Here is a 72,089-nt window from a genome sequence, read left to right as displayed (position 1 = left end):
TCGAAACAAAAAATGATGTTATCGATTCCATCGAGATAATGGTCATGATACCAAACAGTGTATTCAACTAAAAAAATAAGATAGAAGCTTTGACAGTTAGAGTTTGAGAATCCTGATCTCCCACAATATTCTCATCCCTAGATTCTCTCCTAAACAAAGCCATTCCTAAGAAAAAATCTTAAAAAACTGAAAAGGATGGAAGGGGAGAAAAGTTCAACCTCAAGAATCAATAGACAATGACGAAGAAACTGATGAAGATAAAGAAGCCGAGGATGATGAAGCTTAGGATGCCCTCAGGGAGATAAATCCTACATGCAACTAAGGTTGAGAAAGCTGAACTGGAGGCAAAAATCCTGAAACTAGAAGAAGACCTGAAGGAAAGAAGGCCCCTATTTGTAGGCACACTTAATGGCCTTGATCAATGCATAAAATCCTACTATCATTAGAGATTCTGACACATGATCGCAACCTGACTAATTATTTTCTTGACTCTTCGATGCACCACCATTGTGATTGCACCAAATAAGCTGATTCTGTGTAAAAACTGACTGAACAAATAATCGACTAACACATGATTGACTCGAACTACTCAAGAATCATTATTTTGTCGTCTGATCTTCCGTAATCATTATGGAAGCCTGCTTCAAATGATTTGCAGCATTAACTATTGCACATCCTGAAATAACAAAATGGCTACACGTTTCATGAAATGACCAAATGATTGTGCATCATTTTCGAGATGATAATAAATAAAGTTCATCAAAGAAAGCAACTCAAATTCATACACTGATTAACTCCTCTCATCTGATCATGCTATACCATCGAACTTAGGAGTTGGGGGATAAATGTTGGGGTAGATCCTCGTCACTTATCCAACTAACATTTATCCTCATCTTCCTACCGATTAAGTATACAACTTGGTGAAATTGAGCCGACTTAGATCAACCAAATAAGACTAAATCAGGATTTGGCTGACTAAGTCCGACACGCTGTCAATATTTGACTGACGACTTCCTCGATATTTTGCTGATTATCTTGATTCCAAAAAACTAAAGATTGGACAACAATTATTTGGCATAGGTATTAACTACCCACGATCATGGGACGCAATAATCAACCATAAGTGGTCCATTATTTGGCTTTAATAATAGTTAATGAGACAACTTTTCAATAAATATCATGATCCCCATGTCTCAAATTTTAGAGGTGGGAGTTACATAGTAACAGCACTCTCCACTCTATATAAAGTGGTAAGTAAAGGGACTGAGTAAGTTTTTCTGACAAGCTTTTAGCTTTTACTCTTGGACCCTTTCAACTATTCCCTTTCTTTGGCTAACTTAGGCATCGGGGGGTCCCTCACTAGACAACTTCTGACAAGCAGACTTTATCTTGTAGATTTTCTACCGTTGAGCAACCAAACGTAACACTTCAACTCACAGCTGACCAATCCATCGGAGATCAGCAGCAACAGATAAGATCCAAAACCTTCATACCTACCCATGCATGACCCACCATATCCATCCATTTAATCAGAGCTTTCCAGAAACATTGCTCATACTAGTCTTAAATCACAATTTAAATAGGTTCAGATTTTAACGATATATCGGATTAGGAAAGGTCGGATTCAAATTAATAAATCTACATCCAATCAAAAATAAAATGATCTAATTTTAAAATCCGACTCGATTCTATGAATTTTTTAAAATAGATTGGATAGGATCTATTACCGCAAGACCCTTGATCGAGGAGAAATAGATGAGGTCAACACATGTCTAAGAAGTAGCTTGGTAGTCAACAGTTATCCCAAGATGGTTGGATGCTCTCAGGAAATAAAAGTTCGATCATCGAAAATTCTTCGATAAAGGATTCTCTGATGCCTAAATTAGTCCGAGCTTTGGGAATAGTGAAGAAAAATTAGCAAGAAAGTACTTTTTTCTATATTCTAAAAGAACTTACTGAAGGGTCCTCTATGTTTCTTTTTTATAGAGCTAGAGGGGGAAGGATATATTACCTTGATAACCAATAATTGCCATGAAGAATTATGGTCCACAATGTAGTCATGGGTAGTGGATATTATGTGGCATTAACCTGAGTGCTACATTTTATTGTAACCGTTAGGAGTTTCATTGTAACCATTCAAGATTTAAGGGAGATGGCATCGGCCCACATTCTCTTTCTAACAGCTCAATGCCCCTGGTACTTCGAAAGTCATCGACTTGGATCCAATCAAGGGGTTGATATTAGTTCGATCAAGTTGTCGACTACTAGTCAAGGATGATGCCTGAAGATAGATGCTGAGGATAAAAGCTGAGGTAATATGACCCCACGACACTTGCCCCCACTTTCGTGCTCAAGGTGTGTGTCTCGAGTGGAGAAGTAGCGATCCTTGGGATGAATCCTCGCTTTTATCCATTCTGATAGATCATCCTTAGGATGAGTCCTTATAAACTTTAGAGCTGAATTGATGCATCATTTCACGAAAATTGAAGTTGAATCGACACATCATCTCAAGGATTTCAGTGCTAATTTGATGTGTCACTTTGCAAACCACAACCTAATTATGAGAGGAATATGGTGCTGCATGAATTCTGTTGCATTTATGAAGGATGGATTGCTCGAGGTAGAACATCATTTTGGCTTGAAAAGATGATGTTCAGCGGCTATGGACTGGCCCATCAGAAATCCCCACATGTTGAGTGTTGATTGGCCCAACAGTGCTTTTCGTGGATCGACATGCATGGCGGAATCAGGAGGGAGTGCGACAAAGAGTCGCTCAATCGGGCAGCCATAATCTATGACATATGGCTAAATCTATCAGCTTGAGGCTCCGATCTAGAACATTGGGCCACAATATAAATAGGTCTATCCTCCTTCAATTTCTACTCTTTCGATTGCCAATTTTTTTCGCTCCTCCAACACCTAGTCTATTGGAGAGATTTCTCTACCACCACCCATGCCATTGTCTTCCCTAACTTCGACGAGCATTTTTCCATTCGAGCCTCTTTTTTGGTTGGTCCCTTTTGCCTCCTTCTAATTTTTTATTATTTTGGTCATTTTTCTCTTCATTTGGTCTCTCTATTCTTTCATTTCATCCTAAAATGTACTCTGACTGTGTGGTTAGAGGGTACAATCATCGAGGCGGATGGAGCTCTTGGCCACCTCCTCCTCGAGCCAAGTCTGAGGATGCTCCTCGAACCACTACCAAGGTTGGCTCCTTGTCTGGGCATCGAAGCTCTGAATCCCACACTTTAGATAGTCCCATGTAGGGATTCGGAGACTTTTGAAGCTCCAACAATGAGGGGTCGACCATCTCCAAAGCTAATCTCAGAAGGCTTCGGTCCTTGTACTTTATCTCTTCTTCTTTCTGGCTAGAAGTTTCAAGCTGAGAAGATCATATCTCCAATGTTTCAGAGGGTCGAGTCATCTTGCACAAGAAGACTATCAAGGCTACTATTCATCTTCCTTTTCATCCCTTTGCTAGCAATATCCTTGACTTTTATCAAGTCCTTCCTACTTAGATCACTCCCAACTCCATTCGGATGATTGTCATCTTCATCATCCTCTATGATTGACTCGGTATTCATCTAAGGTCATCACTCTTTAGAGCATTGTTCATTCTGAAGAAGCATCCCTATGAAAAAAGATGGTGGCACTTCTCTCCTCAGTATGGATGTAAATTCATCACCAGGCTTCCTTTTCAGTCCATGACTGAAAAGCTTTTTTTTTTATTTCTTCAGATCTTCCCTAAGGCTTCAATTGGATCTAGAGTGATCTTTGACTTTCTCTAAATAAGGAGAAGTCCATCCTCTCGAGGATGAAGAGGATAATAATAAGCTGCACGATGTCGAAGTGCTATAGTTGAAAGAACTCATAACTGAACAGATACTCTATGACGTCAGCATTAGCCCGATGCTTTCTTGGGATATGGTTGATTTCTTGACTTAGTAATTCTCATCATTTTAGGTTTAATGTCTAGTTCTAACTCTTTTTTTTATTTTTTAGTGAGGAGGCCAACCTTGGAATCCATCAGATCAACCTTACAAAAGCAAAGGTCCAGCTCTTCAAGGGGAGAATCTTTGATGAGGAAGAAGACGAGCTGATGACTGCCTGGTCCCCACTACCTCGGCTCTTCTAGTCATTCCAGATCTTGTTCGATCTATTGGGACCTCAAGCTCCAACCTTGTGGAGATCGATGATATTCCCAAGGTTGTCATTGCACTTCCATTATGGGCAACTCTTCTAGCCACTCTGGAGTTGGTCCGAGCTCTAACTATTAGGGTAGATTCCTCAATTGTGAAACATGAATCACCTGCCCAAGATCACAAGAACGTTAAAAAGGTGAATGTTGATACCACACAAAAAAAGAAGAAGAAAGAACAACAAACAAACACAACTAAAATACATAGATCGGTCTCAAGCCTACCTCTATGGGACGTACAAACTTCACTATAAGAGAAACAAAATTAAAGAATACAAGAAAAACTTATCACTAAATCCTTATACAAGAGTCTCTCAATAAGAAGTTTCAAAATTCTTACAAAAGCTTTGTGAAATCTTTCAAGAAGTCTCTCTGCACAATCAGAACATCACCAGCTACTCGACCCAATAAATGGATCGTCAATCGGAGTTGTATAGCCTCCAAAAATTTTAAAATAGTATTTCACTAGGAGATCGAGTCCAAATTAAAATTTAAATTTAATTTTGATCATTCGATTGTGATTGGCTCGCATTACAGCCATTCGATCATGCAATCAGGCATCCTTAGGCTCTTAATCAAACTTGAAAAGTTCCTCAACCATCTGATCATGACTGACTCGCTCCAGAGTGTCGGATCGTGCTTTGGTCTATGCCATCGCCTATGAGTCATGACAGAGTGCGATCCACCATAGACCATGATACCCAGACGGGCCTGGGCACCCGTGCTCATGGGCTGCATGCGTGCCTAGGCCGGCCTAGCGCTAGTGCGCTGTCGATCCTGGCCCATGTTGCCTCCGATCTGCACTAGCCCATGGGCCACTCTGATAGCTCGTGGGCTGTACCAGCTACTCCTGACCTGCTCTCTCGTATGTATCTTCTTCATTCGGACTCTGTTTGAGCTGATCTTAGTCTCATTGGATTTTATTTTTCATCCTGGATCTCGTTTTAGGCTCATTATGGATCGAATCTCGAGGTATTTTTCTCAACACTAACTTTGCCTCCTCTTCGACAGTCTCCATCTCCATCCCAGTCAGCATCATTGCTGCTTTCTCCAGTGGCACTGATTCGATAGGTGAGGTCTGAAGCTAGCCCATCTTGCCCGAGATAGAAGAAGACTTCATCACTCTAACAAGGTGGGTGTGGAGAAGCGATTCGGCTCTCCATGATCATCAGCTTGCCTGAGAGCTGATGAAGATGTGAGTATTGTCATCCGAATGGGAGGAAAAGAAGTCTCATGCTCTAGATGAGGTCTTGAATACTGCCCATGGTGGTCTCCTTGGGGTAAGCCTTCATTTGACTTAGTTTCTTTTCTTTTACACTTTTGAAGTTTCTAACTTAGAAATTTTTTTACAGTTGGTGCACGACATCACAGTCCTCGATAAAGGATTGGTTGGCTTCAATAGGGTGAGGCAAAAACTTGAGCGAGATCTTTAAGTTGCTGATGTCTAGAAGAAGGCCGTAGAGGTGGCTAAAGGAAAAGCCAAGGAGGATGCATCTAAAGCAAGGTCCAATTTTTTGATGATGCAGGAGAGGATTGGCCAAATTGAGGACTCCTTGGCTATGGAGTGCGACATCACAGAGATGCGATTATGGAGAATAATCGAGCTTGAAGAGGCCTTGCAGCTTGAGGAGGCAAAGATCAAGGCTGCCAAAGATAAGATAAAGTTGCTCAAGGTGTGGGCAGAGGTCGAGAAGATGAAGGTGGTAGCTAAAGTCAAGATGAAGGCCATTGATGAGTTAGAGTCTCACTGGACTTCGAAGCCAAGATCACAGAAGGGTCCACGATCGCATATGGGTACAGGTTTGACACCTATAAGGCTCAAGTCATCTGACTATTTCCTGAAGTCGATGTTAGTCGGCTTGACCCTAAAGCTATTGAGGCCAAGGAGGATGATCAGACTGCTCAACTCGTGCTAGATACAAAGGTCCTAACTAAGCCTGCAATCGAGTCTATTCCTAGACTGACCACTCTCGAGCCTTCTACTATCAAGACAATCATTTAAACTGAAGTCGTGGCTGAGCACAATGCCAAAGCCCCATCCGAGATATTTAGCATGCTTGTATTTTTTGTTTATCCTCAATCTTTTGTATCTAAACTTTTTCAAGTAATGAAATGAAAGCTTCTTTCAAATTCTGATGTCTTTATGTTGACTTGAAACTTTCTAAATTGGTGTTGAAGTGAAAATCCTCAGAGGGAATCCAATGTAGAAGTCATTTATCTGCCAAGATTGGTTTTCTCAAGTAAATTTGAAGTTGTTTCTAGGCATAAATTTTGCCAAGTTCTAAGCATCATCCAACATCCGATCCCATTACGTGTTGTTGGTACATTTCCAAGATTTAATCTTTTGGAGATTGATCTATCTGAGGTCAGTGCTCTCGGTAAGAGTCTGAAGCTAAAGTCACATTTTGGTAGAGATAGATTTTGGAGGTCAATTTTGAATCGAACATTTGGTAGAAAATTTTGCCAATTGCATCATTTGATGTCTGACCTAAAAATAAGTCTTTGGAAAGCCTCTGAGAGATTAGCTTATGGAGGTCCTTACTTGGGTTAGGATATCTCCTTATCATCGTATTCAGCAGAACATCACTTCAAAAGTCTCAATCGGAGCTGAGATATCTTCAAGGAATCGATCCTATTCGATCGAGTCATCAGGGTTCAAAATGATGTCTGAATATCTCTTGATCGATATCATACTCGCCTTAAAGCCGAGAACATATGCACGGCATCAGGGGTAGTCGGACCTTTTTGACTTTGGTGTAAAATCTATATGAACTTGAAGAAGAATGACTTCATTAATAAAAACAAGCGATTACAAGTCTTATTGATAATATATTCGGAGGTTCTTAATGTTCCAAATCCGAAGAATGGGAGTGCTATCAAGGTTTTCAATTCTATATGCTTCAAGTCAAATGGCCTCAGTGATTCGATATAGTTTTTACTAATTCGGTGCTAATTTGCCTGCTTTATTGGCTTGGACACTTCGACTCATCGAAGGATGAGGTCACCAGGTTTGAGCATCTTTATTTTGACTCATGTGTTGTAGTAGCGACTATCTGTTGTTGATACAAGGCCATCTTGATCTGAGCTTGTTTTTTTGTTTCCTCAAACAAATCCAGATTTGTTCGAAATCGACTCAGATTTTCTTACTTATCTTAGTGTTCCATCTTGATTGACAGTATTTTGATTTCAACCGAAATAACCGCTTTGGCTCTGAAAGTGAGGTTGAAGTGTGTTTTTCTAGTTGCTGTCTGAGGTGTCATCTGATATACCTAAAGAAGATTATAGAGCTCCTCAACCCAGAGTCCTTTCATATAGTCGAGTCTCATCTTCAGTCCTTAAAAAATTATACGATTAGTCACCTCAGCCTCTCCATAGGATTGTGGATGTCCTATAGAGATGATAATAGTCATGGGAGTCCGAATCGACAAATGATTAATTTTCACATAAAATTCTGGGCTTTTGCTTCTATGATCTGTGCTAAGGGTTTGGCTTCAACCAATTTGATGAAATAGTCGATGGCCACAATTAAAAGCTTTCTTTGACCAGTTGCCTATAGGAATAGTTCGAGGATGTCAATTTCTCACGTGGTAAAGGAGCAAGGGGTGACAATCGATGTGAGCTCCATCATCAGTCTTCATTGAATATTGACATATTTTTGGTATTATTCACATCTTTTGACAAGCTTGATCGCATCTTGTTGCAGGGTCAGCCAGTAATACCCTTATCGGATGATTTTATAAGTCAAAGACCTACCTCCTAGGTGGTTGTCACAAATGCCTTCATGTACTTTTCAAAGAGCATAATCTATCTTAGATGGACATAGAGAATATAGCAGAGGTAATGAGAATAACTTTTATAAAGCCGTCCATCCAAGTAGACATACCACGGCACTTGATGCTCAACTTTACGAGCCTAAATGGGGTCGATAGGTGTTGTGCAGGATCTGATACCATGCATTGCAGTAAGAAAAAAGAAAAAATAAAATAAGAACACAATCTAATACGTGTATCAGCCAAAAGGCTCACCTCCATGGGACATGCAAGCTTTACTATGAAAAAAAAAATTATAAGAGAAGATCATACCCTCAACTCACATACACCAATCCCTCTCTCTCAACAAGAAACTCTTCCTCATAAAAGCTCTCTCTCTAGGAGATTTTTTGAATTTCTGAAATGATCGCTATCTGACAGTATGTCTGAGGTACCCCTGTATCTCTGCTCCCTACCGACGCTTCTCAGGCTGCTGCTGTCAAACCATAGGATTCTTTGCCAATTATGCTGCTACTACCACGGTCTTCGTTCTCTGTTGTCCAACAAGATTTTTATGTTAGATGTATGTCCTAAAAAAAAATATGGCTGACACGTTGTAATAAGTCTAGGATATAATTTTGTACTTAATACATTGATTTGATCAATAAAAGATAAGTTTAATTTTTATTCAAATGTGATGTATCTTGAATCATCCATGAAATTAATATTTCGATACATATTCTCAAAGTATTGAGAATTAGAGATATGTATATAATTTTTAAATACTCTCGATTATAATATCATCATGAGGACAGTGATCGATCCAGATAGATCGATGCATAGATTGCTTCCTTCGGATAGATGAGTCTCTAATTTACAGCATAGAAATATTGAGCGATGAGTGTGGATAGTTATTAGAGAATGACTGATACTAAGCATGACCATACGAGAGATTACTTAGATTTTTACTCGATCGTCAGTGATTGTCTCGATGCTATAGTTGTGTGAATGATCTTTTGATTTGCGATGGTATGACTACTTGCAGTGAGACTGCTGGAGTTTGACTGACATATAAATATAATCTCAATGAGTTCTTGTAGTGGATGTTGACGATAGTTAGTCCACCATAAGAGCAGAGTGCGTATCAAGATAGAATCTATCGACCTTGATAGAGAGTAGTCCTATAATATTGAGAGACTAAGTTTGAAAGTCTGTGACCATAATAGTGTGATTGATGGAAAAAAATTTTATGAGGATTACAATTAGACTTGAGCTGATCGAATCTATCATATGACTGATGATAAGATTTGACGATTTATCTATAACCTGCCATCTAGTCGAGATTCACGATAGAGAGACTGAATCACATGTGAACTATATCTTGAGATTTTTTTTGATTCTACTGGTTGCCACTACATACTGCTAGATATCATTAGTGGATTGTGAGAGCTCACTAAGATTGCTCAGGATCGATAATTTTGATGAGTTAGAGTGAAATTATTTCAATCCATTGAAAAGAGTTTCAATGATACTATGATAGAGATCATTGTATATCTCACTACCAAATAGAATTGAACCTATGAGGTCACACAACAAAGGGACTAGATCTGAAATAAGTAACTGGACTTATGAAGTCTCAATTGGATTTAGAAAAACTTTATTGGTTCAAGATAACCTCGCTAGCACATGGTTGGATCTAATTTTCTCTTTACGTTTGAATTTTTTATTTAATAAGATTAATTTAAATTTAATTATTTACTAATAATCTAAATAAATTAGATTTATTGAGCTCCAATTATTGGATGTCTAAGTTTTTGGATCAAATAAATTAAGGGTTCAAGCCTTTAATTAATTTTCTTGATAGTTTTGATTGGGCGCCACTTGATTTGATCAAATTGGACGTGCCTACCCATTAGAAGAGTGTAGAACCAGCATGGGGCATCCCATGGGTGCAATGTGGCATGTGTATTTGTGGATATAAAGGCTCCAATAGTTGGTGCCTAAAGGATCTCCTAAAGGGAGTCAAATAACTAAAGAATAAGATTCCTAATGCAAGTAGGACTTGTATTAAGTGGTTGTTTGATTTTGAATAGAATTCAAACCTTATGTCTATTTAAAGAAACCTTCCTTAAGGCTTGAAGGACTGAATTCTAGTAGCCCCACACCTCCTTAAAGGTCTCCACGCTCCCTCTCTATTCTCCTCTCTCTTCTCCCTTGAAGATCCAATGCCCAAGGTTGGGTGTCCTCCATCTTCCACGCCCAAAGAGCTTAGGTGTCCCCTCTGCTTGCTTATTTCTAGTCTCTAATTACTTCATAATCAGGAAAAAAAAAGTAAGAGAAGAAAAGAAGAAGAAGATCAAGAAAAGGATCAAAGAGTTGATCATAATCCAAGCTTCATTCAGATTGCAGGCTGATTTTTCTTAGAGAAGAAAAATTAAAATCAAAAAGACTGTTCTAGATTGATCGTAAGTGGATATTTATAGAGTCGGATACTTACACAGCTAAAAAAGAATTACTCTCTTCTAGATCCAGATTTGAAGGAAGGATTTGTAAAACAAATATGTGATTCAATCACATATTCAATTTCAGCATAAAATTCAGTATGTATTCAATTTCAGCATATGAAATAGATCCTAATGCTCTATATTTTATACATGCATGATGTAGATTAAAAAATATTTTAATCACCTATTTCACTATATTGTTTAAAAAAAATTTAAAACATATATGCATGCTCCGACATAAAAAATTCAACAGTGATATCAGAGCCATGGATTTATATACATGAAATTGATATACATATTTTGAAAAAAAAATTAAAATCTAATTTTTTCTTGATACATAAGATATATAGATGATTATTTTAATTTTAAATTTATTTTAGATTTAATTTTAGAGCATATAGTTGATATGTGAAAACATGCATAGATCTGAATTTTATTCTAGAATGATTTCTAGTTCATATTTATGTGATATATAAATACATGTATAAATTTGAGATTTAATTTGATCTGATTTATGATTTATATATGAGATATATGATTGCATATTTAGGTCAAAAAATTATTTTGATATGATTCATGATTTATAAATGAGATATATGATATCATGTTATAATCTGAATTTTTATTTAGATCTGAATTTTATATACATATATGAGATATATGCTTGTATGTTAAATTAAAAAAATTAGTTTCATAATTTAAAATATATTTTTTATGTAAAAAATTTAGATTTAAAATTAGTTTTAAAATCTAAAATTTTGTTTGTGCATAAAAATTTTGGTTATGAAAAAATCAAAAATTAGATCATGTAATTAGATTGTATATAGGATTTTTGATTTGACCGTAATGAATTCAATTCGATTAACTAATTAATCAAATCGAGTCAAGTATTGATTAAAATAGATCAATTAAGTTATATGATTATGTAATTATTGTGGATCAAATCGATTAAATCTAATATATAGAATCAATTAGCTTAAGGACCTAATTGGCTCGATGATTTGAGCCTGATTCGTTTGAGCTAACCTATTTGAATCAATTGATCTATTAGTGTCTAAGGCAAGTAATTGAGAGATAGTTATTTAATTGATTCTATTTGCTGATCTGATTAATTTATTGATGTCTAAGGAAAGCAATGGGGGACCCCATCGATCTCTACTTATCTAGTCAATTTGAAAGATTAAGTCTTGAATAAGGATGCTTGACGGTTTGGTTTAGCCCATACCAATTAGATCAGTTATATGATGACTAATTAGATGAGACCTAAACCTAAACCTCCCATAAATATTAAGTCCATAGGTCTTCCACCATTGTAGATGTGCGGGCATGTTACTGGTGTTGATTGTTCTCAACTGGTTATAGTAGTTCAGTTGCACCAGAACACGCAACCACTTTATTAGCAAAGAGTTGCTCCAGAATAAGGATGAGATTGGCCCAATAACTGTTAGGTGAGGGACTAAATGACGGCCTTGCACCTGCTTATGAATGGTGGGTCGGGCTTAACTAAGGATGTAGTCAATAACTATTAGGTGAGCCCACATGACTTAGAGACCAAGTCACTACAATATACTTAAAGAAGCATCTGGATAAAAAGTTATCCCCACATCAGTGTATATGTTACCAATAACTATTAGGTGAGGTACATGGCATCGATGGGACCACAGTACCTACTAAGAATTCATTTATCATATTAAGATTTTCGTTTTCCATCCGGAGAGTGCAGAGATTCGAAAAATTAGTGAAAATATTGTTTGTATCTTAAAGTCTCTAGAAGTAAATACAATTTTAAAGTATAAAAGTCTAACTTGAATCTCTACTCTCATAGTTAAATAATGTCAGCCTCAAACCTCTAGCCCACATCCTTGAATCCAATCGTTTGATCAAAATAAATCATAATGACTGACTAAAAAATTTTAGAATTATCCTGACTTCTGAAAAACTAGATCATGTACTCGATCAGAAACCCTTAGAGTTATCAAACCGTTCTACTGCTGAGCAAAGAACTACTTATGAAAAATAGACAAATAAAGACAGTTGGGTCAAGTGCTATGTGCTAGCATCCATGTCAAATAAGTTGTAGAGCCAGCATGAGCATATGCCTACTGTCAGGGTTATGATCACTCACCTACAAGAGTTGTATGATGAGCAGAGCCATACAGCATGCTTCGAAGTATCCAAGAGACTCTTCAATTTGAAGATACGTGAAGGGCAGTCATCCATGAGCACTGTATGACAGTGATCAAGGACATTGAGGAGCTTGAGAAGCTTGGACTTAATATACAAAAGGAATTACAAATAGATTGATCTTTTAATCCTTTATGAGTTCATATAGTCAATTTATTATAAATTTTATATGAACAAACTTGATTGCACTGTACTCGAACTGATCAACATATTAGTCACTATGAAATAAATTTGAAGAGTTCAAGGGTACTATTCTTACTGTGGAGTGGACTTCTTCAACCAAGAAAAAATCTTATTGGAAGAAGAAGAACAAATTCGCTAAGAAGTAGAAGAAAAAGAGCAAGTCAAAGAAGGACATTTCAAAGAAGACTGAAGCAAAGAGAAAGTTTTTCATTGTGATGCTGATGGCCACTGGAGGAGGAACTGTCGACTCTATCTGAAGAGCTAAAAAATTAGGAAGAGTGATAAACCTTCAAAAGATATGCTCGTAATTGAATTTAACCTTACGGTTTTTCTACTTCTAGTTGGGTATTGGACTCTGGTTCGAGTGCTTATATATGTACCTCAATACAAGATCTATTAAAAGTAGGAGGTTGAAAAAAGTGACATGATCCTTCAGATTGGTAATGGAGCAAAAATTATTGCAAAAGCCATTGACACTTATCCTCTTCAATTACCATCGAATTTTAGATTAGATTTAAAAGACTGTTATTTTATTTCTGTAGCTAGTTGGAGATTTTGTATCTGTGCTAGCACAGGATGGTTTTGAATTTAATTTCAATAAAATTTTTATTCTATTTATTTATGAAATAAATTAATTGTATGTGTCTTTTAATTGATAGTCTATATCACTTGCATATTATATGAATGTGAATTTAAACGAGTAAATAGTGAGTGCCGTAGGTCAAAAGAGATCCAAAGATGAAATTAACCAAAGTACTTGTGGCATCATAGATTATGTCATATTGGAGAGGATAGGATAAACAAACTAAAAAAGATAGAATCTTTGGCTCTCTTCATCCAGGATCGTACCCAGCTTGTGAATCTTACTTTCGAGGAAAAATGGCATTACTTGCCCTGATACACATTGATGTGTATGGCCATTTGATGTGCAGATCAGAGATGATTATAGCTACTTTATCATCTTTATCGATGATCTATCTAGGTATGGATATGTATATCTGATGAAAACAAGTCCGAAGCTTTTGAAAAGTTTAAAAAATTCAAAAATAAAATAGAAAAATAAACAGACAAACCTATTAAGGTTCTTCGATCTGATTGAGGAGGTGAATACCTTAGTCAAAATTTCTGAGATATCTTAAAAACAATGATATAGTCTCTCAATGACTCCTCTTGAAATACTTCAGCTCAACGAGATATCGAAAAAAAAGAATAAGATCCTATTAGATATGGTCAGGTTCATGATAAGCTTCACTGATTTATCCTTATATCTTTGGGGACATGCCATATTAACTGCAATTCACTTGTTGAATAGGGTTCCATCAAAATTCATTCCTATCATACCGTATGAGATATGGTACGATAAGAATCGAGTCTAGATTATCTTAAGACTTGAGATGTCCGACCTATGTCAAGAGATAGATGGCTAATAAATTAGAAGATAGATCTATAATAGCTTATTTTCTAAGATATCCAAAAGAATCAATGGGATATTACTTCTATTTTCACAAGATCACAATATGATTGTGAGTCAGAATGTTATATTTTTAGAAAAGTAGTTTATCCAGGATGGTGGCAGTAGGAGGTTAGTTGAGCTTGAAAAGAAGATCTCTAAAGAGCAAAGAGCTATAGATCCTCAGAACCCATTATTCATAAGTCAGTAGTTGATGTTCCTCTACCACTTCATAGATCTAGCAGATCTTTCGACCTCCTAAAAGGTACATGGATATGCTTATAGAGGAAGTAAAAAAAATATTCTTTATGGGAGAAAAGGGTCATGGTGATGATCCTAATATCTTTGATGAGGTGATGTCTGACATCGATTTCGAGAAATGGTTAGATGCAATAAGTCAGAAATTGACTCGATGCATTCGAACCAAGTATAAATCTTAGTGGATATACCCGAAGGCATAGTATCCATTGGGTATAAATGGATCCACAAAAGAAAAATAGGTACCGATAGTAAGGTAGAGACCTATAAAGCTAGACTTGTGGCAAAAGTTATAGCCAATGTGAAGACATTGACTATCAAGAAATCTTCTCGTCCATAGCCATGCTGAAATCCATCCGTACTCTACTTATTTTTACAGCTTATTATGATTATGAAATTTGGTAGATGGATGTGAAAACTACTTTTCTGAATGGATATCTTGAGAAATATATCTATATGGAGTAGCCTTTGGATTTCACATCTGATGATGGTGATCACAGAGTCTATAAGTTGTAAAAATCTATATACGAATTAAAGCAAGCTTCTCGAAGTTGGAATCTTCATTTTGATGATGTAATTAAATCGTTTGATTTTATCAAGAACAAAGAGGAACCTTGCGTATACAAAAGGATCAATGGGAGTGCAATAACATTCATCATATTGTACGTGGATGATATTTTTCTCATTGAAAATGATATTTTCATGATGACCATGGCCAAAAGATGGTTGTTTAAAAAATTCTCTATGAAAGATCTAGGGGAAGCATCCTATATTCTTAGAATTAAGAAATAGATCCAAGTGGATGCTTGGTTTTTCATAGAAAGGTATAAAGAGGAGAGATGCTGAAAGAGTTCAGCATAGAAAATCTTGAAAAAAATTTTTACCTCTTGGTATAAGAGTATGCCATACTATGTACTTAATCTGATATTGTCCTTACTGTGAGTGTCACAAACAGATATCAGTCGAATCCAGACGAGAAGCACTGAATAGCTATGAAGAATATCCTTAAGTATTTGAGAAGAATTAAAGATTTGTTCTTGATCTTTGGAGAAGATTCTGAGTTGCGAGTCGAAGAGTATAATGATTTAGACTTCATGTCTAATCTTGATGATAGAAAGTCTATGTCAGGATATGTGTTTGCATGCAATGGTAGTGCAGTCAGCTGGAAGAGTTCAAACAACCCATCATAGTAGATTCAACCATAAAAGCTGAGTATGCTGTAGATGTGTAGGATGAATTTTGATTCTAATGTTAGTTGTAGAACTGGATGTTATGCCATTAGATACCATGATACAGTACTGCAAAGATAATAGTATCATAGCCCTTGCTAAGGAGCTAAGGTCTCATCAGAAGTTCAAGCACATAAAGCACGATATACGTGACTACCTCGAAAAAAATATATCGAGGTACGAAGAGTAAACTTCATGGACAATGTGACAGACCCCCAACAAAGCAATTGAGCCAACCAAAGATAGAAGTCCACCTTGAGAAGATGGGACTTAGATTAGTGGCCAATTGCTTTAGTCCAAGTAAAAGATTGTTAGAGGTATGTCCTAGAAGCCAATATGGCTGACACATTATAATAAGTTTAGGACATAATTTTATACTTAATATATTGATTTGATCAATAAAAGGGCAAGTTTAATTTTTATTTAAGTATGATGTATCCTTGAATCATCCATGGAATTAACATTTCGATACATATTCTCAAAGTGTTGAAAATTAGAAACATGTATATAATTCTTAAATACTTTCGATCATAGTATCATCATGAAGACGGTGATCAATCTGAATATACCAGCACATAGATTGCTTTCTTCGGGATAGATGAGTCTCTGATATACAGTGTAAAGATACTGAGTGATGAGTATGGCTAGTTGTTAGAGAACAACTAGTACTAAACGTGATCATATGAGAGATCACTTGGATTTCTACTCGATCGTCAGTGATTGTCTCGATGCTATAATTGTGTGAATGATCCTTTGACCTGCGATGGTATGACTGCTCGTAAGACTATTAGAGTTTGACTGACACATAAACATGGTCTCAATAAGCCCTTATAGTAGATGTTGGCGATAATTGATCTACTATAGGAGTAGGGTGCACATCAAGATAGAATCTATCGACCTTGATAGAGAGAGTAATCCTACAAAATTTAAGAGGCTAAGTCCGAGAGTCAGTGGTCATAGTAATGTGATTGATGGAAAAAAATTTTATGAGGATCACAATTGAACTTGAGCTGATCGAATCTATCATATGACTGATGATGAGATTTGATGATTTATCCATGATCTATCATCTAATCGGGACTCACAATAGAGAGACTCAATCATACGTGAACTATACCTTGAAATTTTTTTTTGATTTTACTGGATTACTACTACATACTGCTAGGTATCACTGGTGGTTGTGAGAGCTCACTAAGATTGCTCAGGATCGACAATCCTTGATGAGTTAGAGTGAAATTATTCCAATCTATTGAAAAGAGTTTCAATGATATTATGATAGAGATCATTGTATATCTCACTATCAGGTAAAATTAAACCTATGGGGTCATACAACAAAGAGATTAGATCTGAAATAAGTATTGGGCTTATGAAGTCTCAATTGGATTTAGAGAAATCCTATTAGATTCAGGATAACCTTTCTAGCACATGGTTGGACCCAATTTTCTCTTTACGTTTGAATTTTTTATTTGATAAGATTAATTTAAGTTCAATTACTTACTAATAAATAAATAAATTAGATTCATTGAGCTTCAATTATTGGATGTCTAAAATTTTGGATTAAATGAATTAAGGGTTCAAGCCTTTAATTAATTTTCTTGATAGTTTTGATTGGACGCCACTTGATTTGATCAAGTTGGACGTGCCTACCCATTAGAGAGCGTGTAGGACTAGCATGAGGCATCCTATGGATACCATGTGGCGTATGTATTTGTGGGTGCAAAGGCCCCAATAGTTGGCGCCTAAAGGACTCCTAAAGGGAGTCAAATAACTAAAGGAATAAGGATTCCTAATATAAGTAGGATTTGTATTAAGTGATTGTTTGATTTTGAATAAGATTCAAACCTTATGCCTATTTAAAGGGACCTTCCCTAAGGCTCCTAAAGACTGAATTCCAACAGCCCCATGCCTCCTCAAAGGTCTCCACGCCCTCTCTTTATTCTCCTCTCTCTTCTCCCTTGAAGATCCAACGCCCAAGATTGGGCATCCTCCATCTTCTATGCCCAAAGGAGCTTGGGCATCTCCCTCTGCTTGTTGGTTTCTAGTTCTTGATTACTTATAATCAAGAAAAAAAAGTATGAGAAGAAGAGAAGAAGAAGATCAAAAAAAGATCAAAGAGTTGATATCGATCCAAATTTCGTTCAAATTCACAGGCTGATTTTTCTTAGAGAAAAAAAATCAATACCAAAGAGGACTGTTCCAGATTGATCCTGAGTGAATATCCATAGAGACTGAATACTTGTACGGCTAAAGGAGAACCTACTCTCTTCTAGATCTAAATTTGAAGAAAGAATTTGTGAAACAGGCATGTGATTGATCACATATTCAATTTCAGCATAAAATTCAGCATATGTTCAATTTTAGTATATGGAGTAGATCTTAGTACTCTATATTTTATGCATGTATGATGTAGATTAAAAGATATTTTAATTTTTATTTTGCTGTATTATTTAGAAAAAAAAATTTGAAACATACATGCATATCTTGATATGGAAAATCCAACATTGTAAATGCTTCAAACCGAGTACAAAGCATGTTCTATCCATCTCTGGACTTCACATAGCATCCAAACAGCACCGGATCGTTGGATCTTGACCGCAAACCCCTATAGCTTGACTAATCGGCATTGATCCAAGAGAATACCCATAAACTATGAGAAATCAGTAGAAAACCAGCACCGATCCATGATGGACCATTTGAAATTGGGCGAAAATGTCCTGTTGGTCCATGCACTCCTGCATGGACCGCCCAGCCCGTGGACTGCGGTATGCCGTGCGGTCTGAGCTACACTTGCATGTGGGCTATGCACATGTGGTCGCACATCTGCTGGGCCAGCCCACATGTGCTCGCATGCTGGGCCATGTGTGTACTCTGCCGCTGGGCCTGGCCCACTCCACCGTCGGCTTGCACCATCCGTGGGCCCCCTCCAATGGCCCGTGGGCCGTACCAGCCCATCTTCTGATCTTTTTTCATACGTAATTTCTCTGTCTAGACTCCATTTGGATTATTCTTGGACTCGTTGGAATCTATTCGTCATCTTGAACCTCGTTTTGGGCTTATTGTGAATCAATCTCGAGATATTTTTTACAACAATAGGTGAATTTTCTTTGACCAAATAATCAATAATAGGATCCATCCCGCTCGGCTCATGTCCGACTTGCAGTACCATGGGCTCTTCGATACTTCGAGCTTGTAGATGCTTAATGAAGACTCTTTTGTTGTGATCGATGAAATTTGAGGTGGTGAGATGACATAAGATGTCAGCTTGGGCATTTTTTGACCTAATATTTGTTAGATTTCTAAAGTCTGGAAAGTTGTGGGTATCTCCTTGGGCTTTTGTAGAGATTTCACCATCATAAGATCTTAGGCTTTGTACTATTCTCGGATCTGGTTGGTGATAAATTATGAGTCGAATAAGATTTTGAAATCTTTCACCTCGAGCTCTTTGGAAAGATGAAGTTTGACTATCAAGGCCTCATAGTCAGCCTCATTGTTGGCTGCGTTGAAATCAAACTAGAGAGTGAATTCCATCATGATTCTTTCTAGGCTAGCTAGGATGAGTCGGGCTCCACACCCCTATGAATTTGAGGCTCCATCGACATGCAAAATCTATTATAAAACTTCTCCAACTTCTTTAGATTGTATTGAGGATGGTTCTCGTTTGAGATAATGCACTCTATGAGGATGTCAATCAAGGCTTGTACCTTCATTGCAGGTCGAGAATGAAAGCTGACATCAAATTTTTCGAGCTCAATCACCCACTTTGCTATGCACCTAGAGGTGTTCGACCTTTAGAGGATCACTTTCAAAGACTGGTCGGTCAGGACGACTACCATATGGGCTTGAAAGTATGGTCAGAGACATCATGCTGAAGTGATCAGTGCATAAACCATCTTCTCAACTTTAGAATATTTGGCTTCTGCCTCTTAAAAAATTTTATTTATATAGTAGATCAGCTTCTGAGTCCTACATCTTCTCAGACGAAGATTAAGCTACTGGCGTTAGGTAAAATGGCCAAGTATGCTAGTAATTCCTCACCTTTCATCAGTTTGGAGAGGATCGGAGGGGAATTGAGGTATTCATCCGTCCACTCAAAACTAGGGCTGGAACTAGGCTCGGGCCAACTAGAGGTCCATCAAGTCGAGCCGACTTTGTGTCGGACTTCGGACTCGGTCCAAAATAGTTCAGGCCAGGCTTGAGCCTAAATATAGAACCTATTTATCCTTTGGGCCAGGCTCAGATATACCTTTGACCTGGCCCAAAGTTCAGCCCAAGCCCAATTATACTTTTCTTCTTATGATTTAGCCCAAGCCGGATAGGAATAGCCTAGTTCGAGTCTTTCGACTTCCATCTTCCTGACTTCCCCCATTCGATGCCCTAGCCCCTGGCTGTTGTCTATGTCTGTCCACTAGCCATCGCCGTCTTTGTCTTTCTCCATTGCCGATATGGGTGTCTCGTCTTCCCCTATCAGCCATCGATGTTCATCAAACTTTTGGGGGCCCTCATCTCTTCCAACTTCTATCTTTCACTAAACAAGAGAGATCGATGGCAATGCTCAGGCGGAGGGAGCCCTCATCATCTTCCATCTTCCAGTCTTCCCCCATCACTGACTCCAATCTTCCATCTTTCCCCATCTACCATCGCTGACGTGATGACACTTGTCTTCTGTCACCCCTCATCGGCCATTACCAACACCAGTCTTTCCATCTTCACCATTCATCATTTCAAGTATGGCTCCTACCAAATCTTCCTTCCTCAATTCCTTATCTCTTGATTCTTGAATAAATTAAGACTCTAAATCCCTATCTCAATCTCTATTGCCAACTCTGAATCCCTATTTTCAAGACTAATTTTGGTCATGAACTAGACGAACCAGGATTTCTATTTGTTTGTCTAGAGACTACAAGGAAGTGACTACTTTTGATGATCTCCTATGAACAGATACCTTTTAATCTTCTGAGTCTCCATTTTTTACTCTTGCTCCTATTCCCAGTCCTAGTGGAAGGAGACAAGGATGATGTGCAGTGCAACCTTGAAAGGATTGATGTTATTTTTTTTAGGCTAGCCCAATTATTTGGCCCAAATAATAAATTTGAGCTAGGCTCAGGCCATAAAATTTAAAAAAAATTGGGCCTAAGCCCGGCCCGAAGTCCAAAAAAATTTTGGACTGGGCTCGTGCAGGGGCGAGGCCACCCAGCCCAGCTCGGCTAGTTTCCAGCCCTACTTGAAACTCTTTATCTATCCCAGAACCTTGAAGAAGGGGAGGTACTTCTCGACTGATCTTGAAATGAATCGACTGAGAGATGCTATCCTCCCTGCTAGGCACTGCATGTCTTTCTTGGTACCAAGGTGCTTCATATCCAACAGTGCTTGGATCTTTTTCGAGTTAGCTTCTATTGCCTGCTGGGTCACCATGAATCCTAGAAACTTTCTCGAGGTGACATCGAAAACATACTTATTTGGATTGAGCTTCATCTAATGTCGCCTCAGCTCACCAAATGCCTCCTCTAGGTCAGCAATATGCTGGTCTATCTTGACGAGCATGTCATTGACGTAAACTTCTATGTTACGATCGATCTGATATTTGAATATCTTATTGATGAGATACTAATATATGGCTCCTATATTTTTTAACCTGAAAGGTATCATTTTGTAATAGTACAAATTTTTATTGGTTATGAATGAGGTCTTCTTCTTATCTTCAGACGCCATTCAAATCTAGTTGTATCCTAGAAAGATATTCATGTAGCTCAGTAGCTAATATCCCAAGCTAGCATCTACAAGTTGATGAATCCTAAGAAGAGAAAAGATGTCTTTCGGACATATTTTGTTGATATCGATATAATTAATACAAATCCTCCACTTACTATTAGCTTTCTTGACCATGATGATATTTGAGATCCACTCAAGATAATAAGCTTCTCGGATGAATCTCACCATCTTAAGCTTGTCCACTTCCTCCTTGATGGCTTATTTTTGTTCTGGAGTGAAGCTTCTATTCTTCTGTCTTATTGGTCAATGTTCTGGGTTTACATTCAACCTATGAATAATTATGTCAAAGGAAACACTTGGTATGTCTTATGCCAACCAAGCAAAAATATCCCCGTTAGCTCATAGAAACATCATTAGCTGCTCCTTATGGTCAAGTGTCAGTTGAGAACCGATCTGAATGGTGTGAATCAGGTCATCTTCAAAGAGAATCATGACGAGTTGCTCGGTTAGCTCTCCTTAAGATTCCTCAATTCTTCCCTATGATCTTCGATCAGCTAGGCTTCCATCGATCATTTCTCTTTGATAGTTGTAAGAAAATATTATTGGGCAAGCATTTGATCTCCTCGGATTTCACCTACTCTATTTCGAGTCAAAAATCTGACCAATAAGTGGTATGTAGAAATGATTGCCTAGAGTACATTCAATCCAGGTCATTTGAGGATTGCATTATAGGTAGAAGGTACACAGACGATGAGGAATGTAAGTTGAATGGTCCTTTATCGAGGCTCTATCCCCACAGTCACAAGTAAAGTAATCTCTCCTTCAACTGTCATAGAGTCTCCCGAGAATCCAACCAAGTGGTATTAACTCTCTTTAACCAATCAGTTAGTAGTCTCATTTGTTGAAACACATCATAAAATAATGCATCCATCAAGCTTCCATTATCCACAAAGATTCTTTTTACATCATAATTATTTATCATCATTGATATGATGATAGTATCATCATGAGGAGTTTGGACTCCTTGAACATTATCATTAGAAAAAAAATTATACCCTCAGTCTTCTACTTCTTCGAGCCTTCAGCTTGATCTTTGCCCCCTATCACTTTTGAGACCCAAGATCATATTGATGATGCCAGCCGTTGGTCAATTATTGTTGTTCTCCTCGTTGAACTAGTGCCAAGGTGGTTCTTTGAGAGTTCTGTCTTATTTCTCTTGGACGTATTTGTCAAGATAGCCCCATCGGATGAGGGCTTCAATCTCATCCTTCAGCTAAACACATTTCTTAGTATCATGACCATGGTCATGATGAAAGCGACAATACTTTCACTTGTTCCTCCTTATGGATGGAGACTTCATTGATGGAGGTCGGCAAAGGTACACTTGGCCCTCGATCTTCATTAGAATTTGAGCTCAGAGGATGGTCAGTGGAGCATAGTTGTTGAAGCACCAAGGTGAACTCCTTGGTCGAGGAATTTTCATGGGTCGGGAGGATTCTCCTTCAACTTGGATCGCATGCGTGTCCTCCTATCCATGCTTTTTGTTCGGAGCTTGACTTCCTTTAGCTCGCCTGCATGCGGCCTGACCTTTTTTAGCTTGTGCATACTTTCGAGCCCGTGCTAGAAGGTCAGTGTAGTCTCTCGAGAATATTTTATCGAGGAAGTAAATGAAGCGCTCGTTACAGAGGCCTCGCTTCAGTGCCGACATGGCCACTGATTTATCAAAATTACACACCTCCAATGTGGCTGCGTTAAAATGCGCCACATAGTTGTGCAAAGATTCGCACTCCTGATAGATTAGAAGAGACTATCTTGTTGGGTGGATGTCTGGCCAGGACACCACCTCCCAAGATCCTTTCAGTACCACGCGATGCAGCAGGAAGAAAGAAGAAACAAAACAAAAAGAAAAAACAATCAAAATACATGGATCAGCCACAAAAGGGCTCGCCTCCACGGGACATGCAAACTTCACTATGAAAAAAATTTTACAAGAGGAGATCTCACCCTCAACCCTTGTACACCAATTCTCTCTCACTAGAAGTTTCCTCATAAAAACTCTCTCTCTCTTGGAAGACCCCCTGAACCCCTGAAGTGCCTAGCGACCGCTGTCCAGGAGCCTCCTGCTCTTCTCTCTCAGCACTTCCGCCTCTCTCTCTTCTCTTGGGTTCCGTACGGGCTTCATACGGTACGAAAAAACCGAACCACTAACTCTCTGTTTCACGCACAGACCCTTTTAAAGGGTTAAAACTTGATTAGGGATGATTAGGAGTCCTAAACAAAGCCAGATAACCCCTGGACCATCGGATCAAGACCAGGACGTCTCTGGGCCCTCCGATCGTGCTTCGATCTACGGAATAGTACCGTGGACCACGAGAAATGCATGAAAAATATCCATAAAGTCCATAGGCCCAGTCGTGGATCGCTCGGTCCATGGTGGACCGGTGCAAAGGGCCAGCAGGTTGCTGGGCCTGGGCCAGCCCGCCCACGGGGACCTGGGCTGCACCCGCACGCAGGCCTGCGTGCGAACTGGGCCGCGTGCCCGGCTGGGCCGCCCGCCCGCGTGGGTCGTGCATCCCGCACGGGCCTGGGTCGCCGTCCCGCGCACCGTCGCCTGCAGCCGCACCGTCCCCCCGTCGGCTGTCGGCTATCCTCCACCACCTCGGATCTCGTGCTGACTTCAAAAGCTCGTATCTCCTCCATCCGAGCTCCGTTTCGGATGATCTTGATCTTGTTGGACTCCATTTTTCACCGCGAATCTCGCTGTGGGCTCAATGTGGGCTGAATCTCGAGGCATCAAATCCTAACAATCTCCACCTCAACTCGACATTCGGCCTCCTCCAAACTTCGAGAGCTTCTGGATCTCCTCGCCCCCATGCCTTGGGGCAATCACCTGCTATCATGGATGGGCAAACATGGGAGTCGAGCCAGGCTGCTCGATCCCATCTCCGTTGTATGCTGTGCTCCTCCTGACCTGAGACCTACTCAGGGGATCGTCCTGCGGCAATAGGAATCTCACCTTGCAATGTCGCCTCTCGTCCTCCCGAGTCTCCTGTCTCGTGCCCGATCTGCCTCCTGGAGCTCCACCTCGCTCTGGGCTCCACCTGACTCCCGAAGCTCCACCTCGCACTGGGCTCCCTGCAGATAATAATGTCCTCTGCTCCCCTTCTTCCCCTCCAGCATAATCCTATCGCCGCGTAACACCCTCAGGATTCCTCAACCAGCTACCATCCTGTAGCCTCTTGAATCCAGTCTGCTAAGTGAGATAAGATTCTGCCTGAAATCGGGTATGTATCGGACATCCCCCAATCTTATCACTGCACCATCATGTGTCCTCCAACTGACCGTCCCAATGCCTCTGATCGCACAGCTCGATCCATCCGACAGATATACAGTGCCCTCACTGTTCTCCAGGGAGTCAAACAGCTCCTCTCTGCAATATACATGATAGGGGCATGCAGAATCTAATATCCACTACTGGAAAGAAGTAGATACCTCGTCAGATATCTCAAAGACATCTCTATCTAAATCACTGCCGGCCGTCGCTACAGCAGCACCGTCCGATTTTTGAGTTGAGGGCAATCTCTGGCTATATGCCCCAACTCCTCATACTGGTAACACCTGTTTTGCTCAAGTCCTTCCTGGACTTAGACCGCTCTCGTTGCGATCTCCTATCGCTCCGTCTACTGTCTCCTGCTCTTCCAGAAGCCACCAAAGCTGAGCTACTGCCACCTGAGTTCAAAGCTAGGTTCTCCCTCTGAGAATCTCATTCTGGAGGATCGCCGTGGTGACCTCATCCATCTTGATAGTGCTCTTCCCCACTAAAAGAGTAGTCACCAACGACTCGTACGAAGGGGAAGCGACGCCAGCAAAATCGGTGCACTGGTCTTCTCCTCAACATTCTCACCAACGCTGAGGAGGTCGGCGAGGATCTTCTGGAAGTGACTTAGATGCTCCTGCACGCTCTGTCCCTCAGTCATCCGCAGTTGGTAAAACTGCCTCCAGAGAAAAAGTGTGTTGGTGAGAGACTTCGTCATGTACAACTCCTCAAGCTTCGACCACAGCACCGACGGAGAAGTCTTGCTCAGCACATGGATCACCACCTCATTCATCAGGTACATACGGATGGTACTCACCGCCTACATCTGTAGCCGTTTCCAATCCCTCACCTCCATGGTGGTCGGCTTCTTATCGCACAAGAGAGCATCGATCAACCCCTGTTGGATGAGCACGTCCTTCACCCTTGCCTGCCACAAGAAGAAATTGCTCTTACCATCGAACTTGTTGATCTCCATCTTGATTGTTCCTGTCTTCTCCATCTTCAGTCTTGCTCACCACCGCTGCAATCTGCATCCTTGTACCGCCTTGCTCTGATACCACTTGTTGGGTGGATGTCTGGCCAGGACACCACCTCCCAAGATCCTTTCAGTACCACGCGATGTAGCAGGAAGAAAAAAGAAACAAAACAAAAAGAAAAACAATCAAAATATGTGGATCAGCCACAAAAGGGCTCGCTTCCACAGGGCATGCAAACTTCACTATGAAAAAAAAATTTTACAAGAGGAGATCTCACCCTCAACCCTTGTACACCCAATTCTCTCTCATTAGAAGTTCCCCTCACAAAAGCTCTCTCTCTCTTGGAAGACCCTCTGAACCCCTGAAGTGCCTGGCGACCGCTGTCCAAGAGCCTTCTGCTCTTTCTCTCTCAGCACTTCCGCCTCTCTCTCTTCTCTTGGGTTCCATATGGACTTCGTACGGCGCAAAAAAACCGAACCACTAACTCTCTATTTCACACACAGGCCCTTTTAAAGGGTTAAAACTTGATTAAAGATGGATTAGGAGTCCTAAACAAAGCCAGATAACCCCTGGACCGTCGGATCAAGATCGGGACATCTCTAGGCCCTCCGATCGCGCTCCAGTCCACAGAATAGTGCCGTGGACCACGAGAAATGGGTGGAAAATGCCCATGCGGTCCACAGGCCCAGCCGTGGACCGCCCGGTCCACGGTGGACCGGTGCAAAGGGCCAGCAGGCCGCTGGGCCTGGGCTGCGCCCGCGTGCGGGCCTGCGCACGGACTGGGCCACGCGCCCGCTGGGCCGCCCGGGGTTGCGCATCCCGCGCGGGCCTGGGTCGCGCATCCATGCGCCGCCGCCTGCGGCCGTGCCACTGCCGCCCGCCGCCGGCTGTCCTCCGCCGCCTCGATCTCATGCCGACTTCAAAAGCTCGTATCTCCTCCATCCGAGCTCCGTTTGGGTGATCTTGGTCTCGTTGGACTCCATTTTTCATCGCGAACTTCGCTGTGGGCTCAATGTGGGCTGAATCTCGAGGTATCAAATCTTAACATATCTAAGTTCTTGGGTGGAGCTCAGTTGTTGCCGAAGTGGGCAATAAAAAATCTTTCGAGTTGCTTGAAAGAAAAGATAGACTTCGATTGAAGTCTACAGTACCATACTCACACCATCTTCTTCAGAGTACCTGACAAGGCAGGGCAGAGGAGGATGTCTAAGGCATCTTGGAGCATCATAAGGGCACTGTAGCTCTCCAGATGATCTGGAGGATCCGTAAAGCTATCGTATGGCTCTATCTATGATATTTGGAACTGACTTAGAATTGGTTCTTGAAGAATTAAGGGAGAGAAAGATAGTTGGGAATTGAAGTTGTGGACATCATTGTTCCTCTGGCTACTCATCATCACCTTGTCCAGACTGCGTTCAATCTCATAGTCCTTTTGTTCTAGGTCCACCTCCCGACGAGATTTCCTAGGGCACGGAGAGTAGCTTGGGGTTGAATCTCTATTGGAGGAGGCTGGTGAACATTGATGTTGCTCTTTATGTTGGGAACTTCAATGGGAAGGTGATCACCGATCGATCGAGACAAATTGATGTGCATTTTAGGAGGCACTTTTTAGGACCAAGGAGCAATTTCAGTGGCTATGCCAAGAGGCACACCTGAAGAGCAGATTGCTAGGGTTGTCACTGCTTCGTAGTCTGTTGTAGATATTGCATGGCATCCATTATTGCCTGGACCATTGGACTATGGCATCAAATCGCTATGGGTCCATTGTCATGGATGGTTGTGTAGGCCCTTAAGGAGCAGGTGCCTGTGCAGCACCATCCATGCTTCGCCAAGAGAATTATCGGTGAAAAGTGGCAGAGTTGTTACAAGCTTTGATTCTTACCATAATTTTTTCTTTTTTAATGGACTTGGTCCTTCCTTTAGCATCAATCTATTGTCCTAAAGCTCCAAACCGAGGACAAACAGATGAGGTCGGTGCGTGTTGAGGAGTAACTCGATGGTCGGCAGTTATCAGAGAACGATCAGATGCTCCCAAAACTAAAATAAAAGTTCAGTCATCAAAGATTCTCTGGTGAAAGATCCTCCAATGTCTAAATTAGCCAGAGCTTTGGGAACAGTAAAGGAGAATTAACAAGAGGGTGCTTTTTTTGTTTCTAAAAGAACTTACTAAGGGTCCCTTATATTTCCCTTTTATAGGGAGAATGATACATTTCCTTGATAATCGGTAACTATCATAGAGAATTATGGTCCATGATATAGTCGTGGGCAGTGGGTATTAAGTTTCTTTAACCCATGTGCCATATTTTATTGTAACTATCAGGAGCTTCATCGTCGTTGTCTGGGATTTAAGAGAAATGCCACCAACTCACATTCTCCTTGCAACAGCTCAATGTCTCTGGGACTTTGAAAGTTATCGACTTGAGTCTAACTAAGGGGTCGGTATTAGTCCGATCAAGTTGTCGACTACTGACGGAGGATGATGTCTGAAAATAGATGCTGAGGATAAAGGCTAAGATGATGTGAGCCCATAAACAAAGTGGATCGGATTGGATTTATGGGTCAATCCTACCCATTTGCAGCCTTAATCTGACTTGGTCCGCGCACAATCCAGCCCGACACTATTGCCACTCCAACGGTGGCGCGGCAACCATCCTCTCGTCTCTGGACTCGGCGGCGACTTGCCAAAGATCGGAGCGGGCAAGGCGAACGCGAGCGATCGAGAGATGGAGGGGACGGTTGCGTCGAGCTGACAGGCCAGACGTTAGTGGAGGCCGCCCTGGAAATTTTGAATACGGCTGATCCCGTGGAGAAGGCCCGGCTTGGCGAGGCGGCGGCCACCCGATGGCTGCAGGGAACCGTCTCCCTGCCGTACCGCGACCACGACGATCTCCTCGTCCCCGATCGACCTGCCAGGCTTTCCAACGTACCAGGGCCCCTCCGCCTTCCTCCCCTCTTTCTATCTTGCCCTAGATCTTTCTCGTCTTTCTCTCTCTTTGATTACTGACGGTATCATCGTCATCGTCGTCGCTGAGCGAGTCGGATTGGCCACTGCAGGTAAAGCTGGTGGCTCCGCATCTGATGCCGAAGTTGGGCAAAGGCGGTAGCCTTCAGAGCAGGCAGGCCATCCTCCACAGTCTCGTCCACACCGAGAGCTGGGCCATCGATCTGTCTTGGGTAAGCGGATGGTCCAATGTTTCTTTATCGGGACCCCTGCGCTCTGCTCACCTCTCTCTCTCGGTGCAGGACATCATCGCTCGTTTTGGGAGGCAGGAGTCGATGCCCAGGGAGTTCTTCTCTGATTTCGTGAGGGTTGCCCAGGACGAAGGCCGCCACTTCACGCTTCTGGCTGCCAGGCTCCAAGAGATGGGCTCTTTCTATGGGGCGTTCTCTGCTCACGATGGCCTCTGGGACTCCGCGATAGAAACCTCCCAGAATCTGTTGGCACGTCTCGCCGTGGAGCACTGCGTCCACGAGGTACCGCTCTTTACCCCTGTTGCGATTATTCTGATGAAAAAAAATTTACATGGAAGGAGCACCTATTCATTTATCACATATCAAGGAGGGGAAGAGAACGAGAAGAAAATAAATAAAGCCGTCTGATTTTGTGTTGATCCAAGTTAGATTGTATTGTATTGCATCACTATGATGGACCAACTATATTATAAGTAAATGGTGGTTGATGCATAATGATACAAGTCAGTGCTGGTATAAGATCCTGGGTATGAACCATGATATGAGTATATATCAATTATCATGGTTCCATGTGAACTTTCATTTCATTCTATCGCTTTTCTTGGGTTGTGATCCCTACAACTGAATCATGGCTTTGCACACCAACTTGCATCACATACCTATACTACTTTTAGCGCATAGGGAATTATATTTGGCATTTTAGATTCAAAGATTTAGAACATGGACTTGTAAATTTTGAAAATGCATGATTGTAAAGAAAAGATTTAACACTAAAATAGTTATAAACATTTTCCTCAATCAACGCTTGCAATGAGGCATCAATCATGCATTTGGCCATTCTACTTTACCTTGAGTCTTAAAGGGACAAACCCTGCTGTGCTACCAAAATCCACTTCCTTGATGAGAGAAAGGAAAGTTGAATAAAAGTGAACAGAAAAAAGATCAAAGAAAAAGGTTAGATAATGTGAGGCAAGTAGAGGAACCATGAAGCCTAAAGAGATAATGTGCACAAGGATGTCAGGCGTTATGGTAGCTTGTGGTATATTTCATCCTCAAGTGAGATCAAATTTAGAGGCCTAACTGGAATAAGATGTTAGATGAATAAAGAAATCAAGTTTTTTATGGAAACTTGCGTTGATCAATTTATTGTGGTGGGCTCGTTTGTGAAACTTGCCAAATTTGTAGTTTTATGGGTCATGCACATGACCAATAGGGCATTGCCATGGTAAGTACATTCAGTGAGGCCTCCAAATACTAAATAGAGGGGGGGCATATTTCAGATGTGTTGAATTTAAAGACAAAGAAAACAATGGCATACATGTGCTTACCTTCAACAAGGAAAAAAGAGGTTGCAACGTTTCAGTGACTGGAGCCATATAGAGAGCACCAACAACATTGTGATACCACAATGGATGTCATGGACAAAAATCTCACATGTATAACCAACAATGTTAAGCTAAACAGATGGATATCACAGTCCAAAATGTTTTTGTACATAGTTATGGATGTCTTTTTTTGTTGAACTGGTAGTATCATTACTTAGATAGCACATTACACCAGACATAAGTGTTCTTACCATACCCTGTCAACCATTTTTTGTCCGTGTTTTGGAAAACATATATAAAAGAAGGAAGTCATTGAAAATTTCTTATGGGAAAATTCTATATTTGTATTGGAGCAGGACAAGTCAAACTAGGATATCATTGAGGAATAAAACCACCACCAAAAAAGGAGTTCATAACCGTCAAACTAGATCAACACATATGGTATGGCTTACTAATCATATGGTCAGATGCTCTTCCGAAGTAGCCCAAGGTGATGACTTATACATTAAGAGAGTATGGTTGCTTCAATTTGCAAGATTAGCAGATGAAGATATTGAAGAAACACTTGAGAAGAGCCCTGGTTTTGGAACATCAATTGGTGTTTCACATAAATTCCTCTCTTATAATTTAGTAGTTCCTTCACAATACTTGGATTTGACAAAATTCTCAATCATGATTTTCCATGTAGACCTTGTCAGATATCAATAATTTGATTAAAATCACAATCAATAGGACTTCTTGATCTTTGAAGTTTTCACCATTTCTGCAGGAAATGAAAGCAGATATCGAGTTCAGCTTTGCAGTTATGCTTGGAGAAATAGATGAACTAAAATGGAACACAAGGGTTATAATAAGAAAGACACTAACTTGAGGCATGTTTGGTGCTTCTCTTGTTTTCTATTTCTGTTCTCAAAAACTAGAGAAGAAAAATGAACTATATCGACAAACATATGTGATGAAAACCTTTTGTGTTTCTTTTGTGTCAGATCATTTGTAAAATTTTTAGAGCTTTTGGAAGCAAAGATTTACTGCTTTCAGAACAGAGTAAAGATAAAAACAAGGGATGGTGAAAGTTTTGTTCAGATCCTATCTTCAACATCAGTCTGCATGTGACATACAAGTAATTTGTAGAGAGATAAAAAACACAAAAACAACAGCAATCCAAACAGGCCCCTAGCTAATAACTAAGTGAACCTAAACAGTTCAGACTTCTACATTGCCTATTGTCTGTCATAATTGGTTGCCGGCCTTCCCGGGTTCTGGAAAATTTTTTGTTTCCATTGCCTGTTTCAATCCATTGATTTTGTTCTTTGTCACCACACCATGTCATCATTCTGGAGGTCTTGGAGGTTGACTTTCGACTCATTCAATTTTGGCTTATTCTTGTGAGGATGTTGTTTAGGAGTGACTATCAAACAGGGCGTGCTTATTGCTGACTTGATCTATCTTTTACTTTAGATGGGCTAGGTCAAAGTAAAATTCTACATAAGCTAGTAATGTATGTATGAGTAGTAATGTATCTTAATAGTCATCATAGCCTGGTAGCCAAAGTTGACATATACATGTGTGAATGCACTATAGAAGAGAATTTTTTTTCTGCATCTAACTTATGAGCAAGTAAAGATATAATAAATTAAAAAAATAAAGAAGGTAATGATATATATTATTTGCTCCACCTCTTTTTAGAATTACCAAGGAAAGAAAAGGGCAAGTGAAATCAAGTCTGGCTCCTAAATTTGTGCTGAAATTATTGCATGGTTGAGCTACAAGCCAATATAGAAATCAGGTCAGTCCAAAATTTACTCATGATATTGGATGGTGATGGGACAACATTTAGATCAATATACTATGAGTTTAAGTTCCTTAGTTACGAGGCTATTACTTATGCTTGTACTTCAAGTAAGAATGTGTTATAATAAAGACATAACACTTTGCGGGAGGTGAGCTATGCATTCTTATCATATCATTATTGTAATGAGGTCCTTCGGGCCTTCTACAAAACAGATAAGGGGGCTAACAGAAACTACAATAGAGCATATCAATTCCCCAGTAAAGGGAAAATGTAGATAAAATTCATAGGGTTGTCCTTCTCTGGTTAAAATATAAATAACCTAAATAGACTACTTTTAACCATAGCAAGCACAAGTGCGCGCACACATGCTAGGACTGCGAGTTGGGTGACTAGCTAGGATGAAGAGCTGTTTGACATCTAGAAGGACCATGAACCCCTTTTAATCTCGAATTATTCATATAATGTAGGCAGTCAGATTAGGTTTGGCCATGTCAGGTTGGATAACAATGGATCTTTTGCTTAAAAAAAGTTAGCAATGGAGCTTGGTTTTTTTAGTCATTGGTTTGCAATTTAATAGTATGATTTAAATTTGATCAGATCTGCTTTTAAAATAATAATAATAATAATAATAATTGAAGTCCTACCAAATGTAACATGAAATTTGTCTTGACATTTTCCAATCCAAGCTTGGGCAAACCTTGGTATACATGGGCCCAACCCGATTCAAATGCCTAGTTGGGTCAGCTTGTGGTATGGGTTGACTGACCTAGCTCAAGTTGCTTCACTACGATACATCCTCAACTCCAAAGATCATGCATTAAATCACTATGCCAAATTGCTTGGCCTTGATGATATTGAAGGAGGTGGACCAAGGTTTGCCATGCCAGAATTGGACACTGTCAGTCGGCCAATGATATGGTTTGGTATGTCGGCATACCATTTTATATTGGGTCCGAAACGACATGATAAAGAAAGCAAGAGAGAGGGAGAACCAGAGAGAGGTAGAGGGAGGGAGAGAGATGGAAGGAGAGGGAGACAGCGGAGATGTTGGTGGTGGCCATCAGAGGGTCGTGGAGGCTCCTGGAGCAATGGGGAGCTTGGAACTGAGAGAGGAAATTGGGGGGGGGGGGAGGAGAGGGCCTCCTCATCTTTCGTCAATCAAAACAAGAGATCGTGATTTTAATTTTTTTTTGTCGACTTACAGTGAAGTCGGTTGGTGTTGCTTGATACCCAAAAAAAATCGAAATAGAAGTTTTCGTCCGTGTTTCGATCGACTGACTCCGGCCTCCACAAGCCTCAACGGGGCTTTAGAGATCTCTGACGGGTCTCCGAAGGCTCTATCTCCCTCTTCCCCCCTCCTTCCTTCTATATATATCTCTCTCTCTTCTTCCTCTTTCTTCTACCTCCCCCCTTCTTACCAGCACTCCAATGGGTGCAACGGCCTCTGGAGGATCTTTTTCTCTCTCCTTTTCTTTCCGTTCCTCTCTTTTTCTCTCTTTCCTTCTCCTCCTGCCGGTGTTTCAAGTTTTATATCGGAATTGTACGAATAGACCATTGGTACAGTTTGGCATGCCATGAACCACCCCTGAGGATGGTTTAGAGAACGTTGAGGTGGACTAGACTTTTACTATATTCTAACATGTGTCCCTTCCTCATCCAATTTATGCCGGGATTTATTCTGCCCTAGTTCTAGGGGAAAAGGTGCTTTTTCTATACCAGTAGATACCTTGTGTAGTTTTTCCATCTTCACTACATGCTTCTTGTATTTTTCTTTGACTGAAGCGTAACTTAAATTGTTGATCGTCATCACAAACCAAACCAGTTGTGGTGTTTTGCTACTAGATCGTTTTATTTTTTAGCTCCTATTTTTTTGGCAAATACATCTAGGCTTCTAGCTATATATATATATATTATATATTATTTATTATTTTTATTTTTTTTTTTTCCATAGCTGGAAATATTAGCATTTCCATGATATAAATTTTATTGTGACAAGCTCATATAAAGACAGGCTAGAGGATTAGATGTCCTTCCGACCATCATCACCCGTTTCCGGAAAGGAGGAGATGAGCACACGGCAGATTTGCTAGAAACAGTTGTCTACCCGGAAGAAATCACACACTGTGCTGCTGGTATTAAATGGTTCCGGTATTTGATTCTCAGAAGCCTTGGTGGACATCAAAGTGCAACATCGCTTCCTGGCTGTGCTGGATTTCAGAGCCTTTCAGTGGTAGAAAAGCTCCCAAAGCAACAACAAGGTGGCCATGAGGATGGTCAGTCCATCGAATGTCTGGAGAGAAGTCTCAGAAGCTTAGAAATAGTAGGTAGTGTTGAGTGTGATGCGGTAATTCAGACTTTTCATTCTACTGTCAGAAAATATTTTCGTGGACCACTTAAGCCTCCTTTCAACGAACAAGCAAGGACAGCTGCAGGTTTTGGACCAGAGTGGTATGAACCCTTGGCTGTGAAAGACGTGAAGATGCCTAAATGATTCTTTTTCTTTTTCCTATTTTTATCTGGGTTATTTATACTTTGGAAAGGCACTCGGAGCCACTCAAAGATTGTATTTTACCTGTTTCTGTTGTCTGTCAAATTTCCACTTTGTTCAAACTATACCAATCGCCTCCGCCAGTGAGTGGCTTGACAATTTAGAATGATACGTGGCAAGGCTCATAATGCATCGTCTGAGTAACAAGGTTGGGAAATGGATTATCACCTGGATGCCTCGGCCAAAATTGTTTCTTTCTAACCAAGTGTGTAGGTATTCTAAGTTTTTTGGAATAAAGTAAAAAAATATCTATTTTGCATGATTCCACTACCCATTCCAAATGTGAATAGGACGGCTGGAGGCATCTTCGTTTGCTGAAGTCAATAGTTTATTGTCTTCTGAGAAAGAAGCCGGTAACTTCTCAATTCAAAGTGACTGGAGCAGCTTTACCCGGTGTGTGGATTATTGAAGGGGATTTAGGTGCAGCAGATTTGTTGAATGAGAGGAAAGATAATCTGCAGGGTGGAGCTGATACTCTAAGGTTTTATCAATTTTATTCGATCCTCGCATCTTATTGATCTGCCACTGAACAGAGGAGACCTTACAAGAAGTAATAATGGAAAGAGTGCCTAAGTTGGATATTTGTCTCCCTTCGAGCGGAGTGGGATACGCTATTTCCACTGGTGTATCAAGCTTTGGCCGATCCTTTCTTGGATAATATGCACCTGTCAGGATCATTTTCTCAGCTAAAAAAACTTGCACACATTTTTTACTCACCCAAAAGCGATGGCTCAAGGATCATCTTTTAACAAGGAAGTTGAGCAGGCTCCGACTTGGGCAAGGATCATATATTAAAAATGAAGTTGAGCAGGCTTAGACTTCAGCAGAAGCCTCAGAGAATGCATCCTCAAATTTGGTTAGAAAGCTATGCATTCCGAGGACAGTCCTTAATAATTGGAGCATCTTTATTAAAACACAGAATGCCATTCTAAGGCGAAGTTTCCTTAAAAAGATCAAATAGTTGGCTGTCAATGAAGAGACCACCATTATATCCCGAGGAAAAAGAAGAGAAGCAAAAGAGGGCATCATTGATATTTATGGTAATGACAAAATTTACTGGAGCATAAAGAAAAAGTTAAATGGCCCAAGGAGGAAGATAGCAATTCTGCAATCTTTCACAAAATGGCCAGTGCTCATCATTAATCAAATTACAACCCTATAAGTCGGAAACACCTCAGTTCATGGATTCGAGGAGATAGATAAGCAGTTACTACCGACTTCAATGAAATCTTTGCCACATCCTCTGTGGTTTAGTTGACTTGGACCAGGAAAAATGGTACCACCTCTTACTTCCAACTTTCCAAATGTAGACAATCTGGTTAGGCCTTTCATTGGAGCAACTAAGACGGCACTTTGGCCTTGCTACAGATAACGGTCGAGGGCCTCATGGATTTCAACGTGTTTTTTCCAGCACTTTTGGAGCTGATTGAATCTGACTTGTGATGCAATGAAAATTTAGACATGTTATGTCAAGGCTCCAAAGGATACTGATGTAGTTGAGGATGGAGGATGGAGGAGGTCCGAGTGCCGAGACGCCGACAGAGACCTACAAAAGAAGTCCATACTCATCGGGGGTTCTCCGACGGGGGACCCTCCAATGATTAGTCAGACGGAGCTTGAGAATAATAGAAGAGGGAGAGTATGAGCTTAGTGTTGCATGATGTTGCCTATCCCTTGAGAGTCCCCAAGTTCTCTTTATATAGAGGCAGAGTTGTAGGCCGTTACGTAGGTCGATAAGCCAGATCATGATCTGTTAGGCCATTAGAATAGGGAGTCTGCCACTAAGTTGTTAGTCATGGATAATGGCCAAGTTCTGACAGTCCATTGAAAGATTCTTGATGGTGGCCACATGGCTGAATAGATCGATAACCTGGGGTTGGAATATAGCCGAGGTTATGGCTTAGATAAGTTGTTATCAGTATCGATCGTGGAAAATCATTCCACGTGGTCAGTAATGTCCCAACCTTGAGGTCGGGAGACACCCAAGTAAGGGGGTCGGAAGGGAGCTGACAGGATTATTCCCTCCTAGCTCCCCATGGCAAGTCGTCGGCTGTAGTCATTGGTACTAGACCGATTATAAGGTCAGCTATAGCATGTTGATGTCCTGGACATGTAGTTGGGGACGAAGTCTGATGAAGTTATCTACTTCGTTACCAGGACGTCTGGATGATATCCACCATTTAGAATTCATCTCTGTACTTCAACCGATCTGAAGAGTGTATCCAAGGATGAATCTCAAGAACAATGGCCAAGGTAGTATGACTTCGCAATACTTGCCTTCTACTTTCAAGTTTGAGGTATTTGTCTCGAACGAAGAAAGTAGTAATCCTCGATGCAAGTCTAAGCTGGCAAATCTGAGTTATCTGACCTTCAGGTGAACCACTACATTGCTTCACAAATCCCAACACCAATTTGACAAATCACTTCATAAATCGCATCTTAATTATTCAGGAAGATTCGATGCTTTGCAGATCCTGATGCATTTATGAGGATGGGCGGCTTGAGACTTTCGACTTCGAAGATCGGGATTCGACGGCTACGAGCTAGCCAATTGAAGGTTGCCACTTGTTGGAAGTCGATTGGTCCAAAGCCGTTTCACATGGATCGGTCCATGTGACTAAATTAGAGTGATTTTTCGATAGTCGCCTCATCTGAACTTATCTCTTTGGATGGGGACTGTTCTCGAAATTATATTTTTATGAATGTAAATTTTCAAAATCTATTTCGATAATATTGGATAGATTTTGTCAAGTCGATGACTTCGATTATATCTTCGAATCTATTCCAAAAATCTTATTTATGGAAGTCCTAACTTGGGTCAGGATATTCCATAATATCGGTGCCATATTGAACAAAATTTCAGAGATCTCAGTCAGAACCGAGATATCTTCGAGGGATCAATTTTCTGATCCAATCATCAGGATTCAGTTTGATATTTGCATATCCCACAATCATCATCGTCCTCAGCCTCCACTCGATTCATTTATAAATAAGGAGCATCAAGTGGCCATGTGGGATCGTCGGAGGGTTAGCCTCTTCGTCATCATCCTCAGCCTCCACTTGACTCGTCTATGGATGATGAGCACCAAGTAGTCATATGGGGCCTCCAGAGGGTTATTTCCTTCATTGTCATCTTCGACCTCCATTCAACTCATCTATGGATGAGGAGCGCCAAGTGGCCGATGGGGTCCCTAGAGGGTTATCTCCTTCATCATCCTCGACCTCCGCTCAACTCATCTACAGACGAGGAACATCAAGCGGTCATGTGGGGTTTCGAAAGGTTAGCCCCTTCATCGTCATTTTCGACCTCCGTTTGACTCATCTGCAAATAAGGAGCGCCAAGTGACCGTATGGGGTCTCCATAGGGTTAGCCATTTCATCATCATCCTCGATCTCCGCTTGACTCGTCTGCAGATGAGGAGCGCCAGGTGGCTAGGTGAAGGGACAAAGCTTGACTTGATTATCTTGAGCTTATATCTTAGATGCCTTCTTGAGATATCCTCTATTAGTTTCGATGATTTCATTTATGATCGAAAATGACGGCCCTTTAGTTGGTCACTTTAACAAGATATCTATATAAAAGCTTAAGTTTTATTGATGTAATTTTTGGATATGCAACTTATTGATTAGACATCCTCAAGTTCTCAGCATTTCATATCTAAGGAATGGAGGTTCTGTCGAAGCCTTCAATTTATCATCATCATTAATATGGTAATAGCATCATCATGGAGAGTTTGAGCTCATAGGGGATTAACAACATCCCTTGATCAGTCTCTTTGCCTATTCTGATTTTCGGCATGATCTCCTACCCCCTACTACCGAGGCCTGAGGTCATGCTGATCCACCACGTCATAGGTTAGTTGTTATTCTGCAATCTATTGTGGATGGTGGGTGGCATCAGTCAGCATCCGGATCTGGTAGATCAGGTCATTGAATCGCTGTGAGTTAGCTGCCGTGGACACCAGTGTCAACTACGTAGGTCCGTTCAAGGTGGATGGTTAGATGACTCCACCTTGGCTTTATTGGATGGACTATTGGCAGGAAGTGGCGGACTAGTTGTATTTTACTATACTCTCTCTCCTATGTTGGGTTGCTGGCCCTTCCTCTAGTGCTAAACTTTTGCGTCAAAGCTTCAGAGGATGCTGATGTGGCTAAGGATAGAGGATGGTCCAAGCATTAGGATGCTGATAGAGACCTACAAAAGAAGTCCAACAGGGGACCCTCCAATAATTTAGGTCTACTGGAGCTTGAGAACAGTAGGAGAGAGAGAGAGTATGAGCTTAGTGTTGCATGATGTTGTATGTCCTTTGAGGATCTTCAAATTATCTCTTTATATAAAAGCAGAGTCGTAAGCCATTTCGTAGGTCAATAGGCTAGATCATGATATATTAGGCTGTGAGGATAGGAAGTATATCCACTAAGGTATTAGTCATGGGTGGTGGCCACGTTCTAATGGTCCATTGAAAGATTCCTAATAGTAGTCCACATAGCTGAATAAGCTAGTGACCTGAGATTGGAATACAACCGAGATTATGGCTTGGATTGGTTGTCATCATTATCGTTCATGGAAAATCATTCCGTATGATTAGCAAGGTCCCGACCTTGAGGTTGGGAGATGCTCGAGTCAGGAGATGGGACGTGAGCCGATGGGATTATTCCCTTCTGACTCCTCATGGCAAGTCATCAGCTATAGTCATCTGTACTAGATCGATTATAAAGTCAGTAGCAATGTGTTGATGTCCTTGGCATATGGCTAGGGATGAAGTCTAATAAAGTTGTCTGCTTCACTACAAGGACAACTGAACGATGTTGGCCATTTGCAGTCTGTCTCGATACTTTAGCCAATCTAAAGAGTGTGTCTAAGGATGAGTCTAGAGAACAATAGCCAAGGTAGTATAACCTCGTAATAAGATCTTTTTAGGATGAATTATGCGATGTTTTCTCTCATTTTAAAGGAAACTGAAACTTTCCCCTCATATTATAAGACCAATCGGCCTTATTCACAGTGTGATTAAAATTTTATCTAAGGTATTAGCTAATCATCTTGTTCAACCCTTGATCAACTTGAGGACTAGTCTGAGATAGCTTTCATGAAAGGCTGCTCGGTCATGGATGATGTCTTACATGCTCGGGAGACTATAAATTACATGAGAAACAAGGCATCAAAGGAATAATATGCAATATTGATTTTCAAATAAGCCTGTGATAAAATAAATTGGAATTTTCTTATCAAAGTACTTTAACCTAGAGGTTTTCCAGAAACTTGAATTAGTTGGATTAAAATTTGATCTGCTTATCTAAGGTGGTGGTGAAGGGCAATGGTAAAGTTGGTAATTGGGTAAAATCCCATTAATTCCTTTCTCTTTATTCTGGCACTTGATCCGTTATGTAAGCTATTGCAGAAAGCAAGCATGGAGAAGTTGTTTGAAGGCCTGGGTGATCCTTGAATTTTAGGGGAAATTATTATTTTTTGATATCTAGGTGACACATTGATTTTCTCTTGAACAGATCTTGAGAAGTACGACCGCTAAAGCTCGTATTATTCTATTTTGAACTGGTTTCAAGGCTCTCTATTAATTTTCAAAAGTCACCGCCGCCTTATGTGGGTGTGGGTATTGCAAAAGGATCTCTGTGCATCCTCGTTTGAGTTGTGAGAAACAAGTATTGCCCTTTTCTTATATTGGATTGCCTCCCACACATGGAAATCTATCCTAGAATGACTGGATTCTCTTAGTAAACAGTTGCCGCTGAACTCCGATGGTTGGTAACTATCCGAGCTTTAGATCGGTGATGAAACGAGCTGGAAGTTCAAAGAGAGATCAAGATCGTTGATTTTTTCAATCTATAATTACAAATTAACTTGTCGAAAATTTTTCGATAGGAATCTTCCGATGCCTAAGTTAGTTAGAGTCTTAGAATAATCGAAAGAAAGAGAGAGAAAATAAAAAAAAATAAGAAATAATTTTTATGTTTTTAAAAAAAAAATTATCGGATGGTTTCTCATGTCTCCTATATAAAGAGGAGGGAGGAGCCAACTATTATCTTGGATATTAGGAGTGCAGTTATTATTTGAGTGGGTTGGAGTCATGGATAATTGCTAGACCCACAACCATGACTATCCATCATGGACAATTATTACGTCCATAATGAGCTACCATAGATAGTGATTTCGCCCACAAAATCAAATTTATTATCTTTTAATTGCGACAATATAGAAAACGGCTTGAAAAGTTCTATCAAGACCGCTATAAAATACATCATCAATAAATATCCAAACTTTAGCCCAAAGGAGGAATGAGCATGATATCCGAGAAGATAAGTCAGTACATGATCGGCATTGTAGAATTTTTTTATACCCATAACATAAATAAAATAGAAAAAAGACTGGTTTCATGGAAACCTGTATTCCTTTATTTTGATGGTTTGTTCACCTATAAGGTTTTAGTTTGGGTTACTAAAATAATTGACAAGTATAGAAGAGCTTATTTTGTCTCAAGAGGACTGTACTACTGGTTTATCATGTCAACTAACAATTGGTTTGCAAAAGTAAAAAGAAGGGGCCTTGGGGGTTGAACATCGTCCAGTATGAATCAGGCAATATTGACTATGTGTGGTTGGAGGTATCTAAGATTGAACAAAGAGTACCGGAGAAATCAGATACATCTGGCTTATCATAAAGAAAATAAATTTAAAAGTCCTCGATGGTAACCAAGAAAAGAGACTCTCATCAATGTAGAAGAACTTTTTTTTTTGGTAAAGCAATGTAGAAGAACTTTACTGTTCTGGAGCAGAGTTAAATGCAAGTTGGGCAACGTTAAGGCTACATATTTCTGGGAGGATACTTGGCTGTTTGGTCGTTCCATCAAGCCATTCTTTCCAAAACTACACTTTGCTGCGAAAAAAGGAGATGGACGTCGATGGCTTCTCTGTGGAAATCAAGAAGTTCAGATTGGAAGGTTCCATTGTTTCATCCGCTTACTCAACTGCTATATTTGGAGTAGAATAACTTAGCACAGTGTCTTCAAGCTATAAGACGTGCATTGCACGCAGATTCGGTCATTTGGAGAGAGAGTTCCGGTCAATTCTCTATGGCATCCTTCTATCGTTTCTTAAATTGGAAAGCGTTAAATTCCTTTTGCTAAGTAATTGTTGAAGATTCCTATTCCACTGCAAGTGAAGGTTCTCCTATAACTGGGATTTAAAAATCAGTTAAATACCCGTGACAATCTCCGATGTAAAACTCGGAGAGATTTAGGGGGTAGGTCCGCCTTTTGTGGGAATGCAGCAGAAACTTACGATCGTTTATTCTTGAGATGCAACTATGCAAGTTTGTATAGTCAATTTGGCAGAAGGGGCGAGGTTCCTTGGCGTGCAACGTTAACCAGCTTCCCTAACCGCCTCATGACATCCTGAAGGAAATCAAGACCTATCAAAGGACCTTCCACAAGAACTCCATGGAAGTTAAGCAATGGCTCCTGAACAAGACTTCCACTGAAGGCAAGCTATTAACCTTATTATTATCATAAAGAATTAACCTTGGTCTTTGGTGGTCACACCAAAATCAGTTAGCAGGCATTGCTAAATTGTGTTCTTGTAGTAGAACTCTTCTTTCTAGGGGTGCAAATGGATCGAACCGGATTGTGTCATGAGTGATCCTGATCCGATCCGATTTTTTGATTGAGTTCTAATATTGGATCCAAATCCAACCCAATAAATGATCAAATCAGATTGGATCAGATCACAGCCAAAATTTTTGACCTAATGGATTATTTGGATCGAGCCAAATCCATATATAATATGACCCCAATCCAAAATGTTTGGATCCAAATTGGGTTAAATGTAGGCAACTACATTTTAATTATCACATTGCCAACAATTATTAACCACACAGAATAGATAATAAACAATTTTACCCTCAAAACAAACTATGATATACAAATAATTTTAAACACATCTTTATATTAAAGATATTACTCATACAAATCCTAAATTACAATTTAAAGGTTCAAATAGATTTGAGTTCTAATAGTACATCAAGTTTGGATCAAGTTGGATCAAAGAGTAGAAGATCCAAAATTGATCAAGAAATCAAATGAGTTGGGTCAAAATTCAGCAAATCTAAATTTGATCCAGAAAATGAAACAGATCTAATTTTAAACTTGATCTAGCCCCATAGGCCTTTTAAAATAGATCGGATGGGATTGGATCGATTCACATATCAACCCGACCTATTTGCAGCCTTACTACTTTCCCGCATGCTTAGTTAGGCTGTTTTTCTAGTCTCCTTTTTGTCTTCTTTTTTTTCTTCCATATATTATTTATTCTATCAATAAACTCTTTAGCAAGTCCCGCCTTTCATTGAAAAAGAAACCATACTATCCCATCAAATGAATTATAGGTTTTCAATTGTTTTTGATATATCTTACAAAATGAACAAAAAATAAAGGGCAAGGGATCTAAATGCTAGAGTAAAATTTTGAAAAACTCAAATTTGAATAGTTCAATTTAGAAAACTTTGAAAGAGGAGGGTTCAATTTTAAAAGACGTTGGCCCTTGCTGCAACTGGTGTATATATAAATTTTTTGAAGGGCCTTGACTGATGTATATATAAGTTTTTTGTTAGTTGACTTGATATGTTTAGGTGTTTGGACTTTGACCTAGACGATGGTTGGGTACATAGAAGGTTGGAAATAGCCCATCTTATATTAAAAAAAAAATTAATGAGCTTATATGAGGATCTGTACAGATATGTATTTAATCCCACATCGATTATTCATTAAGAAAATCTTGGATACATACACAGAATCAAAGAATCTATATAATATTTTTTAACTAATTATTTTAGATGAGATCTTAAATAAATGGTATCAAAGCCAACTCAACCCATAGTCTATGTGTACTAGGAGATACTGCAGCATGTATTTATTAAGACGGATCACGGATCGATCTTAATGTTTAGTCTCATATCAATTATTTGTTAAAAAAATCTTAGATAAGTCTAAATGATATCTTTCTATTAGTCTTTTTAGGTGACATCCTAAGTTAATACAACAATACTATAAATTGCATAGATCTTTCTAATCACTTGAATTAAGCCATAACCAGTTTATGACTCCAGTTCTCAAAAAAGAGAGGAAAAAAAACTAGTTTATAACTCACCACACAATTGCCACCATTCTCCTTGGCTACCTTGCCTAGTTTATAGCTTACCATACCATTACGACCGTTCTAGATGCCTAGGCTAGATTTTAGAATCCATCTAGTCCATAATGATTCATTGGATCGAAGATTAAATCTCACCAACTCATGTATAAGTAGATTGGTTATGAATAATATACACTAAACTTGAAGAGATCAAACTCGCGTGCCCTCCCATGCTCCTTTCCGGGTAATTCCACTAGAACCATCGAGACCTTCTCAAACACACTCTTAACCAGAGTTGGAATCAGGCCAACCTTCTGTTAGAAAGATATTTGAGGATATATCTCTGTTGTTGCCGCTGGAAATCGGCCTGACCAATCAGAGAACATTAAATTTGTTTACAACAAAATAAGATGATGGAGAGTGGCTCCTGGAATGACCAAAGCGATGCTTACAGCATCCGTTGAGGACTTGGAAGGATCGCACCATGAGATTCAGTGACTGTTATCTCCTGGCTGATTGATTTGGATGGCTCCTGGCACCCTCCCTTCCAGTAGTCTTCGAGCCTCTCTTCCGCCCATTCCAAATGTCTCGAGCAGACGTGTTTCTTTATGGCAATCAAGCGGTTGATTCTGGCCAGTTTGGCCGTGTCTCCAAATCAGCACGTCACTTGAAATGAAGCTTTTCCGATCCCATTGGCCCAGATCTCCTTTTTGAGGCCGTAAATGGTTTCTTGCTGCTACCAAAAAGATTGAAAAAAAAGAATCCCGATATGACATTTCAGAGCGCTGCAGATGTTGCCTGCTACTTACAAAGCTCCAATACCTTCCCACACGTGTGATTTTGTAGCATTAATTTAGAGAATCAGAAACAGTTCTATAACTACAAACAAACGTTATCGGTCCCACATCATTCAAGTTTTCGCTTTAAAAAGAGACGAAATCACCACAACAAATGAAAATGCTAGATTGAAAATGAAATAGAATCCATAGAATAATTTGATTAAAATAGAAGAAACAAGCCTTAAGATAAGGAACGACCAACGAAACTGCTGCAGCATCAGTAAGACCAGCGAATACCGGTCACCCTCCAATGGTAACTCTAGATTTCCATGAAACAAATGAAAAGAGAACCTAATTACTTCCCAGTTTGCTCTATATGGCTGCTCAGTAGTGTGGCTTATCATTTTGTACACTCACCAGCACTGGATTCCAATTCTGAAAGCTTCAAAGCCAGACCGTATACCAAGTTTTTAATTGGAGTCCAAAAGGTATCTACAAGCTTTTCTAGTAAAATAACAAATAATCAAGAAAAGAAAGCTTATGAAGAGAAAAGGGCCAGCAGAAACATTCTTAACTAACAACACACGGGGTATAGCACTGATGTCGTTCACTACATAAACCATCCCTAACATCCTGCGATAGCAGATAACTATTTTTATCAACACTGAATAAATTTCAGGGTAGCAAGCCCTTGACATCATCTACTAATTAAAAAATAATAATAATAATGCGCAAATTGCTGATGTATTTCTAACCTTTGAAGACAATTGAAAGAGATCTGCAATGATGCCTTGTGGGAGTCAGCTTTTCAACATCCAATCCAAACTCTGCATGATCTAACTTGATGCAATAGGTTTTACCATTGTTCGTCTAATGGCTTGTGCATATGTCCTGTGCTGGTATGTCAAAGTTGATTCCAGCAGGTCCCACAGCAATGTCTTTGGACTCCATCCTGCGAAGACATGATTGATGATTGATCATTATTGCGACTTCATAGGAAGGACTGTCGCTAGTCTGGCAAACAACTGCAACTAGAGGTGCAGAACTACCAAGTTGTTTATTGATTATGGTCATGTCCAGAATCCGTTTATCACTGTCATCATATCCTTCACCATAGAACTCCTTGGAGCTCACATCAATGGTATGCACCTTCAACAGCGGTTCTCCTGATACCTTTGAATACACCTGTGAGAACAGGCAATAACATTCAGAAGAGGGTATGCATCTCATCCACATTGAATATCAGCAAATATTTACATCTGCATACCTCTGTCATCATTTCAGCAAGTTGCTTTACTGTAACTTCATTGTTGGGATTTCCAACATTAAAGATCTGGCCATTGGCTCGAGCAGGATTTTCCTGAGGACAAAGTAAGTTGTTTCGCTTGCTTTAACATGATAACAGAGAGGGAGATACAAAAGGGTGAAGAGCTACATACAATCATCAATAGAACAGCTTCAATGGCATCCTTGATGTACACGAAAGTTCTTTGGGATTGGCCACCATCAACAAGCTTTAAAGGTTCACGGCGTAAAAGATTCTGCGTGAACTATATTGTAAATATCCTTGATAGCATAGGGGAACTCAGTAAATTTATTTTATCCTCCAAGTGCAAAGTTAGATAATATACATTACTGAAACATGCCAACACCCTAGGAATGCCTTCACAAGGACCATCAATACCAGGAATAAAATCCATCCTTGGTCCAATCCAATTAAAAGGTCTCACAATAGTAAAATCGAGGCCATTTTCTGCACCCTCAGCTGAGGATGGTGTAAATATTGCAAGTAAATATCTGGAAAGGGATTTTACAAATGCATTTGTAGAACATCAGAGAGTAAGTCCACCATACATTAGCCTTTCAATTAGTTGCTTTGCACAAGCATAGGACCATCTCTGCTTCTCAATTGGGCCGAAGATGCATGGTGAAGCATCTTCTTTAAGTACACAAAATCTGGTTCCTATTTCAAAAGTATACAATACCGATCAGTGGTAGAAAAGATAAAAGAAGGAACAGGAAGAAACAGACTTGATTAAATGTAGCTATAGATGACATCGGGAGGCATATAGTTAATACACAATGAGAAGAAATAATAAAATTGTCCACAATCACATTATATAACAGGAAAGCACACATTCCTTTGCCAATTTAATAACACAGCAGAAAAATTGGTGATTTTTCTTTCCAAGAAAGGGAGTGGTAATTTGAAGTTTTCTTTTCCCTGCCCACATCTTCATAAGAAGATATGAAGGAAAGAAACAATAACAAAAGTCCAACTGAAATAACCTTAATCATTAAACCTCAAACACCAAAACGATTAATTTAGATGATTGAGTGATGAATGTCCTTGATAACTAAAGAAATGATGGACCCAAGCTACAGTAGTCATGGGTGGGAAATGTAGTGAGATCACCACATAAGGATAATTTCTGTGAAGATAGTTAAATATTAGGATTTGACGCCTCGAGATTCTACCTACATTGAGCCTACAGCGAGGTTCGCGGCGAAAAACGGAGTCCAACGAGATCAAGATCACCTGAAACGGAGCTCGGATGGAGGACATACGAGCTTTTGAAGTCGGCACGAGATTCGAGGCGGCGGAGGACCGTCGGCGACCGGTGGCGGACTGCAGCGGCGCGGCCGCAAGCGGCGGCGCACGGGACGCGCGACCCACGCGGGCGGGCGGCCCAGGCGCGTGCAGGGGCGCGCGGGCGCGGGCCGGCCCAGGCCCAGGCGGCCTGCTGGCCCTTTGCCCCGGTCCATCGTGGACCGGGCGGTCCACGGCTGGGCCTGTGGACCATGCGGGTGTTTCCCACGCGTTTCGCGCGGTCCACGATACTATTTCGTGGACCGATCGCGATCGGAGGGCGTGAGTTGATCTGTTTTTTGATCCGACGGTTCAGAACCTGATTTGGTTAATTAAGGACTCTTAAACCTAATCTAATTGGATTTTAACCCTTTAAAAGGGCCTGCGTGAATAAAGAGGGGGTGGATCAGTTGTGGCCATCGCCGCGGCCTGCCATGTGGAGCCTGTTGTGGAGAGTGGAGTGATGTCCGTTGTCGTGACTTGCCAGAGCATGATGGAGCCGCGTGGGATCCATTATAGGAAGTGGAGCAGAGTCGCGGCCATTACTGTGGCCTGCCAGGAAGTCTAGGCCTGTCGGCCGAAGCTCGGTTGGGGGCTTTCTGTGGACGAAGTTCAGTCTCACGCAGAATCCGACAGAAGGTCGACCGGCAATGGATGTCGGATGGTGCTGGAGAGGTTCACCCGCTAAAGGGGTTCGGCTGTTGGAGCCCGTGCGTCGTAGGAGTTCGTCCGAAATCTGTCTGCTACAGAAGTTCGGTCGGAGTCTGGTTCCCGTAGAAGTCCGGATGGGGATCATTTGTTGAGGAAGCTCGACCGAAGCCTGGCTGCAATAGAAGTCCGGAAGGAATTCGTTCACAATGGAAGCTCGGGTGGAGGCTTACAGTAGAAATCTGATGCGGGCCGCTCGTAGTAGAGATTTGAAGTAGTCCGCTTGTAGTAGTAGCTCGGAGTAGATCGCTTGTAGCAGAAGCTCGAAGTAGATCGCTTGTGATGGGGGCTCAGAGTCCAGCCCTTATAAGAATTCGAATGAGGTCTACCTGCAATGGGAGCTCAGGGCTGAAGTCCGGCTCCCGTAGGAGCTCGGACGAAGTCTACCTGCAGTAGGAGTTCGGGGAAGAAGTCCGGCTCCCATAGGAGCCCGGATGAAACCTAGAAGGCGGTCGACCGTCGTAGAAACTTGGATGGAATCCGTCCGTCATGGAGATCTGCTGTTGGAAAAGTTTGGCCACTGACGAACTGACATAGTTCCGGAAGAAATTCGGATTGGAGTCGATCGAATCCTGTCGGAAAAGATCTGGAAGGGGTCCGGAGAACAGTTGACCCTTGTAGGAGATCGGCCGATAGTAGAATCCAGAGAGCACTTGGAGCAGCCTGATGGACAACCGAAGAAGCTTATCGCTGGAGAAGCCCGGGAGATGCGGCAGGAGTTCGTCCGTCGGGGGAACCCGGTCGACACTTGTGGAAGAAGCTGTGGGAGTTTATCCGTTGGCAGAACTTGAGAATATTACGGAAGCTCGGCCGTCGGAGAGGTTCGAAAAGATGCTGCCCAAGGTTGGACGTCGGCAGAGTCCCGGGAGGATCACTCCTGGTACGAACTTCGGCTGGGGGAGATTTTATACCCAACACCAGTCCCCCTACTTCCGAGTTCGAGTTTCGAATGAAGGAAGTATAGAGAAATTTTTACAGCCGAAGTTGTCCCCTTGAATTCTGCGCGCGACCGCCCTCAGATATCCTGGCATTTAATGCGCGCATGCCGGAATCTTTTCAAATCGGGACGATCCGAAGAGACTTTTCGAAATTTTCGCTGGAGCGCAGTCCCAAGTGCCACGCCATAATGGCCCCGCCAGCAGTCAACCGTACACCATGGTGAGTGAGACACGTGGCGGGCATTGGTCGGCCTAGGGATATCCGTCGTCATGACTGTACCAGGCCCTGTTGCCTATTTAAACCCACTCCTTCCCTCCAGAGACTTTACTTCGCCTGAGAGTCCAGTCGGCGCCTTTCTTCTATTTAAGAGTTCTGCCGCCCATCGGCGCCCTTTTCGACCCTAAGCGTTCTTTGCGTCAATCCCCGCCATCTCCGTCGGCTCCCCGCCTACGTCGGGCCAATCTAGGTTGGTCCCGAAACTTCTCTTGTCATTGCTGTTGTTCCTTCCTCTTCTTGCTTTGTTTGTTCAGCTTCCGAGGGTTTATTCGCAATCTTTTCTGATCTTTCGGGATTTCATTCTTTCTTTTCTCTTGTTGCAGGCACGGACGTAGGAGTTGCCCGGGCAGCCCTCACCGTTGACGTCCCTTACGACGCCGAGCCTTCAGTCCTCCGAGCCCTTTCGAGGAGTTCTCCCGCCGGGGCTTCTGCCCCGGTGGTCCATCTCGAGAGGATGCTACGGATCGAGAGGAGGAGGAGAAGGAAAACAATGGCCTGCAAGTTCAGCGGCTGTCGAGCTGCCACTGAAGGCTCCCACAGCTTCGAAGGGGACTCAAGGGAGAATTCCTTTAACAACAGGGATTTAATAACGAAACTGGTCGGTGAGTGCGTCCTGCCTGAGAATTTTGAAGTAGTTGAACGGGGCGACACTGGTCAAGGGGGTAGAGTTGCCATCATAAGCTGTGGCGGGCTTCTTAACGTCGTCGGGGTCGAGGGACCAGAGGCGGTCGGCGCTGACGGCAGAACAATAGAACTTGTTGCGGGGGCAGTGGAAGTAGTGCATGCTGACCTCGTCGAAGTACCTAGAATGGTAATTGTCGGAGAGAACATGGTGGTGGTGCATGCCTTCGGCGTTACCGCAGCCACCGGGATACTTCCGGTTCTTCTTGATGCAGGTCATCGTTGCCGCCGCCGCCGCCCCTTGAGTTCTATCCCCCCTTTTTCCCTTAGGGTTAGGGTTTCGGCAATGGGGCGGAACGAGGCGGAGGGTGAGAGTCGATGGGTTCATCATACGTACTGGAAAATACTGCTAAGAAAGATGGAACTGGAAGGAGAAGTCGAAAGCTTGAAGCGGTCTCTAATGTATTCTTTTCAGGTCTTGTAGTATTGTTCTTCTTTCCTTGTCCTTCAGGGCTTTGTAACGTATACCTTGTTAATCAAAAATGAAAAGGAGATTTTTTGTTACCTTGTCCGCACTTTGCGTCAAATTATCGTCCGCCGAACTTCTTTTATTTATTTTTTTTCTTTATCTCGTTCGAGGTCGATGTTGTCTGAAGGTTCCTTATCGTCGCCATGTTGGCTTGCTTTTCTTGTCATCTTTCTTTTTCGGCCTTAAGGGCTTTGTAATGCATACTTAGTTAATGAAATAAAAAAAAAATTTCATTACCTCTTCTACTCATGTGTTGAGTTGTCGTTTGCCGAACTTCTTTCGATTTTTGCCTTGCTCGATATCGATCTCATTCGAAGGTACCCAATCATCGTCGTATTGACCTGTCCCTTTTGTTTATGGCCGCAAATTTGTCCGGGGCCACTCGAGTTTGACGCTTCCTTTCGGAGTTCGAGCTCGGAGGTCTGAACTTCTCGTCGCCTTGAGGAAGCCGTCTTATCCTTGGCCTGTGTTGAGAGCCCTCTTGGAGACTGGAGATTTTTGATAAGAATCCCCATCCTCGCTGAGACGAGGTCCCCTGTATCTTTGATGTAATTTATTTTTTATTTGTCGCTGGTGTAGTTCGTTGCTTTCCTTTTTAACTTCTCCTTTTTTTTTTTCTCGAGGGAGGGTTTTCCCTCTGCTCTTAGCAGGGTCGCGGAAGCGCGGAGGGGCCGTCGAGAAGATTTTCTTTTTCTTATCTGGTCTTGAATGACCGGATCTTAGTTGGCGTCAGGATGAGGTTCTCCTCCTATTCCTAACAAGGCTGTGGAGGCACATATGGACCGTTGTGAGAGCCTCTCCCCCCATCCGGTCTGAAAATAATCAGACCTTCGACTTTGCTCATGTTAGGACGAGGTTCTCCTCTTATTCCTAACATGGCTGTGGGGGCACATAAGGGCGTTGCAGAACCTCTCCCCCCATCCGGTCTAAGGAGAACTGGGCCTTCGACTTTGCTAATGTTAGGGCGAGGTTCTCCTCCTGTCCCTAACATGGCTGTGGGGGCACATAAGGGCGTTGCAGGGCCTCTCCCCCATCCGGTCTAAGGAGAACCGGACCTTCGACCTTGCTCATGTTAGGGCGAGGTTCTCCTCCTGTCCCTAACATGGCTGTGGGGGCACATAAGGGCGTTGTAGGGCCTCTCCCCCATCCGGTCTAAGGAGAATCGGGCCTTCGATCTTGCTCATGTTAGGACGAGGTTCTCTTCCTGTCCCTAACATGGCTGTGGGGGCACATAAGGGCATTGTAGGGCCTCTCCCCCATCCGGCCTAAGGAGAATCGGGCCTTCGACCTTGCTCATGTTAGGGCGAGGTTCTCCTCCTGTCCCTAACATGGCTGTGGGGGCACATAAGGGCGTTGTAGGGCCTCTCTCTCCATCCGGTCTAAGGAGAACCGGGCCTTCGATTGTGTCGAGACGAGATTCTCCTCCTGTTCCCGACACGGTTAGTTTCGATTGTCCTGTCGATATAAGCTCGTGCCAAGAGAGAAGACACGTGGATATAAAACTTTTATTTAAAGTAAAGTTATCGGTAATATATTCGTAAATTTTTCGAGCTCTATGGTCGCGGGAGGTCCGCTCCTCCGAGTTCTCTGAGGTAGTAAGTTCCGGGCCGGACTACCTCCTTGACTTCGTACGGACCTTCCCAGTTTGGAGCAAGTTTCTCTTGATCCTGAAGTTGCGAGATACCAGCTCGTCGAAGCACTAGGTCTCCTACTCTAAAGACTTTATTTTTGACCGGGAGTTTAGTAGCGGGCGACTTTCTGTCTGTAAGCTGTCATCCGAACTTGAGCTGCCTCCCATGCTTCGTAGTTTCGCTGACTTGTCCCACTACTAGTTGGGAGTCACTATAAATTTGAAGCCGATCTACTCCTAATTCTTTGGCGATCCTCAATCCTGCGATCAGAGCTTCATATTCGCTCCATTATTCATTGCGGAAATTCGAAGCCAGCGCGTACTCCGCGACGATCCCCTCAGACTGATCAAGATCAGGCCCGCGCCTGCACCCGACATGTTGGAGGATCCGTCCATATAAAGGGCCCAAAACAATCAGGGAGGTGTGTTTCTTCTTCAGAAGAGTTCGGTCGGGACTTCAGGCCGTCAGTTTCACCTTGTTCAGGTTCGCCTTCTCTGGGATAGTGCATTCCACTATAAAGTCTGCCAATATCTGGGCTTTTACTGTCGGCCGAGGTTGATAGTTGATGTCGAATTCTGTGAGCTCGATCGCCATTTCGCTATCCTCCGGAAGCATCCGCCCGGTGTAGAATCGCCTTAATCGGTTGGTCGGTGAGTAACGTTACGATGTGCCCTTGAAAGTAAGGTTGGAGCTTCCGGGCTGCAATCAATAGGGCGTAAGTTAGTTTTTCTAATTTAGTATACCTGGTTTCGGCGTCTCTCAACGCGCGACTGATGTAGTAGATCGGTCGTTGAATTTTTGTTTCTTCCTTAACAAGAACTGCTGCGAGAGCCATAGGGGAGACTGCCAAGTACAAGAACAACTCCTCCCCGGGCTCGGGCTTCGCCAATAGCGGAGGCGAATCGAGGTAGTTTTTAGTTCTTCGAATGCCTGTTGACATTCAGTGGTCCAACAGAAGTTCTTCGACTGCTTGAGGGTTTAGAAGAAGGGTAAGCACCATTCGGCCGACCTCGCAACGAAGCGATTCAGGGCTGCCACCCTCCCTGTAAGGCGCTGAACTTCTTTTATCGACTTCGGGGTGGCCACCTCCTGGATGGCATGAATCTTCTCCGGATTGGCTTCAATTTCGCGCCCCGATACCATGAAACCCAGGAATTTCTCCGAGGTCACTCCGAAAGCACACTTACTTGGGTTCAGCTTCATCTTATATTTCCGGAGGGCGCCGAAGGTCTCCTCGAGTCGGCGACGTGGTTCGTTGAGGATTTACTTTTCACGAGCATGTCGTCCACGTAGACCTCCATGTTGCGGCCGATCTGCTCTTTGAAGATTTGGTTCACCGGCCGCTGATAGGTCGCACCTGCATTTTTTAGGCCGAAAGGCATGACCGTGTAACAGTAAAGACACGGTTAGTATGAAAGCAGTCTTTTTTTCATCTTCTGGTGCCATTCTGATTTGATTATAGCCGAAAAATGCATCCATGAAGGTGAGAAGCTCATGGCCCGAGGTTGCATCCACCAGTTGATCAATTCTGGACAGAGGGTAGCTGTCCTTTGGACAGGCTTTATTCAACTTTTTAAAGTCTATACACATCCTCCACTTGCCGTTTGCCTTTTTGACGAGGATCACGTTGGAAATCCAGTCAGGATAGTTGACTTCTCTAATGAATCAGGCCTTCAGGAGTTTATCCACTTCCTCGGCTATCGCCTTTTGCCTTTCCAGTGCATGACCTCAGTTTTTTTTTTCGTCGGCCGATGCTTTGGATCAACGGCCAGACGATGTTCCATGACCTCTGTGTCGATCCCCGGCATGTCCGTCGGAACCCAAGCGAAAACATCCGCATTCTTTTGTAGGAAATCAATGAGCTGCGCCCGTACCCTTCCCCCAGGTTGGAGCCGATCTTCACCACATGCCCTTTATTCCCATCATTCAAAGGAATCGAAACAAGATCTTCAATTGGCCCGCCCTTTCCTCAGTGAGGTCGTCGCGAGCGTCCAATCCATCAACCGGACAGAAGTCAGATCGGTCACTTCTTTGCAAGGCTATGCTGTAGCAGTGTCTCGCCAAGGCTTGATCTCCTCTGACCTCTCCAACCCCTGACCCGTAGAAAATTCAACTTTAAATGGTAGGTTGACACCACAGCTCGGAGGGCTTAAGGCCGGGCCAGCGAGTATTGCGTTATAGGCGGACGGGCCTTTACCACCAGAAAGTCCACTCGCACCCTGGATTGTTTCGAAAATCGACCTGCAACCACAGTCAGGGTTATCATTCCTTCCACGGGCATGGCATCACCCGTGAACCCTACCAGTGGAAGTTCACCGGTCCTAAATGATCATCCGGAATGGAATTTTCGAGAATGTATCGTAGAACAAAATGTCGGCCGAACTTCCACTGTCGACAAGAATGCGGCGCACATCGTAATTAGCTATATTTAAAGAAACTACAACCGCATCGTTATGAGAAATTGAACTCCCCGAGCATCTTCCTCAGTAAAGATTATGGATTCCTCGATCCTTTGTCGCTTGGGAGGTCCGGCCAATATACCGGTTGTTCCCCATCGGGATTCCCTGAGATGGTGTTGGTAAAACCGGTCGTAGGCCGATTATCGGATTGCTCCATGCCGACTGCCGTCGCCGAGGAAGAGGAGCCTGAAAATCGGAGATGAGGCCGGGGCTTGCAGAGCTCGCTGAGATCTGGCCGTGGAGGCCGTTGATCGCCTGGTGGATGCCCTTCGGGAGGCATAGGGGAGATCAGGCAGGCAACCGAAGGAGGAGATGTCGGAGAAGATGACCGGAGGTGTCCCATTGAGCGCTCCTTTAAGAACAAAGGTACTGCGAAGACACAGTCCCCTTCCTCTAGCGCAATCCTGTTGATGCAAAAATTCGCTGGCGTCGGAGAAGCTGGAGTCGAGGGAGTCGCGGTCGCCGTCGGGACCTGCAAAGGAAGTCTAAACCGGAGTTGGGGGTGCTCTGGCAAGATCCTCCGATGCTCAAGTCAGTTCTCTGCCTCAACAAGAATGGAGTGCTCGAACGAAAATTTTAGCAAGTTTTTAGATAAAGATTAGAGCTTAAAGAATAACATATCTGGGGTTCCCCTTTTTATAAGAGGAGGGTGTAACAGATTGACAGCGACGTCTGTAACCACCTGGTAGTGGGCCGTTCGGGGCCATGAGGAGTTTGTTACAGAGAGTAGTGGAGTGGAGTTGTGGCCATCACCGCGGCCTGCCACGTGGAGCCTGTTGTGGAGAGTGGAGTGATGTCCATTATCGTGACTTGCCAGAGCATGATGGAGCCGCGTGGGATCCGTTATAGGAAGTGGAGCAGAGTCGCGGCCATTACTGTGGCCTGCCAGGGAGTCCAGGCCTGTCGGCCAAAGCTCGGTTGGGGGCTTTCTGTGGACGAAGTTCAGTCTCACGCAGAATCCGACAGAAGGTCGACCGACAGTGGATGTCGGATGGCGCTGGAGAGGTTCACCCACTGGAGGGGTTCGGCTGTTGGAGCCCGTGCGTCGTAGGAGTTCGTCCGGAATCTGTCCGCTACAGAAGTTCGGTCGGAGTCTGGTTCCCGTAGAAGTCCGGATGGGGATCATTTATTGAGGAAGCTCGGCCGAAGCCTGCCTGCAATAGAAGTCCGGAAGGAATTCGTTCACAATGGAAGCTCGGGTGGAGGCTTACAGTAGAAATCCGACGTGGGCCGCTCGTAGTAGAGATTTGAAGTAGTCTAGCTCGGAGTAGATCGGTTGTAGCAGAAGCTCGGAGTAGATCGCTTGTGGTGGGGGCTCGGAGTCCGGCCCTTGTAAGAATTCGAATGAGATCTATCTGCAATGGGAGCTCAGGGCTGAAGTCCGGCTCCCGTGGGAGCTCGGACGAAGTCTACCTGCAGTAGGAGTTCGAGGAAGAAGTCCGACTCCCGTAGGAGCCCGGATGAAACTCAGAAGGCGGTCGACCGCCGTAGAAACTTGGATGGAGTCCGTCCGTCGTGGAGATCTGCTGTTGGAAAAGTTCGGCCACTGACGAACTGACGTAGTTCCAGAAGAAATTTGGATTGGAGTCGATCGAATCCTGTCGGAAAAGATCTGAAGGGATCCGCAGAACGGTTGACCCTTGTAAGAGATCGGCCGATAGTAGAATCCAGAGAGCACTTGGAGCAGCCTGATGGACAACCGAAGAAGCTTATCGCTGGAGAAGCCCGGAAGATGCGGCAGGAGTTCGTCCGTCGGGGAACCCGATCAACATTGTGGAAGAAGCTGTGGGAGTTTATCCGTCGGCAGAACTTGAGAATATTGCGAAAGCTCGACCGTCGGAGAGGTTCGGAAAGATGCCGCCCAAGGTTGGACGTCGGCAGAGTCCCGGGAGGATCACTCCTGGTACGAACTTCGGCGAGGGGGGAGATTTTATACCCAACAAGAGGCATTGGGACGTTCAGCTGGAGGACACATGACGATGCAGTGAGGAGATTGGGGGAAGTCCGATACATACCTGATTTCAGACAGAATCTTATCTCACTTAGCAGACTGTATTCGAGAGGCTACAGGACGGTAGCTGGTGGAGAAATCCTGAGGGTGTTACGCGGCGATAGGATTGTGCTGGAGGGGAAGAAGGGGAGTAGAGGACATTATTACCTGGCAGGGAGCCCAGTGTGAGGTGGAGCTTTAGGAGCCAGGCGGAGCCCAGAGCGAGGTGGAGCTCCAGGAGGCAGATCGGGCACGAGACAGGAGACTCGGGAGGACGAAAGGCGACGTTGCAAGATGAGATTCCTATTGCCGCAGGATGATGCCCCGAGCAGGTCTCAGGTCAGGAGGAGCACAGCATACGACGAAGATGGGATCGAGCAGCCTGGCTCGACTCCCATGTTTGCCCATCCATGATCAGCAGCGATTGCCTCAGGGCATGGGGGCGAGGAAATCCAGAAGCTCTCAAAGTTTGGAAGAAACCGAATATCGAGTCGAGGTGAAGATTGTTAGGATTTGATGCCTCGAGATTCAGCCTACATTGAGCCTACAGCGAGGTTCGCGGCGAAAAACGGAGTCCAACGAGATCAGATCACCTGAAACGGAGCTCGAACGGAGGACATACGAGCTTTTAAAGTCGGCACGAGATTCGAGGTGGGACCACCGGCGACCGGCAGTGGGTGGCAGCGGCACGCAAGACGCGGACCCAGGCCCGCGTGAGACGCGCGACCCACGCGGCGGGCGGCCCAGGGCGCGGCCCAGGCGGGCGCCGGCCCAGGCCGCGCAGGCCCACGCGCGGGCGCGGGCCGGCCCAGGCCCACGCGGCCTGCTGGACCTTTGCCCCGGTCCACCGTGGATCGGGCGGTCCACGCTGGACCTGTGGACCCGCGGGCGTTTCCCACACTTTCGCGTGGTCCACGTACTATTCCGTGGACCGTCGCGATCGGAGGACGTGGGTTGATCTGTTTTTTGATCCGATGGTTCAGAACCTGATTTGGGTTGATAAGGACTCTTAAACCTAATCTAATTGGGTTTTAACCCTTTAAAAGGGCCTGCGTGAAATAGAGAGGGGGTGGATCGATTTTTCACGCCGTACGAGCCGTACGGAACCCGAGAGAAGAGAGAGTGGAAGCGTTGCTGTGAGAGAAGGAGCAGAGCTCCTGGACAGCGGTCGCCAAGCACTTCAGGAGTTCAGGGGTCTTCCAAGAGAGAGAGCTTTTGTGAGGGGAACTTCTAGTGAGAGAAATTGGGTGTACAAGGGTTGAGGGTAAGGTCTCCTCTTGTAAAATTTTCTTTTTCATAGTGAAGTTTGCATGCCCGTGAAGGCGAGCCCTTTTGTGGCTGATCCACGTATTTTGATTGTTTTTCTTTTTTTTTGTTTCTTCTTTCTTCCTGCTGCATCGCGTGGTACTGAAAGGATCTTGGGAGATGGTGTCCTGACCAGACATCTACCCAACATTAAAATGGCACAAGAAACAAAAATGGGAGCACAAGCATGAGGACTTTCAAGTGATGAAAGTTTTTACAACTCATGGGAAGAGGTTAACAATTATTAAAATTTCATATATTCAAAATATTTATCTAAAGAATTCAACAAACATGATGTAGTATGGTGAAAAATTGTAGAATCAAGATTGATTAATTATACTAAATAAAGAACCACCTTCGAGAACATCCACAGGTACCACTCATTGATGTAGGTTTAAAGAAAAGTGCAGGTCAATTAACTATTCAAAATCACGCTAGTTCTTCAGTTATTCAGTTATTTTTTTCCCCTGACAGTGTCATAATATGCTCCGTGTATATTTTTTAGGTTTCCGTTCTTATCTTTCTGCATTGTCTAGGTGTACCACCAAGGGATCCAAGTAAATGAAAAAACAAGAAAAAAGAGGAAAAGTTGACAAAAAAATTCATCCTTTCATCATCATGGCAGAGGATATCATTTAATTGAGCATCAATTCCATCACAAGCAAAAGAAAAGGACCACATGCATCTTATACAAACCTTTAATGGAAGCCTTGAATTTCTAAAAGAGTGCGTTTGATTCAAAGATTCTCGAAACTATAATAATAGGTATCACATTCATGGATAATAATTTAAAATATTTCAAATAGAAATGGAAGCAACTATTTCACCATCAAGCTTATGCTTTTCACCTCCAACCTGATCTCATTGTTCTTAGACACCCATGCGTCCATTCATAGTATTAACCATGTGACACACTTTTCAATTAAATCAGTCTGGCAATATTATCACAAGAATTTGTTAGCATGTCACAAATGAATATTTCAAGAATTATTACTCACCTCTATTAACTAGTTTTTGAATTGTTCTCTCGCTCTCTCACGGTCTAAAATCAGCCCCCCTTTTTCTTTTGCAAATCAGTCTACTCACAGGTCCTGATATTGCAAGGATGACAATAAGCTTAATTCCTTTGATCCAACCATGTATCTATCATCCACTTACATAATGTTAAGTCCGGAGAGTCCACATCCATCCACCAAGTTTGATTTCACTTATGCTAAAGCTTCGAATGATCTTGATTCCACCTTTCATTTCTCTTGTGTGGATCCTCACAGAGCTATGATAGTTGCTACATGCACCGCACATGGCCAAATGTCAACCTCTTCAGTCCGTAGATTTACCATAGTGCATGTCAAACAGGAACTAAAAGGGTCAGCAATAAAGTACTTTATCGTGATAGTTGTCTAATCTGATCTTATAAATCCTCACCATATTGCCAAACTATGAAATACAACTTGTTGCGCTGAGACTCCCATTAATTTGATGTTCCTATATACCATCTATGAACTAACAGGCTTACAAAGTCTCCAGCCCTTTGTTCTTATCCAGTTGCACTTTGACCTTTTGTTTACATATAAAAATTTATTTCCTAAAAAGAGAAAACAACACTTCTAGAGGCTTTGAAGGTCAAGTATCATTTTAAAAAATAAAAATAAAAATAATCAGATGTATAAGAATGCTGGCAACAATTTTTGTTAACTCCATCTGACCATATTTTTCCCCCTCTGCAGTCTTATGTTGAACATCTCCATAAAGTTGCTAACCAATTCAATATGATCGTTATACATTTTGTTCTACATCATAAATTCATTTCATTGACCTCAGATCTAGTTCTGATGTTACATCCAGCATCAGATCTTTCTTACTCTGGCCCCACAAATCCCAGTTTTAGATTTATAGCAAAAATGTGAGGACGCCAGTACCGAACTTGGAAGCAAAAGAACTGCTAAATAATGGAGTCTGAATTGTCCCCAAACCTTGTTCCTTCTCCCTCTTAATATTTGGCTTGAAATATTAAATAATATAAATATATGTTCGCTAAGTCTCACCCGCTTTTTGAATTTGTAGGATGTAGAAGAAATGGGATACAGGTCGTAACAGCACCTGCCGTAAAGGATGATCCTTTGGGAGGAAGCTTCCAATCGTTTTTCCATATACTTCACACGTGGAGAAGTGAATGAGGCGCTTAGTGTTCTCTGAGCAGTACTTAACCTGGGCCACGACAACCAAAACCATCATCCATCCAAAATCAAGGTGATGCAAGGGAAGGAGAGCGAGAAACCAATCAAATCAGGTGGGAGGATTCTTGAAGCCTCAAAAACTTACCACCGGAAAGGCATCAACGAAATTACTATATATGGTGTCCAGAGGACGAGTATTATAATCTGCCGGAGTGCAGATTGCCGCCAAGTTGATCGTCTGTCAAAGGATAAAGTTTCATGTTCAACACTTTTCTTAATGAAACCTAGAAAGAATTACCCAAAAAAAGAGCTGGAAATGCAGATCTAAAGAAGAATTCACGAGGATCAGGAAACGAGCCGTCCCTAGAAGAAGGAAACAATCCCTTATTCTAGAAAGAAAGAAAGGAAGAGGGAAGGTGGGATCTATCTAGGTTGCATAGCTGGGAGAAAGGCGAAGGAAGGGATCCAAAGGTTGAAGAAGAGGGTGATCGTAATGGGTTTGGAGAACGATCATGGACCAGTTCGGACATCTTGATGAGGCCTTCGAGCCTGGAGTCGTGCTTGATGTTGAGACGGTGGAACTGGATCCGGCCGGCCCAGGGGTGCGCGCCGCCTTGCCCCGGTGGTGGCTCAAGGAGGTGCTTGATCTTGTCGCTGTATACGTCCACCGCCAGCACCGTATGGGGAGTCTCTGCCATCAGCTTATCGCAGAGGTGGGACCCGATGAAGCCCCCAGCCCCGATAATGCAGATCTTCATCGGCTCGATGGGGTTCCCGTCCAGATCGACCCTCGCCATCTCTACTTAGATGCAGCTTTCCGACCTCCACGCCTTCCTTTTGTATCTCTCGATCTGCGATGCTCCAAGAAAAGAAACAAAAAGACAAAAAAATTCAAGAAGAATGACGACAACTGAAGGAGAAGAAGAAAGGGGTCGGGATCTGGAAACGGATCGGGAGAATAAGATGAGGAATGACGCGTCTCTCTCTCTCTCTCTCTCGCCTCGCCTACCGATGCGGGTCGGATAACGGAAAGGAGCGGGCGGAGACCTCCTGCGTGCTCCGCAAAGAGGCGGTGGTGGGCGATTGGGGCTCATTTAATACCATCCCCACTCCCAAGCAAGCGAGCTCCGACGATTCATTCCACTGACACAACTTACAATATTTCTGAATTTTAAAAATTATATTAAGTTTATTTTTTTCTTCTCTTTCATCGGATGTTCGCGCTAGGATGAGCCATCCGACTTTTTGGGTCAATCCCTTTTTTTCCATTACGAGCACCAGAAATTGACCTATCCCTAGATTAGCCGCATAATTTAACGCAGGTCAGGACGGTTGCTGGTGGTAAATAAAAAAAAAAAATAAATTATAAAAATTCTTTGAGATTAGATTGTTATATCCAATAACTTGAAAATTATACGTTTACCTCTGTGTTGTTTATTTTTATTTAATACTTTAATTTATGATTTAACACATGATAGTCAAACTATCAGACCTAAATACTATATTAAAAAAAATTAAAATGATGAAAATGACCTTGAGGTGGTTGCTGAGATTTTCCCCTAATGCTGGCGACAAGGTGCTCTTCATAGAGAAAATCCTCGTTGCACACCCACTCTACCTAGTGCTCATAGTCATGGACCAGTATGTTGGTGGGCCTTGGGCTAGCAGAGCAGGTCGTGACCATTGCCATGAAGTGGGTGGACTTCGGCCCAAGGTGGTGTGGGCATACTTATGGGACCTGTCGACAAGGACGATGTCCAAGGAATGTTGTAGAGAGCATTAGGAGGTCATTCAGGGCAAGATAACAGTCAGAAATGAGAGGTTCTGGATGGGCCGACAGTCCTTCCGACGGCCACGACGGGCGGCAATTAAGAGATCAGGCATCTCCCGTACCTTGGTGATGTAGGCAATATCATAGGCCTCAAGGCCTGCGAGGCGGCCTTCAAATGAGTGATGTAGTACTCATTCTTATTGAGGTAGACAGTACACCATCGTGGTTGAGGGTGCACTACAGAGGCATCTCATGGCTAAGGCCGAATATGTGGAAGTTTTAGGGGGCATGCTAATGGAGCACGATGGTGATGGTGTGGAGGTCGGTGTTGCCCATCTTACCATTAGAGTTGGAAGCAGCAGCGTAGTTGACAAGGAACTCAAAGATAGGGTTGGGAAGACGTGGTTGGGAAGATGATGGTTGTAGTGGAAGAAAGAAGAGGCACGATCAGATTGGGTAGCAGAGGAGGGGAGGTTGGGGTCCAGGCAGCGGTGGTGGTGAGAAGGGGAGGAAGGTGGTGAAGGGAAGAGAGGGAGAGGTGGAGGGAAGAAGTTCTTGTAAGAAAAGAAGAGGAGAAAGAAGAATAGTTGGTGTCAAGAGGAGAAGAAATGCAGAGGATACTTTCATCTTTTCACATTATGCAAATAACTTAACTGACACTTAGGTGTAAGTGTATATTTTTCAAATTACTAGGTATAAATAGAATAATAAAAAACCTCAAGGGGTTTATTATAATTTATCTAAAATAATGCACTACAGGCTCATATGAGTGGGCACTGACAGCCATGTATGTGAGTGCACATCAAGATCATATCATGTTTAGACAACTAATAGCGTAGCTAACCTCCTCCCCATCCTTCATAACCCAGGGATCATGGTTTCTGACCAATGAACCACTAGATTTTGTCAAAAAGGGGCCTTTGTTGGTTCCTCGATTTTTTTTTTTTTGATTTTTCACTCATTTTTCTTGATTTTGTGATAGCAGTCATCCCCATCAATCGTCGATCTAAGATCCTCGCTAGCACCACTGTGGCCCCAGCCACCACCGGTCATAGACCTCGCCAGCCGCCAATTGTGAGCCTCCTATTTCGAGGAAAGAAGGGATAAGGAAAGTCCCTTGTTTTGTCAAGAGATAAAGAGAAACAAGGGAAACAAAGAAAAAAAGAAAAAAAGAAAAAAAAAATTCTCTCTCTTCCCTCCTCTCTCTTCTCTCTAGTTTTTTCCTAATTTCTCTATCTATTTTCTCTCTCTACAACTTTTTCTCTTTAGAATTATTTCTATCTACATTTTCTCTCAAAAAATCTCTCTTTAGATTATTTCTCTTTCTCATGGATTTTTTTCTCTATGATTGAACCAGTAAAGGATTTACTTTCAATGATTTAGATCCAATCTTAGTAAAAAGGATTCTAAACCATGGTCACCAGATAGCATATCGGCATCTACTTTGGTCAAATTGGGTTTTACCAAATTTGATTATCCATAATTTTTATTAAATTATCTATATACTAGTTCAATCATTATTAATTTGATGAAATCACTTTGAACGGATTAATCAGGATGCTGGGCAGTATCATCTGATCAGCTTTGTTCCTACTTATTAATTTTTCTCTCCTCTACCATTCTTGCTCTACTTAATTTATGAACTTAATGAAGTAGTCCGAACTCTGTTATTTTGAATCTAAGTTGACCTAATAGAGTGACTTCGAATCACATATGTCCTAGTTTGATCTTGATCAGATGAAATTAGATGATCAAACTAATCCAGACTATTAGATATAACTAACCATCAATCTAATCTTTCTTAATTATCCATATCTTTTTTAATTATTGAATTTGATTCTGTATAGGAATGCAAAGCGGTGGGATATTGTAATATGATTCATTAATTAAAAATTTTGAAAAGAAAGTTCTAGAATTATCTGGATTAATTGGAGTATATGTAAAATAAGTAGTGATTCATCTTCTCTAGATTTTATATTTATATAATATTATTTTAAATATTAAAAAATTATTAATAAATTTACATATGATTTATGAATCTTACAAAAATATATTTTGAATAAAAATTGGTATGAAATATTGAAGTAATATTTCTTGAACTATTACTATAATTGTTTATTGATTTGAAATCATATATGCATATTTTGATTTGATTATAAAATATTTTTATTTTATAAAAAATTTTTGATATAAATTAGATTTGGAGTTTTAATTAAACTCTATTTTGAACCATACTAATTGAAGGTTATGTATCAGAACTCTGATTATTATTGAGCTCATGATTCTATTTCCAATCTGACCATAATTATATGTGTGGTATTCTGATTCCATCACAGGATATAAGTATAAAATTTCAATCTGACCATAAGATATAAGTATGATATTCTGATATAGTCATAGGATTTAAGTATAATATTCTGATGTAGCTACAAAGTATGGATGATATTTCGATCTGACCATAGATATAAGTGTAGTATTCCGATCTTGTATAAGATATAAGTATAGTTATAGTTAAAGACTAATAAATTAAATAAAATTTATTTTAAATCAATTTATTGAATATGATTGATTTTTGAATCAAATATATGATTATATATATGAATATTTGAAAGATACTAACATTACTGAATTCATATTTTAAAAATAAATTTGATTATATTTATGCATATGTTAATGATAAACTATATTTTGATTATCAATATTATCACATCAATTAGCTAGTCAAGATATTCATTGTTTGCTACTCATTATTCTCTCTTTTTTTTTCAATTTGGATGTTTAGTTGCGAATAAGAGTACTACTTTGAGAGTGAGATTAAAAGTGAGATTTGAAAATATCAACATAATTCAGATTTGATTTATTTCTATATTTTATAGGACTACTATTTGAGGTTCAATTGATGTAAGACTTTCAAAGTTTAATTATTAATTAGATTTGTTGGTAAATTAAATTTTAAATTTTAGTTATTTAAATTATCTCTATTTTGATGTGTTTGATATTGTGATGAGATACCTTACATGCTTGTTGAAAATATGCTCTATGAGTATGATGCGACAATTATTGCGACCCCTAGCTTATAGTATCGAATTGGAGGCATGATAATTAATATAATATCAAAATATAAGTGGACAAATTAGGGTACATAAAATTAAAAATAAGATGAGTATAGGTGCGTAAATACTAGAGACATTGGAACAATAATTTATGTTGATTATGACATAACTTAAAAATCTAGATTTGACATGTGTGTAGATAGATTTAAATCAGAGTGTGCATTAGAAGCATAGTAGTGAATTATTTTTAAGTGGATAAAAATAATAATTTGATTGGAAAGATGTTATGATGAAAGATTTATTTTTGAAATTAGAGGATGACTTGAGGTAGAAGGAACCCTAATTTTTTAAGACTTAGGCAAAAAAAAAATAGAGATGAAATTTCTTTTTTAGAGGGAGAGAATATAATATCTTGGCTCAAACAAGCCCAAGATCAAGCTAGGTTTGGACCATTTGATTGGCACAACCACCATGCATGACTTTTAAAGTAGGTTCAAAAATGAAGAAGAAGAAGACGACTCCCAATGGGAGTGTCCTTATCCTTTTCGATCTTAAGAAGGAAGCTAATTTTGAGTGAAAATCGACCTTCTCTCCTTTTTATTTAATGAGCCCCATCTTCCCCCTTAGATTCCATACCCAGGTCATTAGAGATTGCCTATGATCCCATCTTTCTTTTATTCTTCTTTGTGGATGACCATCATTAAGTTTGTTAGAAATCATGGCCAAACGCCAATAGGAATTAGTTAAAAATCCCTTCACCCTTTAGTTAATTCTCCTTGTCATCCTTCGTAATGCATGGATCATGATTTCTGGCTGGCAAATCATCAAGTTTTATCAAAAGAGGGCTTGTTTGGTTCCTCCATTTTTCCCTTGACTTTTGTTTATCTTTCTTGATTTTTTTGGTAGTAGTCATCACTGTCGACCGACATGTAGGATCCCCAATTGCACTATCATGGCCCTAGCCACCACTAGCCACAGACCCCATTAGCCATCAGTTGTGAGCCCCCTATGTCTAAGAAAGAAGGGGTAAGAAAAGTCCCACATTTGCTAAGAAGAGAGAGAAAAAAGAAAAGAATAAAGAAAGAAAGAAATGAAAAAAAATAATAAGAAAAAGAGAGAGAGTTTCTCTCTCTTTCACTTCTCCTCTCTCTTCTCTCCAGTAGAAAATTGAAGGCTGAAGTTTTTGGAAGCAAAGATTTATGATATTCAGTAAAGCGTGCAACTAGCAGAAAAAAGTAGCATCATTTTTTGCATCCAACATCAATTTTATATAATATTTTACTAATGTATATTAAAAAAAATAAAAGCATGAATAGTGCCAAGCTGGATCTAAAAGCTTTTGTTTTTTGATAGAAGGGAGGCAACCCTCTCGATGTCTTTACATAAGTATGACTTACAGCACGAACAAGATTGAATAAAGAGTGTTACGATGGTATCATGGATGCCTCAGATTTACAGCTCTATGAGCTATGACTATGCTGTGAAGAGCTACTTTCATATGAGCTGAGCTGATCCTGATATGAGCTCCTCTGTACTGATACGAGGTATCCTAAGCATCTATGCTGATATGAGCTGAGGCCAAAAGCAATAAATATTTCTATGTGGAGAGCACATGAAGACTAAAATCTCTCCTGACTGACAACCTATGCAATTAATAGGTAGGATCCTCATCTATCATGAAGTGACACCACTCATTCAACAAGATCAAAAAATTAGGCATAGACTTCGAGGTTATTCAAAAAAGGTATTCAAATTTCTCACTCAATATGCTGCTAGCAACGATCTCCTCACTTCACGAAATGATCGAGGGCTGAATTATCTCACCCACTATAGTAATTTCAATGTCCGACAATCTTGAAATCGTACGAACATATAGCTATGCAGCCAGCTATTCAATATTCTTCTATATAAACAATCAGAGCCCTGAGGATCCAAATAAGTCAAATCAAATTCCTCTCAAAGAATCAGTTGCTGTTCCTTTATTCTCTGTTTTTCTGATTTGAGCATCGGAAGATTTTCGTCAAAGCCACAATTTCAGTTTGAATTTATTTTATAGGTCGCTCCAGCATCAGCATCTGTGTATGAGGATCAGACATCCGTCTTCCAACCTCAGGCAGTCGGAAGTCTTCCGATCTCAATCGATTTCAGCAACAATAGATAAAAGAAGGGCCTACTTTTGCAACATGCAATTAATAAAAACTACCACCAAACGATCGAGACAATCTACCACCTCTCGAACCACCGCGGTGCTGAAGAAAGCTATGCACCATCGACACAGCCACCAGAGATGAAGGCTCCTCCGCCAACCCAACTAGTGCTGGTCATGGCAGATTATTTTGACCTGCTCTTCCAGTAGATCCAAATTTTGATGGCCACTATTCAAACAGTTCAAACTACTCCCACACCCCTTTTAGCATTACAATCGATACCTCTCTTGGCGGTGTGCCATTAGCATCTCCTACGGTGCGCGAGCTCCTCTCGACATCAGAGCTGGGCCCGAAGGCTCTAAAGCCTCCCCCACTCATGTGCTTCACCTCCGACAGCATCGGAGAACTCACGTGCGAGTGACCTTGAGGTCCTCCCCTTCCCCCTATGTCCTCGAGCTCAGTAGCATGGGCAGCCTTCCCACTGGCAGAGATGCTAATGTTTTAGGCTAAATTTTGATTGTTGCATGAAGAAGCGAGCCCAGATGGAGACGCTCGTCGACCAGCTCGACCTTCTGAGGGCAGTCGGTATCACCAGCGATGGCGAGGGCCACTACGTGGTGAAGCTCCACCTCCTTTTCTTCCATTTCATCCTTGTCTGACGAAGGCCTATCTATGCGCCGCCTTCAGCAGTGACGTCTACAACCTTTTTGCCGGTGCTTTCATCAGCATCGCCCTGGTTCTCACTGAGTTGGCCACAAGTGCTCTTCCTCTGAGCTCACATCGCTCTGAGCTCATGCCACACCATTTTGTTGGAGATTTTTTGGCATAGTGTACTATGCTATAATGCCATATTGTTTAAGAAATTTGATAAAAGATTTAGGATTATGGTCAGATTCATTATATCTACCGTAGTATTCACCATCTCTATCAGAACTTACAATCTTAATTTTTCTATCCAATTGATTTTCTACTTCAGCTTTGTATACTTTAAAGGTTCCAAAGCTTCAGACTTTTCATACAACAGAAAAATATAATCATAACGTGAGAAATCATCAATAAAGATGATAAAATACTTTTGTCCTCCAAAACACAATGTAAAATAGTCACAAATATCGATATGTATTGATTCTAAGAGTCCTTGACTTTTAATGGCATGTCTTTTATGATTTTTAATTTATTTTTTTTAATGCAATCGATGCACATTACAAAAATCACTAAAATCTAGATTTGATAAAATACTTTTTTTAACCAATCTAGTCATTCTTTCTTTTGATATATGACTTAATCGCCTATGCCACAATATTGAAGAACTCTTATTTATAATATCATGTTTTATACCGATATTGACATTCAAAATAAATAAAGATTGTTCAAAAAAAGAATTCAAATTCAATTTATATAATCCATTGCATAATGTTCCAGTACCAACCAAAATAAAATTTTTCATTAATTTAAAACTTAAATTTATAAAAGTAAATGAAAAATTTTCTAAATCAAATTTTGATAAAAAATTAAATTCTTAGATACTGAAGGAATATAAAAGATATTATATAGATCTAATTGAAATCTAGTATCTATAGGTCTGTAGGTTCCAACTGAAATGATCTTGGACTTCATCTGATTTCTCAAAAAGATCCTTTACTCTCTATCATTTGGCTTCTAGCTTGACAAAAATCTCTGTAATGAATTAAAACATGAATTACAGCATCAAAATCAATCCACCATATATTAAAAAGGACATTAATAAATTTGATTTCGAAACAAACAAATGATAAGGGAATACCCTTCTTTTCGAACTATTTCTTTCTTTAATCACAACCCTTCTTGATATGTCCCTCCTTATTGCAGAAGAAACATTTCAATTTGTAAAATTTTTCTTTGATAGGTTGCTGGGTCCTTTATTATCTTTCTTTGCCTTCTTTCTTTTAAGATGCTCCTGTGAAACCACATGAACAATTGGGATCTTTTTCTGTTTCAATCTCTCTTCTTCTTATATACACTGGGAGATGAGTTCATTCATTGACCATGATTTCTTATGTGTGTTGTAATAAATCTTAAATTAGGTAAACTGAGATAAAAGAGAATTGAGAATAAACTGGATAAGAAAGTTTTCAGATACTATCATATCCAAATCATTCAATTTTTCAGCTATATCATGTATTTTCATAATGTGCTTTCGCACTCCTGAAAATCCATCATATTTCATGAAGATTAACTTATTCATTAGGATACCAGCTAAGGCTTTACTTGATCTGGTAAACTATTATTCTACATAAAAAATGTACTCATAGGCCAATTCGTTATCAAAAACAGATCTTCTAATGTCTCTCACTATAAAATTTTTAATAATCATGAGAGACAATCTATTAGAATATTTCTATTTTTCACATAATTCCTTACGATAAGAAGGACTAGTGAGGATAAATGGATCAGACTGAGGCTTACAAAGAGTTAAATCAAGTCTAGGCATCCTAAAATAATGACAAGCTGCTCATGCTAATTAGGATAATTCGATTCATTTAGTGTGAGAATATTAGATAGATGCGACGAGAGTGAAATAGGGGTCATAGCTGTATGTAAAAGAACATGCTCATAATTACGATCATGATACAAATTCTATAACACAATTCTACTAATAACACTTATTATACAATTATAAAATATCTTTGAAAAAAAATCATAGCATATAATAAGTGTCGCAACTAATTCAATCATAAATTTAAACATAATAAATAATATCAAAACATACACCACATAAATTATAACCAACAATAATATGAAATATATAAGTAAGAATAATAATTATGGCATGTACACATAATTCATGTTTAAACTGTGACCCATCATATTAGTTACACTTTTAGTGGTTTAACTAACTACAATTATAAAAATTCAAGATTATTTCCATCTTTGGGTGTAGAACTCTCTGTCTTTATGTAATTCATGTTAGTCAATCTATTGCTATTAATTTTATATCAAATTACAGTCACTTTTGGATCAACTGTAACAGACACACTTTTATGTAATTTCAAAACTATAATGAGAGAGAAAACTATTAGCCCTTGATGACTCAACTACCCAAAATCTATAGAATGCTCCAGACCCTTTGGGACTATGCAAAAATATACTTGAATATTGTAATAGTAAGCAAAATTATCAAATAAATAATATATTAATTATTTAAATATTCTATCATATATGAAAATAGAATCAAAATATTTCTCAAGCCATCACAAGTCTAACGATTCAAAAAATGCTCAAATCGGATATAAAACCAATAAGATACAACAATTTTACCAAAAAACTTAATAATGAAGGACTAAACCGTAAATCCCAGACAAAAAAGAGTTTTCTGTAAAATAACTACTTTAAAATAAGTCAATCAGAAAACTGGAGAGATCTATCTGTAATTAACTATTCTTCAGGGGGTTATTTGCAAAATAGTTTTAAATAAAGCTCAAACTAACGGGTGTGGGTTTGATCCAAAACCTTAATGGATCAAACCCAAAACCTGTTTGCGTTAATGGATTGGATTTAAATTGGATGGGTTTGGCTCTTATTGGGTTCGGATCAGATCCGTTAAGATCTGAAACCAATACCCATACCCACTTCCTTCTTCCCCTTCTCTCGATCAAACCCAAATCAAAAACCTCCATGGCTGGTGACCCGTAGCTCTCCCATGCACCGGACGGGTGGCTAAATGGTCATCCCTTGCTATCTCGATCGCCGAAGGACCAAGCAAGGAGGGCAGTGGGTCGGGCGCCGTCTCCCACCATCATGGTGGAAGCCGCTGTTCATGCGATCGAGCCAAGAGACCATGTGCGACTGTGCGCCGCCGCCACTGTCAGGGAGCAGGAGCTCCCCCTCCACTCGCAACCCACTGCCATCGCCGGCATGGCAGCGGTCGGGGCCACAGCCCCGTTCGTCAGACAGTGTAGGTAGGTCTCCACTAGACAAGGGTATTGGGCCATGTCTGGCACAGCCAAGCCCAGGCCCATCGGTCTGAGGCTAAACGGACCATGCCAAGCACGGCACGATTAGCACCAGACCTCAGTCCGGCACGGTCCTAGGCCCAGTTGGTGGTAGGCTGTGCCTGACACAGTTCGTTGGCCTGTGGGCCTTTTTTTTAAAAGAATTACAAACAAGCTGTGCCGACATGGTCCGTTTGAGGCCATTACGGGCTAGGCCTGGCACGGCCCTGTCGAGGCCCATTTCAGCCCATAATGGCCAAAAATGTTCAAAATGGCTATTTTTCAATTTTTTACCTTTTTACCCCTCCTAACAGTCGCAAAATAGCTATTTTGAGGGGTATTGCAAGAAAAAAATTTATGAATTTCTATAAATAGCCCCCTCCTCTCTCATTCTCACTAGATACATACTTCAAGTTCACCTACATCTTCTTCATTTGCTTTAAGTAGTGAACTAAATTTTATTTACGAAATGATTTTCATTCTGCATATGATGAAAATCAAATAGATAATGTAAATGTGTTAGCTTGATGGAGAAGTATTAAAAATTAATATTATATTTTGTCTGTCATTGCATGTGATATTTTAACTATGTCGATGTCCATAGTAGCATCGAAATCCACTTTTAGTGCAGGTCGGTATGTTCTTGAAGAAAAGAGAAGTCGGATGATCAGCGGATAGTAGAGATGCTGCTCTGCTTCAAAGATTGATTGGATGCGGAGGCGAGGCTTCAAGTTAAAGGTGGACATTCTACTATATCCTCTGATGAAGACAACACAAACGAAACCGATAATTACTAGGATTTTTATCAAGCTGACACAGAAGAGCAGGGAGCAGAGAGAGGGTTTTGAAGGAGTTTAATGAGAGCAGAGACAAGCTAGTATGATTTTACCTATTTTTTATTAATTATATTAAATTTTTTAATTAATTAGGTGAGTCATCTTTATAATTCTATTTCTTTTCTCTCCCTCTCATTTACTCTGGAGGTCAATCTAGCCCCCGTTCCTTCCTGTACCATTTTGATATTTATTAATAAACTGATAGGGATCCACGCCAAACCCCCATCTAACAAGGTGGCTTTATATTTAAATCCCTAGTTTTCAATCTTTTTTTAATTTATTCATGCATATTTTTTAAAAAATTTTAAAAAAACCTAAACAAGCCGTGTCTTGGCACGGTCGAAACATACCGTGCCTTGGCACGGCCTATTTCAAGGGGTCGAGCTGGCACACGGTCGTGCCTGGCCCATGGGTCATGCCGGTCTAGGCCCTTATAAGCGTGCCGGACCTGGGCTGCAGGCCAGAAAACCCCAGTCCAGCTCGGCCCCTCTCTTATGGGTCGTGCCAGGCACGGCACGGCAATGTAGCTGATGGGCCTGCCTGGCACGG

The 72,089-nt window shown here is 41.3% G+C and overlaps 2 protein-coding genes and 1 pseudogene across 13 annotated transcripts; 1 reads left to right on the top strand and 2 right to left on the bottom strand.

Moving 5' to 3' along the window:
- Positions 1-28,360: 28,360 nt before the first annotated feature.
- On the top strand, positions 28,361-34,713 carry LOC105035294 (uncharacterized). The gene is made up of 4 exons (XM_010910817.4): positions 28,361-28,680; positions 28,812-28,931; positions 29,001-29,231; positions 34,078-34,713. Exons 2-4 carry the CDS (start codon positions 28,836-28,838, stop codon positions 34,555-34,557), a joined length of 807 nt encoding a protein of 268 aa, XP_010909119.2. The 5' UTR covers positions 28,361-28,680; positions 28,812-28,835; the 3' UTR covers positions 34,558-34,713.
- A 9,330-nt stretch (positions 34,714-44,043) lies between these two features.
- On the bottom strand, positions 44,044-60,925 carry LOC105035296 (UDP-D-apiose/UDP-D-xylose synthase 2). Of its 12 annotated transcripts, none has more exons than XR_012134241.1 (10): positions 60,281-60,902; positions 59,908-60,000; positions 59,631-59,793; positions 46,387-46,500; positions 46,169-46,302; positions 45,977-46,078; positions 45,805-45,897; positions 45,587-45,722; positions 45,293-45,489; positions 44,044-44,637 (listed from the first exon to the last, which is right to left on the bottom strand). XR_012134241.1 is itself a non-coding variant. In XM_029261911.2 (10 exons), exons 2-10 carry the CDS (start codon positions 60,557-60,559, stop codon positions 45,374-45,376), a joined length of 1,230 nt encoding a protein of 409 aa, XP_029117744.2. In that variant the 5' UTR covers positions 60,560-60,613; positions 60,772-60,925; the 3' UTR covers positions 44,698-45,373. The 12 variants fall into 12 exon arrangements, 5 of the variants coding, with proteins under 5 accessions (XP_029117744.2, XP_073099194.1, XP_029117743.2 ...); XR_012134242.1 differs by having other exon boundaries at positions 44,044-44,631; XR_003799294.2 differs by having other exon boundaries at positions 44,044-44,580.
- Positions 60,926-61,266: 341 nt separating this feature from the next.
- Positions 61,267-61,956, bottom strand: LOC105035297 (protein IRX15-LIKE-like; annotated as a pseudogene).
- Positions 61,957-72,089: the final 10,133 nt, after the last annotated feature.

This window comes from Elaeis guineensis, chromosome 9 (assembly GCF_000442705.2).
Source record: "Elaeis guineensis isolate ETL-2024a chromosome 9, EG11, whole genome shotgun sequence".
Taxonomy (NCBI): Eukaryota; Viridiplantae; Streptophyta; class Magnoliopsida; order Arecales; family Arecaceae; genus Elaeis; species Elaeis guineensis.
This window is presented reverse-complemented; position numbering and strand designations above follow the sequence as displayed.

What these genes read in the sequence shown, in the direction of transcription:
- LOC105035294 (XM_010910817.4), top strand. Translation starts at nt 28,836, where the DNA reads ATGCCGAAGTTGGGCAAAGGCGGTAGCCTTCAGAGCAGGCAGGCCATC. An exon ending in GGGCCATCGATCTGTCTTGG is followed by an intron (nt 28,932 to 29,000) that starts GTAAGCGGATGG and finishes CTCTCGGTGCAG; the next exon opens with GACATCATCGCTCGTTTTGG. An exon ending in TGGAGCACTGCGTCCACGAG is followed by an intron (nt 29,232 to 34,077) that starts GTACCGCTCTTT and finishes ATATAAAGACAG; the next exon opens with GCTAGAGGATTAGATGTCCT.
- LOC105035296 (XM_029261911.2), bottom strand. Translation starts at nt 60,559, where the DNA reads ATGGCGAGGGTCGATCTGGACGGGAACCCCATCGAGCCGATGAAGATC. An exon ending in TCATCAAGATGTCCGAACTG is followed by an intron (nt 60,001 to 60,280) that starts GTCCATGATCGT and finishes ATCCTTTGACAG; the next exon opens with ACGATCAACTTGGCGGCAAT. An exon ending in CCTACAAATTCAAAAAGCGG is followed by an intron (nt 46,501 to 59,630) that starts GTGAGACTTAGC and finishes CTTTTGAAATAG; the next exon opens with GAACCAGATTTTGTGTACTT.